This window comes from Lycorma delicatula, chromosome 5 (assembly GCF_047948215.1).
Source record: "Lycorma delicatula isolate Av1 chromosome 5, ASM4794821v1, whole genome shotgun sequence".
NCBI classification, from domain to species: Eukaryota; Metazoa; Arthropoda; class Insecta; order Hemiptera; family Fulgoridae; genus Lycorma; species Lycorma delicatula.
Window position 1 is genome coordinate 8,188,480 of NC_134459.1, and position 72,089 is coordinate 8,260,568.

At 31.2% G+C, this 72,089-nt stretch overlaps 2 protein-coding genes across 2 annotated transcripts; one reads left to right on the forward strand and one right to left on the reverse strand.

The window, feature by feature from the left end:
- Positions 1-5,256: 5,256 nt before the first annotated feature.
- On the reverse strand, positions 5,257-16,421 carry LOC142325819 (armadillo repeat-containing protein 7-like). Its single transcript, XM_075367843.1, has 4 exons — positions 16,045-16,421; positions 14,448-14,615; positions 9,084-9,221; positions 5,257-5,436 (listed from the first exon to the last, which is right to left on the reverse strand). The coding sequence occupies exons 1-4, from the start codon at positions 16,154-16,156 to the stop codon at positions 5,279-5,281; spliced, it is 576 nt and encodes a 191-aa protein (XP_075223958.1). The 5' UTR covers positions 16,157-16,421; the 3' UTR covers positions 5,257-5,278.
- A 5,688-nt stretch (positions 16,422-22,109) lies between these two features.
- Positions 22,110-50,191, forward strand: LOC142324700 (nitric oxide-associated protein 1-like). Its single transcript, XM_075365608.1, is given in 10 exon segments — positions 22,110-22,148; positions 26,490-26,668; positions 30,539-30,788; positions 32,299-32,418; positions 32,421-32,504; positions 37,872-38,023; positions 41,051-41,195; positions 44,429-44,604; positions 47,074-47,243; positions 49,719-50,191. Coding segments are annotated over 10 exon segments (1,539 nt in total). The 5' UTR covers positions 22,110-22,144; the 3' UTR covers positions 49,978-50,191.
- The last annotated feature ends 21,898 nt before the right edge of the window (positions 50,192-72,089 follow it).

The window sequence follows — 72,089 nt, forward strand, 5'->3', positions numbered from 1 at the left end:
TTTTTGTAAAAAAACAGCAGACTATGACAACTGTAACCAAACTGATGGCTGTCATTTAATGTTTTTTTTGAAGCTACAGTATCATTCAAATGTTACGTAAACAAGCATTATTTTTACAATAATTTAATTTCCTTCAGTTGGTAGCCATTGTAATCATCTGATATTTCTCCACTAATATTTTCAGCTTTAAAGTGTTACTATAACTGTTTAGATAGAGATTATAGTAATGTATTATCAGTCTGTCACCTTTATTAATCATTAATTACATATTTGAAATCAGCTGCAGCAACTAGTTTAGGTGTTTTATAAATTTTTTTTTTTAATTGTTAAGGAAAAGACAAAATATAAATTTTTTCTGAACAGAAAACAATATCACCAAAATAAATAATTAGTTTAGACGCATTGTTTAAAAAATATTAAGCGTTTTAAAGAAACTGGTAACTTTTCTCATCAACTGAGGAGGAATTGTGGAAGAAAAAGATAAACCGCTGCCAGAGCGATTCAATTTAATAAAAAAAAAAAATTAAAGAAAGTTCTAGGTTCAGATGTTTTTATCTGGAAAATGAATTGGACCGAGCTATATACAATGGTTCAGTATTTATCGTTCAACTGTTTGGTGAATACTGTTGGAGGCCAGCCATAAAGCAACACCTCATCAAAAGATGCAGTTACAAACAGAAATCATGAAAAAAAAGTCCCAATCAGACTAAAAATATATAAAAACTGGACTGATGATGATTGAATAAAAATGTTTTTTTATAAGCTTTTATTTAACTTGCTTTAGTTATAATCAAATCTTGCAACTGCGATATCTTTTGATCTATCGTATGAAAATCAATGAAATTTGGTACACGTATCTAACTTTGATGACAATACAATACTACAATGTTAGAATTTGGATTTGACCCTCCCATGCACTACCCCTACGCTAAACTCATGCATGTTGCTGAAAATGTTTATTTCTCATGAACTATCGTGTGAAAATCAATGAAATTTGGTACACGTATGTAACTTCGATGTGTAAAAATAAATATTTTTACTTTTTAGTCTTAATAAACAAACAGACTTGAACAAAATATTATTAAGATATATTTTTTTTGGATGTAAAAAGTTTATAGTTCAATAAGAATAAAAAGTAAAAATTACAAAAATATATTTGATTACATATAATAAAAAAAAAGAAAACAAATTAGAAAAATCCTCTAAAAAGTAAAAAATAAGGACTAAATCAAATTGAGAATTTTAAACAAAAAATATAATATATTAACAAATATAAAAATGCACTGAAAAGTAAAAAATAAATTATATAAATAACTAATAAATAAATCTAATAATTATTAAATTTTAAAATTAAAAGTAATGAAAATATTTAGTTAAATAAAAGCGTGGCGCAGTTTTTATAACAATCTTCTCAAATAAGAATTTATAGACATTTGCTGTATTTTAAAATATATATTTTGTTTAATGAGGTTGTGTAGTATATGTATTTACTTTATTTATCTGTAATAAAATAACTCAAGTTTTAATTCTTTGACGGTTCAAATTTGCACCGAGATGACCTTTAAGGGTTAAATAAAAATTAAATTTAGAAATCTTGCACAAAGTTATTACATTTTGACGGTAATCAGAAAAATGATTAATTATTATCGTTATTGTAATTGTAATCATAATTATGAATTTGTTAAATAAAAATTCATACTTAATTAAAATGAAACTCTTCGCGGAAAGAGTGCGTTCAATTTGGCTTAGATTAGAAGCAGAATTCGAAGATGAATTTCAACTGTGTGAGAACACGTACAAAGAAAGCAAGTAGGTGCATTTTCCCAGATTGTTACTCATAGCTAGTCGGTCTCAACTGGAGAGGTTCTCCAGCAGACCTTTCCACCTCCTCACATCGTTATTGAAAATTAAGATTAATTGTAAAAATAAATGTTGTGTTTTAAATAAATTATAAAATAAATATTATTTTATTTAACTAAATATTTTCGTTACTTTTAATTTTAAAATTTAATAATTATTACATTTATTTATTGGTTATTTATATAATTTATTTTTTACTTTTAAGTGCATTTTTATATTTGTTAATATATTATATTTTTTTGTTTAAAATTCTCAATTTGATTTAATTCTTATTTTTTACTTTTTAGAGTATTTTTCTAATTTGTTTCCTTTTTTTATTAATGTTAATATTAGTTAAATAAAAACTTTTTTAAAAAATAATTTTTTATATGCAATCAAATATATTGTAATTTTTTGTATTTTTTTTTCAGTTAAAACATTTTATTTTTCTTCAAAGAAATAATCTGGTTATGAGAGAAATCCTTTTACCGAAACTATTTAGATCAGTGCATAATTCATCACATAAAGAAAATATGTGACTGCTTTTTGATACAGGGGTAGGATGAATAATGTCAATTAATTGTTATGTGAATTCTGATAATATACAAATATGGTAGAATAAGTTTGTCTGACTTCGTAAAAATCTGATAAAACTAGCTGACCGGATGCAGTGCTTATTAACAGGATCTTGCACCCTGCCATAAATAAAAATTAATTATCGAATTTATAAAAAGTAATGATTTAACTTCTCTAATGGCCAAGATCTTAACCCAATTGTGTGAACAATCTTCAAAGAAAGCTAGACTATGCAAAAGAACAAATGATAGTAATCTAATCAACATTTGGTTTAAAGGTGAAGAAATGATGTCAGCATGTGAAAAACTGATTAAATCCATCCTAAAGCATGTGAATGAACTTATTAATGCCAAAGGCAGATGACACATTGTGTCAGAAGAAGATTTTTTAAGTTTTAATAAATATTTGTTATTAAAAATTGTGTTTAAATTATTTTCATTCTATTGTGGTCTGCAATAACTCTTAAATAACTGTTGAACACTAAAAAAAAGTGAAATTTAGCAAGTACTTCTACATAAACATTATCTGTTTTTCTGTATGAACACTACTTGCGGTGGATTGTAGATCAATTTGAAAAATATTAAATGTCATCATTTTCGGTATTATTATTATCAAACTATTCAAGTTGTTTTTTAATAACCTTTAAAATTATATCAACCCTACCATTTAATTTTTGAGTTGTTTCCAATGGAAGGATTGGGGAAATTGTAGGTTCAAAATGAAAAATATTTGAAGTAGGAGAGAATTTGTTACTTTTTTTGATTTCATGGATAAAATGATAAAAAAAGCAGAAGTAGGTGCTCAGTTGCCCTGAGTTTTTTTTTTATTAAAGTTTAATAATTTGTTTTTATTCATAGGATTTCTTATATTTTTGTTTTTTTCAAGGATTTTTTATTGTTTTTCTGAAGGTCCTGTAAACTTTTTTCGTTAAAATTTAAGTGGAAAATTTTTTCTATGAATGATTTAATTATAAATATAATTTGAAGATATCTTAAGACCCAATTTTATAACAACCATTCTTTAGAATTGGATTGTTAGAGATCCTTTTATATACAATATATATTTTTTAATACATATATATATATTTATTTTTTTCTAAATTCAATCCTTTCAAGACCTATAATATAAATTTAAATATATAAATAACTCAACTTAATCCACCAAGTACAGATATAAGACAACTCTTACCTTATTTGTATTGTATAATTTTTCACAAAAGTACTTTCTCGGAATCCCACATCATCAGTCATGTATAGTATTTATAAAATGACATATTAAACATAAAATTAAAGGATTAAAATTGCAGTTACATATAAAGAGTATATTGAAGTCATTAAATAGAATAAAATAAAAACATTTAATAACATGTTTTTTTGTCTTCAGTCATTTGACTGGTTTGATGCAGCTCTCCAAGATTCCCTTTCTAGTGCTAGTCGTTTCATTTCGGTATACCCCCTACATCCTACATCCCTAACAATTTGTTTTACATATTCCAAACCTTGCCTGCCTTTTTTTTTCCTTCCAACTGTCCCTCCAATATTAAAGCGACTATTCCAGGATGCCTTAATATGTGGCCTATATAAGTCTGTCTGTCACTTCTTTTAGCTATATTTTTCCAAATGCTTCTTTCTTCATCTATTTTCCGCAACACCTCTTCATTTGTCGCTTTATCCACCCATCTGATTTTTAACATTCTCCTATAGCACCGCATTTCAAAAGCTTCTAATCTTTTCTTTTCAGGTACTCCGATCGTCCAAGTTTCACTTCCATATAAAGCGACGCTCCAAACATATACTTTCAAAAATCTTTTCCTGACATTTAAATTAACTTTTGATGTAAACAAATTATATTTCTGACTGAAGGCTCATTTCGCCTTTGCTATTCGGCATTTTATATCGCTCCTGCTTCGTCCATCTTTAGTAATTCTACTTACCAAATAACAAAATTCTTCTTCATCCGTAATCTTTTCTCCTCCTATTCTCACATTCAGTAGTCCATCTTTGTTATTTCTACTACATTTCATTACTTTTGTTTTGTTCTTGTTTATTTTCATGCGGTAGTTCTTGCGTAGGACTTCATCCATGCTGTTCGTTGTTTCTTCTAAATCCTTTTTACTCTCGGCTAGAATTACTACATCATCAGCAAATCGTAGCATCTTTATCTTTTCACCTTGTACTGTTACTCCGAATCTAAATTGTTCTTTAACATCATTAACTGCTAGTTCCATGTAAAGATTAAAAAGTAACAGAGATAGGGAACATCCTTGTCGGACTCCCTTTCTTATTACGGCTTCTTTCTTATGTTCTTCAATTATTACTGTTGCTGTTTGGTTCCTGTAATTGTTAGCAGTCATTCTTCTATCTCTGAATTTGAACCCTAATTTTTTAAAAATGCTGAACGTTATATTCCAGTCTGTTATCGAATACCTTTTCTAGGTCTATAAATGCCAAGTATGTCGGTTTGTTTTTCTTTAATCTTCCTTCTACTATTAATCTGAGGCCTAAAATTGCTTCCCTTGTCCCTATACTTTTCCTGAAACCAAATCGGTCTTCTCCTAACACTTCTTCCACTCTCCTCTCAATCCTTCTGTATAGAATTCTAGTTAAGATTTTTGATGCATGACTAGTTAAACTAATTGTTCTGTATTCTTCTAATAACACGTATATAAATATTATAAATATGTGTATAAATATTATACACAAGTGATGATGCTTTTACAAAACCCTGACACCCAAACACTTTCCTTTTTGAACTGTCATTTTTTATTCTTTTAGCCTAATTTATTAATTAATATATGTCTGATTAAAAACAACACATATACAAAAGTAAAAACACAAATAATTGCACATATTATATTTTTTTATTAAGTATTTGGTAATGGAATATAATTAACAGAATTTTTAACATCTTCAGTCTGATTACAATAATCTTCAAGAAATAATTTTGCTAAATTAACTAATCTTTGATTCTGGCTCAATGAAAATGTAAGCATACACTGAACTATTTCTGAACTGGTTATTTCTGAAAAAAAATTATATAAATTAATTATAAAATTATATTAATTAATTATATATATATAAAATCATGTACTGTATTATATATATATATATATATATATATACGTTTTTGCAATACAACATTATTTTCATAATTTTTCAAAATAATTTCCACCACACATACACTTTTCTATAATCTTCAAAACCAGTTTTCAAAGAAATCCCCTGCCATGTTTCGTTAGAGATCTGGGGATACTCATCGTCCCAAATCGGCAGTTAGGCAGTTCATCACTGCCTGAAAAATGCCTCCTTTCAGTTTGTTTTTTACCTTAGGAAACGGTGTGAAGTGAGATGGAGTGAGATTAGGAATGTAGAGAGGATACTCTAACAATTTGTTCCGGTGCTGGCCAAATACTCAACAAACTTTGCAGCATTATCATACTGAAGAGACCAAGTATCCATCCTTGATTTTAGGCGCAGCTTCTTGAGAGTTCAGACAACACTGGGCAGGTGTTCCTCAGTATACAATTTACTGGTAACTGTCTTCTGATTTTCCAACACGACTCCCTCTAAAAATATGACCACCACCATTCTCTTCTTCACTGATCTGGATTTTAAAATAGCATGAGGTTTCCTCATCTTTGTATACCCACACTTTGTTCTAAGCCTTGGTCAGGTCATCAACATAGTACAGGGATCAATCCATTTGAAGTGACCCAAGGAGTGGTTTGCTTGACCAATTCAAAAAAAATTGAACCTTACCCACTTATTTAAGCAGTTTACCTGTGGCGGCCATTTTTTTTACGCTGCAGACACCTATTTTTGTGATTTTAAGGGTTTGCTGAAAAAATTATTGGTCCTGGAAGGATGACACAAAAAGCAATTTAATTATATTTTCTCAAGGTAAAGATAGGTCCAGTGGTTTATTTACCTATCTCTCTTCTTTCTATGAGAAAATTACCAATAAAATTGAACAAGAAAAACGGTGAAATTTCACTTTGGTAATTTTTTTCAAAAAGTAGGGATGACATACACAGTTTGGATTATTTTTTTAAATGTAGGTATATGTTAGCAGTTTACCGTATATAATATTAACGGGTATACTTACCCAAACATCTTTACAACTAATTACTTTTGAAAACTAATTTTTTTTAAAAATACAAATTTTGGTTTCAAATAACTGACGGGGCTGGTAATAAAAATCTCAAATTTGCAAACCTTGCAGTGTTTTTGTAGATTTAATGGCAAATAAAAACGTTTCTTGTGTATTTTACTAATAAAAAAGTTATAATCTCTCGAAAATCATGAAAAACCTGTTAAAAGTGATACCATTTTGACTCTAATAAGTTTTTTCAAAAGTTCATCCAAGTAATATTTCTTTACTTTATGTAACTTTATTAATTCATGTAACTCTGGTTTCAGCATTTTTGAACTATATGGAATATGAATTTTCTCCAGCCAATTATCATATGGTTTCTTCTGGAGTTAGAATTTGGAGTTACAATACCTGTAATTACTTAAGGGGTGTTAACAACAACTACTACTAACATTGGTGGAAGATTTGGAATTAATTTTTCCCACGCCCAATTCATGAAATTGCCTATATTCATGTCATGGTAGTCGCCACTTTTTGAACTGGCTTTCCAATTAACGCATTTGGAATAAAACTGATTTTTCCTTCAGAATGAATTACTATTAAACGGTCACTTTATTAATCGGCACATGAAGACCCTCAACAATACCATCTGACCACAACGTTGTTGAATAATGTGAAATTAAAATGTACGTTTTTTATTAAAATAAACAATTGTAGCGTTTTGTCTGTACATAGCCATTGCCTGCAAATATTCAATTCTCTTCCACCTGATATCGGATTTCTCAATTAAAAGTTTTCTTTTATTTTCAGTTTTACACCATTTGAAACCTAATGCTTTCAGAATAACAACTAAAGTTGATTCACTGCCTTCAAAATCAATAGATGACTGAAGTTCTTAACTTATTTTTTTTAAAGTAGGTAATTTGGTCTTCTTTGAAAGAAATTCATTGAACACCTAAATTAAAACTTTCAAGTCCATTGACAGGTTTCGAATGTAGTTTATACTTTCTCAGCATGCTGAAAGAACACATGTTAATTGAAAAATCATTTCTTTTTCTCTTCTGAGTTTTTGAATCTGTGTTCTTGATATCTGAAAAGCAGTAGCACTTCTTTCTTCGCATTTTTGAATGTCACTTATATGTTTGTCGTCAGATAATTTACCTACATTTAGAGCTTTTTTTTCTCATAAAATCAAACATTATTGATAATTTCACGTGCTTAACTACTAACTTTTTTTCCTTAAATACAGATTTAAATTCTGCCACAGCAAACCACACTAACACATGAACAAAAATAAAATAATATATTACAAAAAATTTGCGAAAAACAATGAGTAATTATAAAATATTATGACTGCACAAAAATGCTATTCAAATACCTTCACTGAACATGACAAACTGGACTAAAGTCTATTTCTTTATACACACATTGTGTACTATGAGTGATGGATCCAAATATAATCGTGATGAAAGACATTATTTCTAACTGCAAGTATAAATTTTTACGGGCCTATACATAATACCAATCAGAGCAATAGTAATTGGTTAAGAAATTGTTATTGTTTACAAGATTGAGTCATTACGCATTTTTATACATGTAATCAACTCAAGCAGAAAGAATTGAACACACAACAACATAAATGTATTGTTTGGGTGCCCATATTGTTTGTAAGTTAAAAAATGAAATAAAAATAATAATTATGTGCAAAAATAATGCTTTGGAAAATAATATAATGAGATGTCAGCACGTAACATCACAAGCTCATAGATTTGCTGGGGCAACTATAATGTAACTTATTAGATGAATAATTGTTTATTTCTATAACAGTTTTCTTACACATTTTTAATTTCTCACCGATGGGTTGGTAATCTGCGAAGGGCAAATATTTTGGTAAATTGAGTTACAAAGCTTTCTTTCTACTTTTTGTAACTCATTGTACAATGGATACTTAGGTTAATTAGTTAATTTAGTCTGGAGATATCAAGTAAAACACAATAACTGATGAAAAAAGCCAATAAAATTAGGCTTATCTCCCAACACCCATGAAAGAAATAACATAAATAAACAACTGAATGATATATTAATGTAAGGGATCCCTAAAACAATTTAACTAAATGTAAATCCAAGATAAAGTATGTGACATAAGACATTAAAAGAAATAAAATGTTTTTTACCACACTTGTTAACAGGAGTTTGAATTAGGCAAAACCTCGTCAATAGCTATCTTCAACTACCTAAACTAAATTTTGTGTGAAAAAACTTAAAAGACCCTTTGATTAAAATTTTGAGATATGGGACCAATAAGGTCTGTATCTCCCTTTTCCCCCTTGACTGATTTTATTCAAAATTAGAAGACATCAAAGCCCCATATACAGAAATCATCATACCAAATTTCATCCAGGGTCATGAGATATCAAGATCTGTGAAAACCCGAACATATAAAATTTGACCTAAGTGATATACTTTTCCTTATAATATTATACTGCACGGCTATATGATATAACACAATATAGCCAAGAAAATAAATATAATGGATTGCATTTAAAAAGATAATATAAAATGAAGAATTTTCATACCGGTTTTTGACTGTGGTGTAATAAGAAACATTAGTGTTGTAATGGCTGATAAAACTGTTTCTTCATCATTTGAACTAAGAAATGTAGACACAGCAGCAACTCCACCGCTCAATAAAATATATTCTTTGTTTTCTGGATCTAAAAAAAAAGTAATTATATTAATTGGAAGAATTTAATTAAAGTAACTGCTCAAATATAATTAATTCAGGAATTATATTTATTACTGTTCAAAAATAAATCTTTTATTCTGATTGCTACATAATATTATATAATATAGAACATACAAGGAATGAGTAGGTAGGCTACTTCATGGATAAAAAAAGGAACTACTGAAGAATTTACTTGGATGGATCAAGGGAAACCATGGTAAAACCTTCATAAGAGTAGCAAACACAAAAAATTAAACAATTTATTTCTTAAAATATAAACTCTATGTGAAAGTATTAAATAATTAACCGCAAAATAATTTAAAATTCAGAAGACATTAATTTAAATTATTTATGTACAGTGGAGCTGTTCTAGAAAGGTGCTTTCCTCTGTACTTACAGCCATACATCTGCCCCCCTCCGCAAACGCCTTGTATATGTTGGAGATTCAGAAAGTTTAGGAATTTTATTTAATATTATTTAAAAATTCATCAACCAAGTATTAATCTTTCTTAAAAGAAAATTTTTATTATTTTTAAAAAAAATAACAGTATTCCCCTCAGTCAAACCAGACAACAGAAGTGTTTTCATGTAACTAACCAACATAATACTCTGGCTTACAGGAAAAGGACTTAATAAATTATCAAACCACTTAGAATACAATTAAAAATTTTTCTTTTAAAAAACGATAATACTTTGTCAATAAATTAAAAAAAAAAAAATTATTCAAAGTTTCCTGACAAAAGTTTTTATTAACATTTCATAACAATGTAGGAAATACTGGTCTACATCAATCCTCTTTTTAAGACTTGAAGGATCAGGGTTTATACATGAGGAATTTCCTTACTGTAATAAAAAATCTCCATTTTTTGAGATTGCAGTGATTTGCCTTTCTATCTTCTTCTATCCAGTTACATAATGACAAGTCATTTGTAGCTTTTAACCCAAGATTTGAGTCACAAATGAGAAATGAATTATTAATGGTAGTCTATTAGTTATGCTGGAGAGTATAGTTAGAATAATAAAAACATATGAAGTTATAAATGGCAGATATTGTAAAGTTACACAAAAAAAAAGAATCTTCAAAATATCTATTTAAATTGTATACATGTACAAATAGTTTTCATTAACCTCTTCTGAATTATTTATTTTTACTTTCTCAATTATATTGTATAGGTATACATTATACCATATAATACAATCCTAATTGGATAAAATTTTGTAAATCTTAACGTTTCACAAACTCTTCTAACAAAAAAATACAATTTTGGCGTTGAAAAATTCCAGAAGATGTAAACATATTGCCCTTTTATTTTTTATTGATATTTCTGGATAGGTGGACCAATTCAAATGAAGTTTGGTACAATGTTTTTAGTATATGCAGGGCACTGATAACATTGAACTTTGATCACAATTCATGAAGGGGAGGGGGGAAAAAGATCTTATGGGGTACCATATCTTAAAATTTTATTCAAAGGGTATGTATGTAAATATAATGTGTTCAAAAAGTGAAACAATCTGATGGAAGAATATTTCCTTCTTTTGCTGGAGGTTTAATTGAGAGAAAATGGATTATTATACAATTCAGCAGAAAATATTCATTGTCTCCCAGTATATTAGATGTTCCAGTTATTCCTGGACCTAGAATTTCTTTACAGAAAAATATGGTGTGGATGCACCAAACAAATCCTCCATCAAGCAGCTGTACAATAAGTTCCAAGAGACAGTGAGTGTGGCTGATGCAGCCAAAAATGGTTGACTGAAAGTGCTAACAGCAGAAAAGTTGATCGATGTGAAAGCTGCATATTGTTAGTCCCAAGAAGTCTGTGCGACTGCCGGTCACAGCCTCGCACAACGGTTTACAGACATATCTGTACAGAATTTGTGTTGTTAATTGCAGACACTGGAAAATGTGTAGCTTTTTCTGTCAAAGGTTCATATCATCTGTAACGCCAGACGGGGAAGAACTTGATAATCGGTTTTGGTCTGACGAGACATGGTTCCACCTTGATGAATACGTGAATGTACAGAATTCACGCATTTGATGTACAGGAAATCCACATCAGCTGCACGGACAAAAAGGGCGGGTGTTTGGTGTGTAATTTAACATGGGCGAATCTTCATGATATTCTTTAATGGCACAGTGAACAGTGAGTGCTACTTACAGATGGTGCAACAATTTGTAAACACCGTAGACCGACTAGAGTACACTGGTTTCAACAGGACAAAGCTACGGTTCATACAGCCAAAAACACCATGACTTTCTTGAATCGGTGTTTTCATGGACAAATGATTTTGAAGGGGTTGAGACTCCCTTGGTCTCCGGATTTATCCCCTCTTGACTGTTTCTTGTGGGATACCTTACATATGCTGTTTACAAAACTCATCCTCATGCCATTCCCGAATTGGAGAGCTAAACTGAACAATGTGTCACTGCAATTCCTCAACAAACATTACAACATGTGTTTAAGAGCATGAAACATCATATTCAATTATGTGAATCGAATAATGGAGGCCGTTTTCTACTACTATTGTAACTTACTCATTTTCCCGTAAGGTTGCATCGTCACTTTTTGCCGTCTGTAAATACGACTTTTTTTCTGATCATCCGATGCTTCTATCAGCACACAATCCATACGATGACGCCAAGTGTGGGACGATAGTGCATCGACAGGAAATACAATCGATTATTGTGATATTCCATGCTCTTTCAGCAATCTAAAAATTCTATTTTTATAGTAATATAAATTTAAAATTTAAAATTGTTTATTTTTAAATAATTTCTAATTAATGATAATTTTCTTAAGTGATTTCATCTCCAATGAAATCAAATTAAAAAGTCTGATTTATTCATACGACAAAAACCTATCTGTTAAAAAAAAAAAATTGCATATATTCATATAAAAAAAAATCGATTCTAATCAAAACAGACTTTTAACAGTATTTTACTGAGAAAAAGTGCATTTTTATGCTTGCATTGCCATTTTAATTAAACAGATTACTGATTGATTTAAAGCCTTTTCCGCCAATTTACTAAAAACCCACACACAACTACTAAAAAAGTTAAATTTCATTAGAAAAATGAATTTTTAAATTATCTGAAAATTAAACAGTTTTAACTTTTTCTAAATTTAAACTTTTTCAGTTTAATTTATAAAATTTAAAAGATAAATTTTATAATGAAACTATTAAAATTTATTGATTGGCTGCTTAATATTTTCATCTAAATTCTTAGCACATAAAAGAGCAATTTTTAATTTCCTGGCGAAGTGGTAAGTATGGTGATTTTGAGATCTTACATAAGAAGTCTATGCAACGCCCATCTATCCAGTCTGGTCTCTCCATCGGTAGTGCCCACATGGCACTGGGCAAATATTTAAAGATGCATCAATACAGAATTTATTTCATTCATGACTTGTTACCTGCAGACACTGGAAAACATGTAATTTTCTGTCAGCGGTTCATGTCATCTGTAACGATAGATGGGAAAGAACTCGATGAATATTTTCAATCTGATGAGGCACAGTTCCACCTCGATGGATACATGAATGCACGGAAATAACGCATTTGAAAACATACACATCAGCTGCACAAGTCTCCTGTGCACAGACAAAAAGTGGGTGTTTGGTGAGCAATGTCACATAAGTGAAAATTCATGACATTCATTCATTCATGGCACACTGAACAGTGTAGCGCTACATACAGATAGTGCAACAATTTGTAAACACCATACCTGCCGATCAGCTAGAGTACATGTGGTTTCAAATGGACAATGCTACGGCTCATACAGCCAACAACATTATGACTTTCTTGGATCTGTGTTTTCAGGGACAAGTGATTTCAAAGGGGTTGTGACCCCCTTGGTCTCCTGATTTATTCCCTCCTGACTTTTTCTTTTAGGGATGCCTTAAGGATGCTGCTTACACCATTCCCGAATTGCAGAGTGAAATCGAACGATATGTCGCTGCAATTCCTCAACAAATGTTGCAACATGTGTTTAAGAGCATGCAACTTCATGTTCAATTATGTGAATCGCTCAATGGAAGCCACGTCCAACAACTATTGTAACTTACTCATTTTCCAATAAGGTTGTGGCACTTTTTGGACACCTGTTTTTTCAAATAATTAAATGCTTCTCAGATAGCTAAGGAACTTTTTAATGGTGTTTCTTGTCTTATTCAAATCCCCATAAAGAGTGGGGGTAGAAAATTATTTTTTTATTTTTTGTCATTTCTGGATGGATGAAAAGCCACAATGTTATATTAATTAGAAAATTCCTTAAATAATTACTTTGGTTATATATTTGTACATTTTCATTTAGGTGCGGTGAAGAAAAATAAACCATTTTTTTCACTAATTATTCTACTTTATATCTTTAGATTAGATTAACTGATTTTTAATAAATTTTGTATGATGATTTCTGAATATGAGTCATTGATGCCATTTAGTTTTGATTTCAATTAGTCTAATGGTGTAGAGTAACATCCATCATAAGTCCCGTATCTCAAAATTTTATTCAAGGTGTAAACTATTTTTTTTAAATAATTCTTTATTTTTATATTTAAATATTTTAGTATTCCACTAAATTTTTCTTTAAAGGAGTATAGTCTGTTTAGGAAAATGACCTTTGTAGGCAGAAATAGAAAGTTCTGCAACTATTTGCCAGCTTTATTAATTATCTTATTTATTTGCATATCTTCACATATTTTGTTTATTATTGTTTCATATATCTAAATTTTTAATTTCTTTATATTAACATGTTCTATGTTTTTATTTTAGATAAATTAATCTTTTATTCTGATTGGTACATACTAATATGTTATTTAGGTCACATAATTAATGGTAATTGTGCTACTCCATGGTTAAAAAAATAGTATTTACTTGGATGGATCAAGGGAAACCATAATAAAACTTTGATCAGAGCAGTATCACAAAATTCACACATAATGAAATACATACATGATTAAAAGCCAGGTTAATTATTCAAATATAAACTCTACATGATGATATTAAATATGTAAAAAAATAATTATAACATAAATCACAATTCAGAAAGCATTTATGGAAATTATTTGAAGACATAATTATGTATATGTTTTACAACATATGTAGAAACTTCAACATTTTTTAGAAAATATTTTTATTTACTACTATTTAAAAATATTAGCATCCACTTACAACAAGATAAGCTTTCTATGAACATGTAATTTTTTCTTACCTAGAGCTAGATTACAAAGTCCTGATATAGCAAATCTGGTGAGTAAGTAATCATCATCAGCTAAAAGATCTAAAAATATATTTAGTACAGATAATTCTCTCAAGAATTCATAATTAATCGGATCATACGCAAAATTTGCTAAATTTGCAATTAACTGACATTTCATATCTGAAAAAAAAATTAAAAATTAAAATATGTAGTGGTGAATTGTGTCAACATTAGAGCACATAATTCATTGATTGTATCTGGTAAAGCCTAAATTCTAGAATATTACCTTAATCACATGTTGAATGTAATATATCTATAGAAGATTATTATGATTATGTAATAATTAATATTATATCTTATTTTAATAATAAATATTAATATTTTACTGCACTGTTTCCTGTGTTTGTGTTTTGTTTCAGATTTGAATAAATAAATTATGTTTATCATTTAGCCACTAGGAGTGTTCTACTGTTTATTTACTCAAAATCACTTTTGAAGAGAATTCCAATGTATTATGTCACTACTTGAAATGAAGTCTCCCTATTAATGTTCATAGCTGAATATGGTAAAAATTCTCCAGATATGAAACTTATTAAATAAATTATTAGAAAGATTTTTAGAGACTGGCTCAATACAAAAAGATAAAAAAAAGGCTGGAATACTGTCAGTTAGTGAAGAATCAGTAGATATAGTTCATAATATTTTTACTCATTCACCTAATAATTCAGGGAGAGCAACTTCATGGCAGTTACAAATCCTTAAGTTTATATTGCACAAGTGTAATAGAAAAGCTTAAAGCTTCATGCACATAAAATTCAAATTTTGAAGCATCAAACAGAAAACATAATGATCATAAACACGAGTGCTTTGCTAACCTCATTTTCTCATCCAAAAATATAATTCACTCGTGAAATGGAAATAAATTAACGTTCTTAATTTGACTGCAGTAAAACAAAAAAATAGTTTTTTTTACACACAAAATATGACGAAAATTGGCAACTGACATTATCATAAATGCCAATTTATATCATACAGATTCACAAAAGATGGGTGACAGGTGTTTGTAATTAATTTTATTACAAAAATGACTGTGATTACGTTATGATTAAAGTGAGGTTCATGACTGTAGACTGAAACGTAATACGAATTAAGACTGACAAAACTCAAAACTTCAGCAAGTCCAGCTTCTAAATAACAACATATTCTTTCAATGATATATTTAACATGAAGTAACTATAAGCAAACAAAATCAAAATGGAAGAAGACATGATAATAACCTAAATATTCAACCTTTTACACCAATAAAGAACATTATATTTATTTATTTTAAAATGTTATAATTTAATCAGATTATGAGATTATAGATTGAAGATAGTAGTTAAATAATCAATCTATAAATAAGGTAAATTTTGTTTTATTGTTAATATTCAAAACAATAGTTAAATTGGTGAATTTAAATACCTTTATTTAGTGAAGATACGAACCAACAAAAAAAAAACAAATACAAATAAAATCTGAAAATACACAAAATTAAACAAACTACGGTATATACAAAAAAAAAACTTATTAAAAAAAATCATCATTATTTATTATTATGAATAATAGTTACCCAAACTAGTGGTAATAGCTGAGTATTCTTCAACAAGTTTTTTTAAATATTCTAATCTTTCAGGTTTTTTGTGACCAGATCTTTCCTTCAATCTTTGAAATGTATTAAACATTTTAAAATAAGAAACTTTACAATAACGTTTCACCAACAAAACTTTAACCTAAAAACTGCCAAACGTATGTTATGAAAACAATGTTTATTTAATATAGATAGGTCAGTCAATACTGAAGTAGTTAAAGAACGTCTTCTTCAAATGTTTGGTCTAACCCACCCGGTTGGTTTAGTTGTTTTCCCAAATTAGTTGATTTGAAAGTCGACAGTTCCATCGTTCAAGTCCTAGTATAAAACCAGTTATTTTTACATGGATTTGAATACTAGATCGTGGATACACCGGTGTTCTTTGGTGGTTGGGTTTCAATTAACCACACATCTCAGGAACGGTCAACCTGAGACTACACTTCATTTACATTGATACACATCATCCTCTGAAGTAGTATCTTGCGATGGTTCCGGAGGCTAAACAGGAAAAGAGAGAGAGAAAGTGTTTGGTTCATGTTTGCCGCATCGTATTATTTCATTGCTCAAATAAAAGTCCATTTTATTTAACTGTAATTCACTTTCTATTTATTTATATTATTATGTTTAGAATTAAATTTCCTGCAAGTTTTATTAAAGAGTTTTATCTGTTTATTGGCAAATTAACAAAGATATTCCAACGTAAAAAAGCATGTTTTTTGACTCTCGCTATTTGCGTTTTTCTAGACTACAGAGGTTACAATTCTCAGACTCATTTTTCTCAATTTGTTAGATTGGATTTCATATGAAACCATCAAATTAGCATTAATTTTTGCATCCCAAGAATTTCTGTATGGATTCATTTCACTGGAGGAGATGAAATCTGGGCGAAATTTTTCGCCAGCCGTAACTTGTTAACGAAGCGTTTCCGAACCCATGTTTATATGTATACTCTTTTATTTACTTTTACAAGTGGAATAAACTGCCAAAGTATCTACTTAACGTGGTAAATCACTCTGCATATATACTGTACTCTGTATATATATATATATATATATAGTCAGCCCCACCTAGCCAGAACCTAGGTCGGCCTAGGCGAACCTCCGGAGCCCACTCAGGTCAACTCTGTGCCTCCCGGGATTACCCCAAGGCCACAGAGCTAGCTTCGCTCACCATTCACATGTTGAAGTGGGACGGCGCCTTGGACACCTGTAGAACTCGCTTCGGTCATCATTCCCGTCTACTCAGAGGACTCTGCCAATGGACCCTGCACTGTTCGTTATCCTCATGATTGTGAGAATACTGCTGATACATAACAATTAAAGTATTTAGGCTTTATAAAAACCTGAAAAAGAGACTAAATTACAAAAGACAGAATAAAAGTAGTTATTGTAATTAAAGTACACATAACTTTGACGACGAAAATTTCATAACTTATTTCTGTGCCATGGAGGCAGAAATATAGCAATGAAGTAAAAGGATTAATTTTTTTTTCTTAAATAATATCTTTAATTTACAACTTTACCCTCCTTGGTGGTGAAGAAATAATGTGTATTTTAATGACACTAGGCCCTCAGTCTTATTATACCATGTTTACTCATGGTACCATAGTACTTATTATATCATGAGTACAATGGTTATATCATGGTACTCAGTATTATACCATGGAAAGTTTAAAACCTTCCATGGTGTAATACCAGTGTATCCTAAAACTTTGAAAGCAGTCGATCGGTTGGTTCTTCGAGATGAAATGCATCCTAAAACCTTCTTAGTTATGCCAAGAAACATGGGTAAAAATTTGTTTGCGATTGAACGAGTAGTTTTTATTTCCTTGTTCGAAGTAACGGAAGTATTATGTGATTGCAAAAAATTTTTATGTGATTCCAAAATCATTTAGATTTTGGAATTTTTCTTAACTGCAGCAATAAGCCCATATCATTGAGAGATTCTCAGTGATATGTCATATGTGGTACTTATTTTCATTGGTTGCAGGGATATAGGAAAATGAAATTTTAATTAATGAAGTATTGGATCTTACAAGAGAAAGGCACATCGATTCAAATCAGACTTCATTTTCTTTTTGCAACCTTTTTTAAAAATTATATTGATTTATTAATAATTATTACCTCTGAATGTAAAAAAAGATTTGCAATAAATAATAATTCAATAATAATAATAATATATATATATATATATATTTTTTTTTTTTTTGTCTTCAGTCATTTGACTGGTTTGATGCAGCTCTCCAAGATTCCCTATCTAGTGCTAGTCGTTTCATTTCAGTATACCCTCTACATCCTACATCCCCAACAATTTGTTTTACATACTCCAAACGTGGCCTGCCTACACAATTTTTCCCTTCTACCTGTCCTTCCAATATTAAAGCGACTATTCCAGGATGCCTTAGTATGTGGCCTATAAGTCTGTCTCTTCTTTTAACTATATTCTTCCAAATGCTTCTTTCTTCATCTATTTGCCGCAATACCTCTTCATTTGTCACTTTATCCACCCATCTGATTTTTAACATTCTCCTATAGCACCACATTTCAAAAGCTTCTAATCTTTTCTTCTCAGATACTCCGATTGTCCAAGTTTCACTTCCATATAAAGCGACACTCCAAACATACACTTTCAAAAATCTTTTCCTGACATTTAAATTAATTTTTGATGTAAACAAATTATATTTCTTACTGAAGGCTCGTTTAGCTTGTGCTATTCGGCATTTTATATCGCTCCTGCTTCGTCCATCTTTAGTAATTTTACTTCCCAAATAACAAAATTCTTCTACCTCCATAATCTTTTCTCCTCCTATTTTCACATTCAGTGGTCCATCTTTGTTATTTCTACTACATTTCATTACTTTTGTTTTGTTCTTGTTTATTTTCATGCGATAGTTCTTGCGTAGGACTTCATCTATGCCGTTCATTGTTTCTTCTAAATCCTTTTTACTCTCGGCTAGAATTACTATATCATCAGCAAATCGTAGCATCTTTATCTTTTCACCTTGTACTGTTACTCCGAATCTAAATTGTTCTTTAACATCATTAACTGCTAGTTCCATGTAAAGATTAAAAAGTAACGGAGATAGGGAACATCCTTGTCGGACTCCCTTTCTTATTAGGGCTTCTTTCTTATGTTCTTCAATTGTTATTGTTGCTGTTTGGTTCCTGTACATGTTAGCAATTGTTCTTCTATCTCTGTATTTGAACCCTAATTTTTTTAAAATGCTGAACATTTTATTCCAATCTACGTTATCGAAAGCCTTTTCTAGGTCTATAAACGCCAAGTATGTTGGTTTGTTTTTCTTTAATCTTCCTTCTACTATTAATCTGAGGCCTAAAATTGCTTCCCTTGTCCCTATACTTTTCCTGAAACCAAATTGGTCTTCTCCTAACACTTCTTCCACTCTCCTCTCAATTCTTCTGTATAAAATTCTAGTTAAGATTTTTGATGCATGACTAGTTAAACTAATTGTTCTGTATTCTTCACATTTATCTGCCCCTGCTTTCTTTGGTATCATTACTATAACACTTTTTTTGAAGTCTGACGGAAATTGCCCTTTTTCATAAATATTACACACCAGTTTGTATAATCTATCAATCGCTTCCTCACCTGCACTGCGCAGTAATTCTACAGGTATTCCGTCTATTCCAGGAGCCTTTCTGCCATTTAAATCTTTTAATGCTCTCTTAAATTCAGATCTCAGTATTGTTTCTCCCATTTCATCCTCCTCAACTTCCTCTTCTTCCTCTATAACACCATTTTCTAATTCATTTCCTCCGTATAACTCTTCAATATATTCCACCCATCTATCGACTTTACCTTTCGTATTATATATTGGTGTACCATCTTTGTTTAACACATTATTAGATTTTAATTTATGTACCCCAAAATTTTCCTTAACTTTCCTGTATGCTCCGTCAATTTTACCAATGTTCATTTCTCTTTCCACTTCTGAACACTTTTCTTTAATCCACTCTTCTTTCGCCAGTTTGCATTTCCTATTTATAGCATTTCTTAATTGCCGATAGTTCCTTTTACTTTCTTCATCATTAGCATTCTTATATTTTCTACGTTCATCCATCAGCTGCAATATATCGTCTGAAACCCAAGGTTTTCTACCAGTTCTCTTTATTCCGCCTAAGTTTGCTTCAGCTGATTTAAGAATTTCCTTTTTAACATTCTCCCATTCTTCTTCTACATTTTCTACCATATCTTTTTTACTCAGACCTCTTGCGATGTCCTCCTCAAAAATCTTCTTTACCTCCTCTTCCTCAAGCTTCTCTAAATTCCACCGATTCATCTGACAACTTTTCTTCAGGTTTTTAAACCCCAATCTACATTTCATTATCACCAAATTATGGTCGCTATCAATGTCTGCTCCAGGGTAAGTTTTGCAGTCAACGAGTTGATTTCTAAATCTTTGCTTAACCATGATATAATCTATCTGATACCTTCCAGTATCGCCTGGCTTTTTCCAAGTGTATATTCTTCTATTATGATTTTTAAATTGGGTGTTGGCAATTACTAAATTATACTTCGTGCAAAACTCTATAAGTCGGTCCCCTCTTTCATTCCTTTTGCCCAGCCCGTATTCACCCACTATATTTCCTTCCTTGCCTTTTCCAATGCTTGCATTCCAATCTCCAACTATTATTAAATTTTCATCTCCCTTTACGTGTTTAATTGCTTCATCAATCTCTTCGTATACACACTCTACCTCATCATCATCATGGGCGCTTGTAGGCATATAAACGTTAACAATCGTTGTCGGTTTAGGTTTTAATTTTATCCTTATTACAATGATTCTATCGCTATGCGTTTTGAAATACTCCACTCTCCTCCCTATCTTCTTGTTCATCACGAAACCTACTCCTGCCTGCCCATTATTTGACGCTGAGTTAATTACTCTAAAATCACCTGACCAAAAGTCGCCTTCCTCTTCCCACCGAACCTCACTAATTCCTACTATATCCACATTCACCCTATCCATTTCCCTTTTTAAATTTTCTAGCCTACCAACCTTTTTTAAGCTTCTAACATTCCACGCTCCGACTCGTAGAATGTTATTTTTTAATTTTCTGGTGACCCCTTCCTTAGTAGTCCCCACCCGGAGATCCGAACGGGGGACTATTTTACCTCCGGAATATTTTACCAAGGAAGGCGCCTCCATTGTTGCTATGTGAAAATGCAGAGAGCCACATTTTCTTGGAAAAAAAGCAGCTGTAGTTTTCCATTGCTTTCAGCTGCGCAGTACTCAGAGGACTGAGTGATGTTGATACGGCCGTTTAAGTCATTGTGACTCACGCCCCTAACAACTACTGAAAGAGCTGCTGCCCTCTTTCAGGAATCATTCCTTAGTCTGGCTCTCAACAGATACCTCTCCGATATGGTTGCACCTTCGGTTCAGCTACTCTGTATCCCTGAGCACTCAAGCCCCCTCACCAACGGCAAGGTCTCATGATTCATAGAGGAGGGTATATATATATATATATATATATATGAAAAAATATCAGAAGTTATTAATGAAATAAAATTTTATGTACTTTTCATTTAAAAAAATATGTGTATGTGTAATTTATCAGGCGTACAAGGAAGTTATGTAGTGTCCACATCAAATTTTTTTGTTTATTCTGAACCAGTAAATATCCTTTTCTTCTTTATATAATAGTATAGATTGTATTCTCCTATTACATATATTTTAGTAACATATATATTAATGAGTTTAGAGTTACAGCGAGCTTCAGCTGCTCGGCAATATTGAGTATACTATCTCGACAATGAATAGCTGTTGAGAGATCAATTAACTTTATTTTCTGAAACGAGCAATGGGCAATGCAAAAAATACTTAAGGCTTAAAAAAGCTAATCAACATACTTTTTTTATATAATTATGTAATAAAAATGTAAGTAGTGTAAAAAAGGAGCTATCTGACCGTTATAATTACTTAACTGAAATCTGAAAATTACTTGTTAAGACTACTAGTTTACAAAACTGATTCTAGTGAACGATAATAATGATCGATATTCAATTAATCAGCGCAGTATAGAAGATGGGCTACTAAAACGTGAGGTTGTGTTTGAACATGTGTAAGTTTGTATAAGTACGAAACCAAAACTTATGCATATTATGTGAACGATATTTAGTTTAGAATGTAAACTAAGCTAAACGATAATTACGGGAGATATATTTGATCCTATTTGGACATAAAACCCGTATTTGATGGTTTGTCAAAAGTAAAATTATTGTGAACATAACCATACTTTTATGATGTTTTGATTATCGTATTTTATTTAAGTTTTGTGTAAACATGAGCGGTATATTATTTTTTCGTCGCGAATTTTTGAGTGATTCAATATTTTTGAAAGTTTTAAATAAATCTTTGTATCGCAATTCATGTTTCGTTAAAGTAATTATTCTTTTAAAAGTGCATCAGAATTGAAAACAGATTATGAAAACTATGTAGCTTTTAAGGAATCGAGGAATAATTTTGGAGAAAAAGTGATATATCATTCGTTTTATAAATATGAAGATTTTTTGCTTCAAAAAAATAAAGAGATTGGAAGAAGTAAATCTGAAGAGAAAAATAAGGTAGGATTTCTTTAGCTCCAGCCTCATTGAAATATATTTTAGAGGATGACAATAGATCTTGTTTAATTATTAATGAGCAAAAGGATGAATTAACAAAAAGTGAAGAAACCAATTCCGTTGTGTTACCGTATAATGTATCTAAAGTAAAAGTGTCAGGTACCGATGATGTGAATTTTAATAATGCTGATGAATGCAACTTTCCAGAGAATGAGAAAGAATCAGTGAACTGTTTGTATAAGGAAAGTGATGTTCATAACTTAATAAAAGACAGTAAGATGTTTATTTATAATTTACACACACATGTTTATATTTTTTCTTAAAATTTATTTATTATTTTCTATTTTTCAGATTTCATTATGTTTGGTTACTTAAGTGCTGATTGCTTTTAACAAAGTAGTATTGTCTTTCAAATAATTTTTAAAAAATTAGTTTAAGTCAGTTTATGTAGCTTTAGTTAGGTATGGTAGCTGGGGAATGCTTTGTAGCCTCAAGACTTAGGAGAGTTTCCATTGTTATCATGAATATGAATTTAATTGTGTTTAATCCAAAATTATTTAACATATTAGTCTGTTTGAGGTGCCATTCTGACATTGTCAAATATTTTATTTAGTTTTTCTGAATTTTATTTATATTTAATGTGTATTCTTTATTGTATTAATAAGGAAATATTTTATATTTGTTTTCTCTCAAGATTTAGTTGAAGCTGTGCTGCTATTTTTTTAATTTTCTAATCAAAAGACAACTTTATTTCATTTTTTCTAGTTGCATCAATAATAACAGTCATTAGCAACTTAAATAAAGGTAAATGATCATAATTAGACAATATACACCAAACATTGAATAAAAAACTGGAACATGAATAAAAATGAGTAATAAATAATAGAACATCACCATTTGACTATTTTCACTGCTCACACAGTATTTCATAACTAACCTCATGTAAGAAAAATCGCTATATTGTGTTCTCCATCTCACTATCACATAGAGATTGCAACAGTCTTTTGGTGTATTTCTTTCGGTTGAGTAAAATACTGTAAAATACCAGATTTGGCACCTTGCGATTTTTACTTCTTTCCACAATTAAAGAGGAATGTTTCATTTCACCACAGATGATGAATTGAATGATGCAGTGTGATTGTGGATCAAGGAAATACTGCAGTATTCTTTAGTGATGGAATGAGAAAATTTGTTTACCGTTGGGAGAAATGTGTAGCTTTTAATGATTATAAGTGGAAAAATAAATAAGTTTTTTGTAGCAAATAAAATGTACTTTTACAATATTTGTTTGATTTGACTATCTTTTTTCATTTGTCGGTTTTGAAGGACTGTATGTTACATTTCAGCTACCCCTTGCATTACTTATATTTAGCATAATTTACATTTACTTTAACATTATTTCACGTGTTTGCATCTTAAGTATAATTATTTTGGCCTTTTTAATCTTGCATATTAACTACTTATAATTAATTGTATATCTTGTGATGCTTCTTTGTTCAAAGTTTTACTGTGGTTTCCCTTGATTCATCCAGGCAAATATTGATCAGTTCCTTTTTTTTCTGTGGAATAACATACCACAAAATTTAATATTTATTTATATATAACTATGTCAAAATTTATACTTTTATAGAGATCTCTGCTTGATCAAAGCCTTTTTTTATATAATTTAATGAAAAATATAATTTAAAGTTATAGAGCGATATGTTTGTCCTCTCAGTTACACATATAAAAATTAAGGGATTGATGCAAAACCCACCAGGTTGGTCTAGTGGTTAACGCGTATTCCCAAATCAGCTGATTTGGAAGTCGAGAGTTACAGCGTTCAAGTCCTAGTAAAGCCAGAGTTACTTTTACATGGATTTGAATACTAGATCGTGGATACTGGTGTTCTTTGGTGGTTGGGTTTCAATTAACCACACATCTCAGGAATGGTCGAACTGAGAATGTACAAGACTAGACTTCATTTACACTTATACATATCATCCTCATTCATCCTCTGAAGAATTATCTAAATGGTAGTTACCGGAGGCTAAACGGGAAAAAGAAAGTAAAAAGAGATTGATGCAAATTTGTGCATCCTTCTGAATTTTCATCAAAAAAATTGCTCACCGGGTTTTTAATATTTAAATAATAATATTATTTCTCTAAAATCAATCAGATAATTTATCGATCTTAACCATAGTGGTATTTACCATGTGTAATGTTGTTCCGTCATATTACCACAGAAATTTTATTCTGATTCTCAAGAATGAAAACCAACCTTACTACAGGAATGAGAAGTGAAGTGGTTTCCTTTTTGCCGTCTCCAAATCAAATATATGGTTACATATCTGCATAAGAACGTTAAAATGTAGGTGGTATTCATCTTAACAAGCGATACCTATCAGTTTTACCTCGAAATGCTCCTGCAATTGCCTGGTTGGATTAAGGGAAACTGTGGTAAAACCTTGATCAGAATATCATAGAATACATGATTAAGAAACAATACAGAATATATTTTATTTAAAAGAAAATTTTCTAATTCTATTTTAAATGGTTTGGTAATTTATTTAAGAATAATAAAGCAACCACTTTATTGTAAGCTGAATTATTGTTCTTTAATTATATGAAAACATTGCTTGGTTGTCTGGTTATGTGTAGATAAGGTTTTTTTTTTTTAATGAGCGACTACAGTTTTTAACAAAGCTTGCATTTTATAAACACATTGTTAATTAGGTTTATTTGAGGTACCAAACAATGATCTGAGACTCCGCATTTTTTTATCTTGAAAATGTATGTATTCTGATTTTTTTTTTGGAAATCCCAAGAGCTGATATTTTACTTCAGAAGGGAAGATATAAATAAGTAAATATAAAGGGGAAATATAAGCTTAATAAATATTTTTAATAATCACTGTGGCTTAATGTTTTACTGAAATGCTTCAGTGGAAAATAACTTGGTTAGGGATATACCATTAATTGAAATAATGTTTAGCATCTATCTGAGAAGCAGAATGAAATGTTATGTGTATTTAAATGGTTAAGATACATTCATTGAATAATTATTTGAACTAGTAGTGTAAAAATTAGAAATCCTTTTATATAATTATCATCAGGTATGGATTTAATTTTATAACCTGTGATGAGGGTAATAAATGGTTCTTGATTTTGAGGCATTAATTAACAATGAGAAAAGCGGAAGGGACTGAGGAGACTTCCCTGCAGCATTACATATTCTACATGTTGAAGTGAGGGTCTATGTTTTACATGTGAATTATCAAAAGATAAAATTTCAGCCGCCTGTTTATGGTCAGTTACTGTAACCAATGTAAGCAAATCTACTTATAACATTGCTACTAAGTTTTTCATAATAAAAAAATTTAAAAGTTATATATAATAACTTTTATCTGCGATATTAAAATTATTTTTGGTACTTACGTATTAACACCACCGCAGCTACAGCTTTATTTAAAAACAAAGTAGTCAATCGGATTTTGGTGGAAAATGAACAGTCTCTTTATTAATTTTAATAAATGGTTATTTATATTTATTTATTTTATAAATATAATTTAACCAAACTTAACCTACGCTTGCATCGCGTATAATAATAATTTGATTATTTAAATAATAAATAATTACTGAATTTATTAAATAAATATCAAAAAATTATGGTGTTAATTAGTCAAGGTCAGCGAGCGTAAGTTAAGTTTGGTTAAATTGTATTTATAAAATAAATATTTATTTATTTATGTTAAACTCTATATCGGCCCATTTTCCACCGAAATTCGATTGACTACTTTTAAATAAAGCTGTAGCTGCGGTGGCGTTAATACGTAAGTACCTTATTTTTGACTGACTTTTCAGATACTAAACATATATCTAATAAAAAATGGATGAAAGATTATGACATATTTGAGGAAGAACAAGATTCAGATGAGGAATTATTAGAATTTAATAAACGATCTGAATATGGTACACCAGACAGTACTATACCAATGAGCAATGTTCCTTGCGGCGGTTGTGGTGCCCTTTTACATTGCCAAGTAAGTTAATTCTCAGATGGGTTAAAAGAAAATATTTTTGTTATACTAAAATCAGATAAAACATATATGCCATTGAAAAATATAATAATTCAGTTGAAAAGTATATAACCGTTAATAATTTTAAGTAAATAAAAGACCCGGCTAATAAATTTTTAAAGATTACAAAAAGTTTAATAACAAATTGTAAGACAATTTTGGATTATGATTATAAATTGTAGTCTCGCACTAGATTATATCAATTTAAACCATTTGCCCTGAAACTTACTGGTCTTCCTAAAATACACAAGCAAGGTAACCCAATGCGTTCGTTAATTAAATATAAATCTGTACCTTGTTATTTTATTAAAAAAATAATCTATAAGATACTTAGATCTAAGATTGATTTACCATATAAATATATTATTATATAATATAATATTTTCTTAGCCAAAACTCTAAGTGGGAGTGTAGTGTGACAAGGTGAATCGTCATGATGCAGCATCCAGTTGTCTTTGATGGCTGGTCTCACACAAGCAACTCTTTTCCGCAGTCTCTCAAGAATTTTTCAGTAAACATATTGATTTACAGTCTGTCTTGTAGGCAAAAACTCATTATGGACAATACCATTACTAATCGAAAAAACAAATTAGTGTGGTTTTGATTTTTGATTTCCTCATTTTTGCATTTTTGGGATGTGGTTAATTTGAAGTGTGCCACTCCTTGCTTTGTCGTTTTGATTCTGGGTTGTACTCAAATAAACAAGTTTCATCACCAGTAATAACATTTTTTTAGAAAATCAGGTTCAGTATCAATTCACTCTAGAAGATCACGGCGCAATTCCACCCTGTTGTTTATCTGTTCAACGGTGACGCTTTTAGGAACCAATTTTGCATAAAATTTTTTCATGTCCAATTCGTTTGTCAAAATTTGACGGACTGTGGTATGGTTCAAATTCAATTGTTTTGCAATCATTCTGATAGTTAATCACCAGTTGTATCTTATCAAGTTTCTGGTTCGCTCAATATTGTCGTTACTTTTTGATGTTAACGGTCTTACCGTTTGCCCTGTTTGATTATGTTTGCGGTTGATCGTCCGCAACTGATTCCCAGCCCTCTGAAAATGCTAACGTGAGCACATGACAGAATGTCATCTCCATACACCTTTTCAATTTTTAAAAATTTTAGTATCATTTTCTCAGAGTTTAACACAAAACTTGATCGAACAACATTGCTCATAATTAGTATCACTCATTTTTGTAACACAACAAAAACTTGTTTCACGAAAAGTTTATTGACGTCTCATGTGGCAACAACAAACTAAAAATATTAATACGTAATATAAATCAGCTGTTCATGTAACCATATGTTTACTAGTAACTTTACAGTGTTGCCACTTTGGCTGCTAAAAAATATTAGTCTCATTACTTAACTTACAGATCTCGTATATTCCCTAATATTCCTGTAGATCATACAATTTATATAAAAAAGATAAACTAAAAAATAATAATGAAATCCAAAATCTATTGATAATTTTCTCACCTTTATTAGAACCATATGTCAACAAAACTACTTCTAATTTAATAATGCATATTATACACAAGAGAATACTTTACTGATGGAGATTTCCTTTATCGAACGTCATCTCTGAACTTTATTTGCAGAAATTCGAAAATAAGATAAAATAGTTTATGGTATTACTCATATACACAAAATTCTATTGTGGGTTCGATATGTTGATTACATTTTGGTTATCTTTGAACCTGTTATAAATGATGAACATCTTATAATATTGAAAAACTATCATGATAATTTAAAATTTACATTTGAAACAGATAAGCGCAGAAAAATAAGTTTTTTAGATGTTAATATTGAAATCAACAAAAAGTATCATATTATAACATCAATATACAGAAAATCTACAACATGTAAAATAACTATTAATAGAAAATCTAATTGCTCATGGTCACCCAAAATTGATTTATTTACAAAAGTGTTAAATAGAGCGATACATTTTACACAGAACAAGAAAAAAGTGGATGTAGAAATAAATATTATAAAGAGTATTGCAGTAAAAAATGGATGTAAAGCCTAAAAAACAAAATCTAAAAACGTAACAACGTTGTAACCTATAAATAATATATATAACACTGATAATATCTGTATAAAATACTCTTGTACTAATAATATTATTGAAAATTAATTAATCATTTATAATGATGAAAAATATAAACCAGCATATAAGTCCAACAATCATATAATAAAGCATTTAAAAAACCATGATAATAACGATTTTAATCGTTTATGTGGTATTTATAAAATAATATGTAATGATTGTGTTAAATTTGTATTGGAAAAACTAATAGATCATTTAAAGTAACATTTTTAGAATATTTTAGATATTATATAAACAATAAATTGGATTTTTCTAATGTTGCCGGCCATCTAATAGTGAATAAACACTTTATTACTGACACAGAATCTAATTTAAAAATAAGTCACAAAAGAAAATGATAATAAAAAATTGAACATTTTAGAAAAATATCATATATATAAATAGAGATAGAAATTTAGCTTAATCAGTCTGCTTAATTCAGACAGAATTTGATAATGATACTCTTATCAAAGCTGCTATAGATAGCAGCACTTTTGTCAATATTAGGTAAAGTGTACAGTGTTGTATTTAGTGACTGGCCACAAACATGTTTAAAAAAATACAAAACGTTTTAATGTTTTTCAATTTTTAATTATTTGACACGTATATCATGTCTTATTTGTAATTATATTAATGTTTAGCATTTTATTGTGTAATTAATTTTTAATTTTAATTAACTGATGATGAGGAATTTCCTCGAAAATGCTTTTGATATGTAGAAAAGAAAGAGAAAAATAATAAGATAAGGTAAGAGCTCTTATTGATTCTGTATTTTAGCAGGTTAAGCTGAATTTTGTTTATGCTTTTGGAAATATATTATATATAAAACATTTAATCATTTTGATCTTATTCTGAATGCCAGACGTTTCTGTGCCTAACTTTCGCTATTGTGTGGTGCTAATTAATACACTATTTTTAATTTAGCGTCTACTTTATGGAATAGGAAATGTAGTTGAGGTCATCGGTCAGTCTTACAAGTTGACAGTTTACATGACATTAATCAATTACTCTTAGATTCTCCTTTCCAGGAGAATGTTAGGAAACTGGACTTTCGGTTAGAGTTGCCCACTTCGTTTGGTGCTTTATTTTGCAACAAAGAATGATTTTTTGAAAAAAATATTAACTAAAGAACATTGTTCAGAAATTATTACATATTTTGTAGCTTAACCTCAAAATGAAGAGTGAAACTGCTGGTTACAAGAAAATGGTCCTACTTATAAATTAAGTACTACGATATTTAACTTTATGAACATTGTATTTCATGGCTTCCATAGGAAACCTTGCATATGGTATCCTTTCTACATGTTCTACTGAATCTTTATATTAGATTTCAATTGAAGTGGTGTATCCAGTCTGGAAATATCAAATAAAAAACAGGCTAACATTTAAACATTCATCCAGAATATTCCAATGTAAAAATTATGTTTCTTTTTGTGAGTGGAAGAGGTCATGAAACATCAAGACCTACAAAAACTCCATGATGCGAAATTATACCTTATTAAGGCATATTTCCTTATGTAGTAGAATTATGTATCTGAGAAAGTAAAAAAAAATCATTTTGTGACTCAACCAACATTTAATCATTGTTTTCATTTTTTTTTCTTAGATATTCATTTTTGTGGTTTAATACGCATTATTTTCATTTAAATTTAGTGTTTGCTTTATCCTAGAATTTTTTTTTATGAATTTTGTTATTAACTTTTATTATAATAGTATTATTAATTTTTTGATTTATTTTAGGATCCAGGTATACCCGGATATTTACCGAGTGAAATATTTTCATCATGTACTGTGCAAGATTTACGTAGTATAACTTGTCAAAGATGTCATTTTATGAAAAATTATAATACAGCTTTATCTGTTTCTGTCGATCCTGAATATTATCCACATTTATTATCAAAAATTAAAAATGAAGAAGCGTTAGTTATTTTAATGGTGAATATTACTGATTTTCCTTGCAGTATATGGCCTGGAATACTTAATATAATTGGTCAGTATATTTTATAAAGATTAAAAAAAAAATTATTTTACACGAGAACTATCTTGAAAGTAAGATTGTTCAGTATTTTTCTTTTGCAGATGCCGGTTGACCGGTTTTATTCAAACTCGATCTTCTATAAGTGGCCATAAAGTCCCCTTATATTTATAGGAATAAACATTTGTTTAATTTATTTACTGATAAAACTTAATTTAAATTAGATCTGTGTATGCTCTTCCATTGTCTGCCCACATTTTTTCAATCACCAACTGTGTTTAGACATTCTTTCCCATGTTGAAAAATAAAAATTATACAGTCTCTAACAGCAGTTTTCAATTCATCAATGCACCTTAGTTGAAAACGGGAAATGTTTTCTTGAATATGCTCCGATGGGAGTTGTCACCGGTTGTTAAATCTGGATTTGTGTCCAGCCACTGAATTCTGTGTCCCTACTGATCCACTGTTCTTCAAAATGTTCATTTAAAACGTTTTTTAGTGACTGAATATAATTAGTTGGAGCTACATGTTGCTGAAACCAATGGGTTGCTTTAGTGATGAACTTGTCATTACAGATCAGCTGATTTTGAAGTCGAGAGTTCTAAGGTTCAAATGGTAGTAAAGGCAGTTACTTTTATATGGATTTGAATACCGGTGTTCTTTGGTGGTTGGTTCCAATTAACCACACATCTCAGGAATAGTCAACCTGAGACTGTTCAAGACCATAGTTCATTTACATTCATACATGTCATTCTCTGAAGTAATACCTTGCTAAACAGAAAAAAAGAGCTACATCTTGCTGCAAAATTACAGTTAATTACATATCAATTAATCAAAGCCAAAGAATAAAATAATTTCAAACATGTTGAGTAATGAAATGCAGTTAAAACTACCTTTAAAAAAAAATATTGTCGTAATAGATGAATTTCAGTATCGTTGTCTACATCATTATCTGCCCAGTGTAATTGAATTGAGAGAAAAATCAAAATTCGTTTGATCCCCAGACAACTTCTTGACCAAGTGATGTTTCTGTAGTCAAAATTATACTGTATTTAGAGTATAGTTGCTAAAAAAAAATCAAAACTTTTGGAAAAAAAAATTTGGATTTGAATTCTAGATCGTGGATACCATTGTTTTTTGTTGGTTGGGTTTCAATTAACCACACGTGACAGAAATGGTCCACCTGAAACTGTTCAAGACTACAGCCCATTTACATTCATACATATCATCCTCTGAAGTAATACCTTACAGTGATTCCAGAGGCTAAACAGAAAAAGAAGTAGAAGTATTTGCTAAATTTCATGGTTTTAATGTTTTACTGTTAAGTAAAACTATATATTTAAGATATACTGGTTAATTATTGCATGGCAGTGTTTTTTGGTAATTTATAGTATCAAGAATTTGTCAGAGATTAGATTTAATAACATCATTTTGAAATTTAGATCGTACAACATATAACTGTGTGTTTATTAATTAGAAGTTGAAGGAGACTTTTCAGTAATTTAAAAAAAAAATATTTTTGTAGGTAGAAAGAGGCCATTATTTTTAATTGGCAATAAAGTTGATCTTTTAGTCGGCGATAGGAAAGGTTGGATTCATAGAGCTAAGCAGTCGCTTCAAGCAGCAGTTCCTAAAAATGCAAATTTATTTATACGTCTTTAATATCTGCTAAAAGTGGTTTCGGTGTTGAAGAATTAATTAATCAGTTGTATAATGTTTGGGAATATAGAGGTAAGTTTAATCAGTTTTTAATTGATTTACTCTTATTTTATAACAAACAGTTCGATAATTAAGTTGATATAACACTTTAAAAAATATCTATAGATCTAAACGTGTTCAGTCCTTAAGTCTGTCAACCACCAGTTTTCAGAAAATATTTTGGAATATTCAAATATGAGGTACTATCCAAAAGTTCATCAATCATTATATTTGGATCTTATTTATTGGTCCACCTTCAAAGTAGTTCAATTGGGAGCTCAGACACGCTAATTTCCAGTTCTTCTGTGTTGAATTAAATAATCTTGAAAGATTCTTTTGGTGAATGTGTTTAACACTGCCTGTGTGTGATTCTGCTTGAATCATGTCAAATTTTCCATTCTTCAACTTGGGAAAGAGAAAGGATTCAGATGAATACAGTGGATGAAGAATAACCATTGTGTTGGTTTGAATGTCTCTTTTTTAAATTCAGGGTTTTATAAAAAAAAAATATTAAAATTTTTTTTTGTTACTTTGACTGGTTAGATGCAGCTCTCTCTAAGCTTCGCTATGTAATGTTATTTTAATTAGTATTATTTAAAATTCATTGACAGAGAAAGGTTGTTTCCATGTAAGAAAGTTTTCTAATTTTATTTTGTTTTATTGATAAATTTATTAAAAAGGACCTTTCTTTTAAGCCAAAGTATTATGTTGTTGAGTTACTTGAAAATAGTTTTATTGACAGTGCTTTAATAGAGCTAGTGGATATTGTTATTGTATCAAAAAAAAAGCTAACAACAAAGTTGTTATTCTTTCCTGGCGTTGACTATATTTTCATATGTGGTGAAAATATAATGATACATGATACTTTGTTGAATGAAAGAAATGAAAAAAAATTCAACTGAAAATTGTACAACCAATAAAATATTACCTAAGAATTGTTTTTTGGGGTGGGGATGAATTATGATGAAACTTTATTGTAATATTGTATGTTTAATTAAATTAAAACAGTTTTAAAAAATTCAGAAAATTTATATTTTTAAACATTGATCTCCCTCTTTCTTTCAATATTGGCCCCAAAGTATTATTGTTTTTTGGCCTTGCAGTACTACTACGCTTAGGAAGACATAAAAAAGTTCTGTTAAAAGGTATGCAGTTGAGAAATTTAACCCTCAATCCCTCCCCCCGCATTGGAGATATTGATCCCAAAATTTTACTAACAAATTGCTTCATAAACACTTGTCTACAAAATTTCATCAAAATTATTTTATCCAGTCAAACGTTATTAAGCTTCCAACATACAACACCCTTATGTACATATGTACAAACCCTTCACTTTTTTTTTGTTTTTTGGGGTCCCTGGATCATGAAACATTCAGAAATGCAAAAAAATCCTGTACTCCATTTTTTTGAATGGTTACTATACTATCCTTTTTGCACCGTAGCTCTAGAGTTATGGTGCCAGGAAGGTAGCTCTTCTATTAACAAAGTAAGTACATTTATAAATATGAACACAGAGGTAAGTTAACTTTTTTAATTTTCCAAATATCAGTCTACAAGATTCATACTTAATAATCTGATGCTCCGTTTCTATATCTTTCTTTTCTTTTTCTATGAGAAGTCATATTTTTCATTCTGTTAACCCATTTGTGCTCACTGTCAAAATTGATCAACTTTGTACATTTTTTTTAATTTCAATTGAGTAAATGATACAATAATAATTGTAATATTTTCCTGTTGTGTGTTGGTCTACTGTACCGTGATACCATGCAAAATCTCTTTCCCATACTATACCATCAATAACTCAACATGACACACCATTCAAGGTATGTTTGTTTTTTATGTATATATTTGTTTCCTTACTGTCAGTTAGTTTGCTTACAGTTTCCTTATTATCAGAAATATGATTATTATCATATTTCTGATAATAAATTGTGACAATCGGTAGAAATTGGATGTCTACATCTGTTGACAGTGGGTTTCAATCACTAGAGGTCATAATCTAAAACGTTTTTGGTCATTTCCTGTGCAGATTCATGATAGAGGAAATTTTGAGCTTTATCTTTGTTAAGAGAACAGTCTCTTTATTAATTATAATAAAAAATAATATAATTAATAAATTAAGTTTGGTTAAATATAATTTAACCAAACTTAACCTACGCTCGCTTCGCGCTCGCTAACCTTGACTAATTAACACCGTAATTTTTTGAGTATTTATTAAATAAATTCAGTAATTATTGCAATTATTTATTATTTAAATAATCAAACACTCCTGTTAATTAGTTAGTCAAGGTTAGCGAGCGAAGCGAGCGTAGGTTAAGTTTGGTTAAATTATATTTATAAATATAAATAACCATTTATTAAAATTAATAAAGAGACTGTTTTGAAACTATTTTAAACTCTATATCGGCCCATTTTCCACCGAAATCCGATTTACTTTGTTTTTAAATAATGCTGTAGCTGCGGTGGTGTTAGTACATAAGTACCGAAAAACCAAACAAAAATAAATGCATTCACTGGACAGAAATGGGTAAAGATTTCTTAAATTAAAATTGTTCGCCACAGATTTTTTAATAAATTTTTTGATGATGTAATACTTGACTTTATCATTGAAAATTCAGTTTGTTATTATACTGAAAAAGGGAACAAATCATTTAAATTATCGAAAAATGATATTCACCTTTTTATAGCCATTTTGTTTATTTCTGGATATAATCCTTTACCGCCAAGATGAATGTATTGGGTGACCGTAGTTAATGTACAAAATGCCTCGGTGTGTAGAGCCATGTCCCAGAATCGATTTGATGAGATCATTAGGTATCTCATGATATACACAATCCGAGAGATCATATCAATCAGATAATTAACAAAGACAAACATATCAATCATATACATATTAGAGAGATCATGAAGTATTGTGAATACGGAATATTTTTGTTACAACTTGAAATTGAAAAATGATGATCGCTTTGGAAAAATTTTGGAATATGTTGAATGATTGATTGATGGTGTAAATTTTTTCCTGGTGATGTTAACAAATTCGTGATGCTTTATAGCAGATATGGTGCCAAACAACATTTGCATGGTAGGCCAATTTGTTTTGGATACAAAATGTGGGCTGTTTGTGTCAAACTCAGACGTATTGTTCATGCGGAACCGCTTCAAGGTGCCTGTATGGGTAATGTATACTGGGTGTTGGGGGTTCAGTGGTTGTTGACCTCATTTCTAGGATTGGTGGTAATGACTTATTTTTCAATAACTTTTACGTCATTTTGCTTTACAAATGCTTTTCAACAGTACGGGCATCATGTAACAGGAATGGTGAGTTCAGATTGTGTAGAAAAGACACCACTCCCAAAACCAGATTTGTACAATAAAGAAAATCGAGGCAGTTACCTCAGGTTACAGATGAAGTTACTAGAGTAACAATGGTAAGACACCATGACAATAACATAGTTACTGTTTTACCTATAATGAGAAATGTGTCACCAACTGGATTAACAATATGGAGCAATACCCTGAAAAAAAATTGATGTCACCCATCCAGCTTGTATACATCATTATAAAAATTTATGTCCGTAGTCGATCAAACAAATGAAAATATATCTAATTACTGAATCGATATAAGGAACAGAATTTGGTTCTAGCTGATGATAGGTTTTGGTTTTAATGTATATGAATAATTCACGGCAACTATTTCACATCACACCTAAAGATTGAGCGGGTAACTTAGATGTGCTAGCTTTTACTAGATATTTGGTCATATGTGGTCAATTTATACTTAGGTACATGTTCTGTAGTCCGAGCACTTACTGGGAGACCAAGTAAAAATATTTCTTCGTGCTAGAAGTAAGGTGTGATGAAAAATCCAATTTTTTTAGAAAATATCAAATCCTCATAAGGTGTACACAATGTGGGAAAGCAGCACAGAAAAAATGCAAAGTGGATCACCACATACACCGTGCAGAAGAATTTTGCTCTGAATGTTGAAAGCCTGTAAATTTTGTCTCCCTGAATTTGTCAGGAATATCCTAAAAATTAGTAACTAGAATTTATGTATATAGTATCAGTTAAATTTTGTTGTTTTACTAATGACTGGATGGCAAATTACTTAGAAAAGTTTATTTGTTAGTTTAGCATGTAGATTTTTGTTATCATCTTTCTATATTTTAAATTCAGCATTCATAGGATTTAGTCAAGTGAATGATTTATATAGTAGTAGCAGCAATTAAAATCATTAAAATTAAAAAATTTTTAATGATTATATGCGATATTTATGATTTAGACTGATTCTAAATTCAGTATTTCTGTTATGTTATATTTTATTTACATAGGTAGTCTGTTTTTCATCTTGTGTTTTGTCTAGTTTTTTACTAAATTACATTCTGTAATAATTGTAATACCAGAAAATTACACGAACAGGCAAATCTAATTTTAACATTATATTTTAACAACAGTTTAGGAAATTGGAAACAAAAAAGATTAGGGCACAAATGGGTTAAATATTTTATTACAATTTTTAAAATATTGCAAAAGGATTAACGCACATGAACATGTTGGTTTTGTAATGAGTAATTTAATATTTTATCTGGTTAAATATTTTATTACAATTTTTAAAATATTGCAAAAGGATTAACGCACATGAACATGTTGGTTTTGTAATGAGTAATTTAATATTTTATCTGGTTATTTATAAGCAAATATTCAGAATATTTTCCTTCTACTACTTGATACTATGTTGATCTATAATAAATTTTTTTTTCCATATTCTGCGATTACTCCTTTGTGAGTAATTATCTTTTCATTTATACGGTAGCGCTGTTCAGCTGCTTTTTAAAAACCCTAGTTTTATTATAACTCTCAAGAAAATATTTAAGTGTAGTCATTGGGCTTGGAGATCTACTCTGCAACTGTGACGCTCCTTTTCTGTTAATTTATCACTGTAGATATGATTCAGCCACATTTAAACCAAAGTGAGATAGTGATTGCAATCTTTTTTGTATCAAAATATATTTGTAATATTTTAACTAAATATTAAGTAAACAACTCTAACTAACCTTATTCATAAATGAAGTTGCAATCAATTTTCTATTTTTGTCAGTTTAAAAGTTATTTAATTTTTCAGGACTTTTCAAAAATACTGAGTGAAAATACTGAGTTTTGTTATAATTCTTAGGAATTGAAAATTATTGCTCTTTAAAACATTAAATGAATTAGTTTTACATTAAAAATCTAATTAAATATAACAGGATTTTTTTGTAATAATAAATATAAAAATATTTTCTGATTGTTAAAATCATTTTAGATGCATAGAATTTAAAATTTCATATTATTCGTAAAGTATATTCTCTCATGAGATTTCTGTTTATTTATATATTTATAAATTAATAATTTTTCTTGCAGGCGATGTTTATCTGGTGGGCTGTACTAATGTTGGGAAATCAACGTTGTTTAACGCTGTTCTTCAATCGGATTATTGTAAAGTGAAAGCTATTGACTTACTTCAACGTGCTACAACTGCCCCTTGGCCTGGAACTACATTGAATCTCCTTAAAGTACTGTATATATATATATATATATATATATATATATTTGAATTTATTTAGATTAAAATTTTTATAGTCCATTTTTTCCTCTATTATGTTAAATAACTATATATATAATATAATATTTTTTTAGCTTCCACAAAGTATAGAATTAGAGAACACTTTTAACTTTACTTTTTTATGTTCATCAAAACATTTTCAGGCCCATCTTCAGTGATATTTTTTATTTTAATTAATTTTTCTTTGTTTACATTTACATATTAATTTTAGCATTTTAAATTTTATTGTGTAAAAATTGTTAACAAAATTTAAAACATTTAAAAAATTTCAGAACAAATATTTTGGGTGCGGGACCCAACTTAACAATTTAAAAAAAAATTTTTAATTTTGTATAATTTCTGATAATTTTTTTGTTTTTCAAGACATATACGTTATTAAAAATGCTATATGTGTTAGTTATCTAGCAAGGAGGTCAAACAGGAAAATTAAAATTTGTTTCCAAAACTTTCCATTTTTTTTATCAGTTATACTCTACACTATAATTTTAATGAAATAAATGGGTCCTTTGGTCAAGGTTATCGATTGAGGATCAAAAGAATTTTGATTTTTTTTCTCAATTTCATTTTAATACTGCATAATTTTAAACGTAAAGTGTAGTTTTTTAAGGGCTCAAATTGATTGTATATCTTTTCTTCAATTATGCAAGTACTCTAAATATTGCATAATTAATAATCAAATTATTTACATTTAAAAACATTATGGCAAATCTGAAATAAAAATCTGTTAAGAATAAACCTATGAAAATTATATAATATATCATTTTTTTATATCGTAAAAAAAATGGTTATTATTTTATATTAAGATATAATATTATTTATCATGTTTGAATATTTAAAATTTTTGAGCACACATTTTGTTAATTTATTTATGAACTTCTTGTTTAGCCCTCTTGATATATATATATATATATATATATATATACTGGGTAATTATTAAAAAGTCTTTCCATTAAGGAAAAAATACGTCTTTAGTTGAGAAATAAGTCAAAGTTCGGTGGATTTGTGTGAATTATATAGAGCATGGGATAACGCTTTCCCTCATGACCTTCACTTAGTCCAAGCATTTACTTTTGTGTTGAAAAATTGGTTCATCTCTAAGCGATTCCAATTTTTGTATTCTGTATTTTATTTGCAATTTTTGCTTGGTGCTGGCATCTTGTTATACATTCAACTTTTTCTGTCGTACTGACTCTTCGATGATCATGCACAAATGTTGTGTAATCTGTATTCATACGATTTTTATAAAGTTGTATAGATTCATGTTATACATATAAAAATATAAGTGTGATGTTTGGTAAAAAAGAATTGTTACTTGTGCTTTAAAAATAACAATATCTTTTTCTGTCAATTCTTATAAAAATGTGTATGACTTTTCAAGCGATTAATACTTTGATTGCAAGAAAGGACCTTGTTATTCTCTCATTACTATTTTTAATAATTTACCAAACTATTTAAAAAATAATAATTTTCCCACTGTTTAAAATAGAATTAAAATATTTTATTTAACATACTACTGTTTCAATAAATTTTAAAATAATATTAATTTAAAAAAAATAAAAATAAAAATCCCATAGATTTCTCCATCTTGTTCAACGTGAACATAAAGATGTATTCAAGTAATTTTCATTAATATCTTCCGAACTATGAATTATTTTGTAATTTTTTATATTTAATATATTCATGTATTTACTCTTAAAATTATTTCATTTGTTATATTTCAAGTAATTTTTATGGCTTTAATCATATCTACTTTTTATTTAATAATTAATTATATATTTTGTGATGCTCCTTCAGTTTCTCTTGATCCACCCAGGCAAGTGATAGGGCAGTTTCTTTTTTTTTTTTAGTCAATGTAAAAGCATAACTACACCCATTTCTTATGTGATATATACAATGTACGAGGGATGTTCATATCAATTTGGGACTTTTGTTAGACTATAGTGTAAATGGAGATTTGTGCGCATTCTGTTGGTTGTACATATAAGGTAAAAGTGTCAGCTATCACTGCGTGGTGCACTGGTGTTAAGCAACATTAAACTACAACAGCACTCGGTCATAAAGAACATGAAATCCAATGTAGTGAATAGATACGTGGAACAGCTCATTTTAATGAATTTTCTCATGAATGAAGGCGTAAAACGCAGTGAAATTTATTCGCGACTCCTTGCACAGTATGGTGATGAGACTCTTATTCACAGTAAAACATTTGAATGGTTCAAACATTTTAAAGAAGTCCATACATCAGTGAGCGACTATCCTAGTCGAAGTGGTTCGGAGCCTATGAAGTCATTCCCGTGAACATTCAGCGAGTGGAAGAACTGATCCTTAATAATCGATAGATAACTTGTCAGTAAATTGAAGAAACAATAAATGCTTTTGCAGGAACTAAACAAAATCATTCATGAACATCTGAAGTTGCTTTCAAGAAAAAGGTGTTCTGTTTCTGCAGGACAATACTTGACCGCATGCAGCCCACTGCACGACATGTACACTACAAGATCTTGGCTGGGAGTTATTGCCCCCCCCCCCCGTTTACAGTTGGACCTCGCTTCCAGCAATATTCACCTGTTTAGGCCCTAGTAATTGTTCCTAGGAGGCTAGCATTTCAACAGGAATGATGAGGTAAAGCAGTCGGTCCTATCTTGGTTTCGACGTAACGACAAACGTTTCTACACTGCAGGTATCCAGTTACTAGTGAAACTGTGGGATAAATGTAATCCAGGATTACATGAAAAAATAAAAGGATTTCTTACTATCATAAGTGTGCTCTATATTCATTAAAAATTAATAGTTCTAGATTGACACCCCTTGTATTATTAGAAGACCTTTTTGCAAAAAATTAATTGTGTGTTGACCACATATCACTGATATGATTAAAATGTTTTGTCTAAACATGTTCTGGTTTTTTAAATTTATTTATTATTATTTTTTTTTTTTATTACATAATTTTGAATTTACTATTACAATTTATTTACAGTTCCCAATTTTACGTCCTAGTGGGGTAAGATTGTTTCTTAGAACACGTTGATTGCAAGAAGAAAAATCAATAAAAGCTGCTGAAAAACGATTATGGAAATTGCAGAATGCTCCAAAAAAACAAATTGAACCTGTCCAACTTATTGGTAAGTAATTGCTTATTTTTTCTTTCTTTTTTATTCATTCAGTTAAGAAACTCAGCTTTGGTTTAAATTTCTGGTAAAAAAATTGAACATTTTAATTTAATTTGCTTTTTCCCTGCTAGGTTTTGTTGATTATTGTCACTAAATATTTATACCTGTTTTTTACCAATTAAAAATAGTTTTTTTTAATGTACTTTTAAAACATTGTTCTCTTTAAAAAAAAAAAATGTTTTAAATATTAAATTAAATTTTGGAACATCCTCTATGTTTCAGTAAAAAAGATATAAATAAAAGAATTTAAAAAAATATATTATAAATTTAAAACTTAAAAAGTTGGCAAGGAATTGTATGACTTTCCCAGCTTCACTGAAAAAGTTATCCGACTCTGATTGTTAGGCCACTTCAAATACAAATTTAAGACTAATAAATTTTGGCTAATATAGTTTATTTTAAATTAGTTAAATTTTATTTTTATAAACAAACCTTACCAATACTTATCCATGAAACTGTGTGACTGTTTGACATTTGACATTCCATAACACTGGACCTCCAGTTTCAGCCAATATGCAAGGTGTTCTACACATGGGCTATTTATTCTACTTTGATTTCACGTTTTATTTTATTATTCGATTTAAATTTTGAGGTGCAGGATTCATGACAATTATATTTCTCTATTTCCTTGACTAATTGTAACCAAAATTAAATGGGCTCAATGAACCGTACTTAGATGCCAAAATTTAAAAAAATTGATTATTCCTATGTGAATGTATCAAACAAAACTGATGAAAAAACAAAAAGAGAAATTTAATGAGGTTTGTTATCCTTTATTCCGAAATGAGATTGCCTAAATATATAACCAAAGTGACATACTACTGTAATAAAATCGTCTAATCGGTACAAGAATGTGAGTTTTGAATAAAGAAATAACAAAAAATAAAATAGTGTTTTCTACTCCTTTTTTAAGGGGGTTTGAATAAGACCAAACACCATCAGAAAGAACCATAGATACCTAAGGGGCATTAAATTATATAAAAACGTTTATCTATTTTTTGATATTTGGATCTGATGAGGTCTGTATCTCCCTGCTCCCTTAAACAATAATGATCAAAATTACACCAATTCCTCTTATACAGAAATCATAGCCAAATTTAATCTGAAATAAGCCCATCCAGTATGGAGATATCAAGAAAAAAACAGGCGAAACATATATATATTAATTAATTTATATTTAATAGATCAACTGTAAGTACAGAACAATTGACATAGGATGACTTTGACTGAAAAGTTGAACATGCATAGAGTTGCAGCAAACTTTGTTTCTCATTTGATGTTTGTCAGCAACTTCTTAAACAAGCCGATGTTGATGAAACATTCATACAAAGGATCATAATGGGAGACAAAAGTCGGGTTTATGGTTACGACATTGAGACAAAAGTTCAATCATCACAATGGATTGACAAAGGATCTCCACACCCCAAGAAAGCACGTCAGTCTGAATCCGATGACAAAGTGATGCTTTTTGCTTTCTTTGATTTTAATGGAATTGTGCATTTTGAATTATTACCTCAAGGTGAATCGGTGAACTGTGCGTACTAGCAAGGTGTTTTACAATGGTTACTTGAAAAATTTTGCAAAAAGAGATCATAGTTGTGGTGAGACAACTCATGGTTTCTTCATTACAACAATGCACCTGCGTACTCAGACTTGTTGTCAATTGTCAGTTTTGTGCCAAAAATCAGATGACTCTCCTCCATCAGCCTACCTACTTGCCAGACCTGGCTCCTTGTGATTTCTTCTTATTTCTGAAATTAAAATAAATGATGAAAGGATACAATTTTGAGATTATTAATAACATTAAAGCAAATTCATCATGGATCTTAAAGTCCATTTCAAATGAAGCTATCCAGGATGCTTTGTGAAGTGGAAACATTGCTGGGAAAAGTGTTTGAATAGAGGAAGGTAGTATTTTGAAGGAAACAAGGACTATTTGTAAAATTAATAAAATAAATAAATTAATAAAAAAAATACAGTTCAATTATTTTTTTAACAGACCTCATATATCCTTCTGGGATTTTTTCAATGCTAGAATTATGTGTTTTGGTAGAACAAAGACATGTAAAATCTTACTTGATAAGCATACACATAAACTGTATATTTATATATATATATGTAGTAGATAGATCTGGAAAAGCCCTGTTGGGCTGATGTTTTACCAAGCTGTAGTTTGACTTGACTTTTGTACTTCCTTACACGACAGCAGGGCATTAATTTTTTTCTCTCGATGGAGGAGAAGAAATCTCTAACAGACATAACCTTACTGTACAAGTTGTAGCGCCAGGATTGCACCGGCTAAAATTCATCCTCCTCTTACAACATGATGTTAGACCTGCCAAAATTGTTGTAACTCGGTATCACGAGTGTATTTCAGGCTCTCCGACATATGTAATGTTTATTATACTTGCTTGGAATCCTACAGGCATCATTTACAGCAGCTACCTCTGCAAGCAGAGGCACCTACTGACTAGCCTTGCAAGCTGTCTTATCTCTGGGTACTTCGTTTACTGTCTTCTTTCTTAAGATTGTTGTCGTCATTTTCTTCAACACTGGATGATTCTACTTTCTTTTCAGCATTTTACAAACAATGTTATCAGCAGATATATTTATCCACAAAGGAAAAAGAGTTAGGGCTTCACTGTGATCTAAGTTACATGTTTGCTGAGGTCCAAGTAACTGGTCAAAGGCCAAAGAAACTAGAGAAAATATTAAACGTGTTGAAAATATTAAAAATGAAGCTGTCATATCTGGAATACAAATTATTGAACTATTGAAAAATTTTCTCACCAGTTTATCAAAAATAAATTTAAACGATTTTCTTTTTTAAAAATCAGTATTAATTGGTGGATGAATTTTTAAATAATACTCATTGAAAATTTTTTGTATAATCTTAACGTTTGGCATATTTGTTCATTGTACACATACATACGTGTGTCTGATAATTGTTCTCATCAATATTTGCTACAGTTTCCCTTGATCCATCCAAGCAAATTTTATTGTAACTTTTTATTCTTAGAGTAATATATATATTTATTTATTCTTGATGTGATATGTATAATATATTTTTATTAAATACTGTTTAGAACAAAAAAGTTTATTTATATAGCTTATATTAATTAATTATTAGAATCATTATTTTTTTATTACTAATTTATATTTACATGTTAATTTTTTTGTTAAAGGTCATATTGGACATTCTTTTAGTAAACGATTGGAGTCAGATGATACCCATGATCCATTTATGTATAATAAAGTTAGGGAAAATGAGTTACCAGAATCTGGTATAAATCCTAATGATAAAGATTTTAAAAAGAGCAAATGGTTTTATGATATGCCAGGTGTTGTACACTCAGCGCAGGTATTTATTTTTATTTTTGTATATTTTTAAATTTATTTTGTCATTTATTCAGCGATTCGAATTATAAACAAAGATTGTTATGACTGTAATATTTATGTCCAGCTTAATCAAAGTCTATTATCTAATTACAGTAGACCTTCATTTTAACAACTTAATTGGCTCCTAGATAGTTTTTGTTAATTAAATCATTATAATTGTCAGCCATATTATTGCAGATTCAACTGTAAGAAGATCCTATTTTACTGATTTTTGTTGTGTAGTTAGATTATTGTGGTTTTATTAATTAGATTCTATATTGTGAACTGTACAGGAACCAAACAGCAACAGTAACAATTGAAGAGCATAAGAAAGAAGCCGTAATAAGAAAGGGGGTCCGACAAGGATGTTCCCTGTCTCTGTTAATTTTTAATCTTTACATGGAACTAGCAGTTAATGATGTTAAAGAACAACTTAGATTCGGAGTAACAGTACAAGGTGAAAAGATAAAGATGCTACGATTTGCTGATGATATAGTAATTCTAGCCGAGAGTAAAAAGGATTTAGAAGAAACAATGAACGGCATAGATGAAGTCCTACGCAAGAACTATTGCATGAAAATTATTAAGAACAAAACAAAAGTAATGAAATGTAGTAGAAGTAACGAAGATGGACCACTGAATGTGAAAATAGGAGGAGAAAAGATTATGGAGGTAGAAGAATTTTGTTATTTAGGAAGTAGAATTACTAAAGATGGACGAAGCAGGAGCGATATAAAATGCCGAATAGCACAAGCTAAACGAGCCTTCAGTAAGAAATATAATTTGTTTACATCAAAAATTAATTTAAATGTCAGGAAAAGATTTTTGAGGTGTATGTTTGGAGTGTCGCTTTATATGGATATGAAACTTGGATGATCGGAGTATCTGAGAAGAAACGATTAGAAGCTTTTGAAATGCGGTGCTATAGGAGAATGTTAAAAATCAGATGGGTGGATAAAGTGACAAATGAAGAGGTATTGCGGCAAATAGATGAAGAAAGAAGCATTTGGAAAAATATAATTAAAAGAAGAGACAGACTTATAGGCCACATACTAAGGCATGCTGGAATAGTCGCTTTAATATTGGAAGGACAGGTAGAAGGGAAAAATTGTGTAGGCAGTCCACGTTTGGAATATGTAAAACAAATTGTTGGGGATGTAGGATGTAGAGGGTATACTGAAATGAAACGACTACCACTAGATAGGGAATCTTGGAGAGCTGCATCAAACCAGTCAAATGACTGAAGACAAAAAAAAAAAAAATATTGTGAACAAAACATAAAACACAGACAACAATAACAGTAAAATATTACTGTTATTGTTGTCTGAAGAATAATTAATCTTAAATCTGGATAATCTTTTATGTACTCCCCCTGCTTAACTAGTTATTTTCACTTGTTACTGTGGACACATTTGTAAAATAAATTGTCAAAGGTGACTTTTCAAAGAACAGTGTGACCGAGTTAAATAAAATTTCCTTTCTTAATTTGCATAACACTAACTATTTAAAAAACAATAGAAATAATTTAGTTAAGATAAATATAATTTTTTAACCTATATTGTGTCTGAGAAGTGCCTAAACCTCTAGACAGAAGTATGTTGTGAACTAAGTACATATTTTGATTGTTTATTTATATTTGTACTTACAAATTATTTATCAAGTGCGTCTGTGTGTGTTTCATTTTGTTAAATGCACAGGGCTATGCATCTTCAAAGTTACGGTTTGAAAGGCTTCTCCCGTACTGTTAAGCAGTTCTTCATTTGTTGCATATTAACATTAAGGTACATAAGTTTTGATTATTCCCCACAGTGAGTTGTCGGGTACGGTAAGGTCGGGGCATTGTGTTGGTTGTTGCTTGCAATGGGCTGGTCATGTTTGTGAACTGTGGCTGATTCAGCAATTGTTCATTAGGAAATCACATATTCAAAGAGCAAAATTAGCTGGAGTCCCGTACTGCTGTATCCAGACAACTTCCACAGTACTCTTTTCTTGAAATCGAATTATTGATCTTATCAACATTTCCAAATAAGAATTGTCAGTCGTGTACTCTTCTAAAAACATGGCCTGAATAAGTAACATGATATGCGATGGATTTCTTTCCGACTTGGTACAACATGGCTTGTGAACTGTGACTAATTGTATAGTTATCAGCAAACGACAGCATTTGCCGCACGTGTCGTTCATTCACCAAACATGTCACAAACTGTTCCAGTCGGTGACATTCTAACTGCTTCCGCTCATATCAGCCATGGCTTTGTAACAACCGCAACAGACAACGGGTAAATGAGTGGCCTGTGCGATATCAACTGTAGTAAAGGAAGTATTTCTTAGCAGCAGGACTTGTGACTTTCAAAAGAGTAAAAAAATTTAATTGCATGGAGTGGTGTGGAGACTTCTTGGATATATTGTATTTTTAATGTAATTTTGTTACTATGTTGTGTTTATTTCTCAGATTATAGATTTACTAACTACTGATGAATTAATGCAGACGTTACCGAAAACACCGATTGTACACAGAGTATTTATTTTTAGACAAAATTGGACAGTATTCATTGCTGGCCTTGGTCGTATGGATTTCATTAAATTAACTGATAATGGTGATGGACGTGATGATTTTATTAAGTAAGCTATTTTTGTTTTTGAATTGCTTTGTAGTATTGTGTGTGCATGGGTTTGTTTGGTTTTTGAAGTTATGCCCTTAATTTGCCCAATTAACTTAGTAGTATTTACATATATTGTAATTAACAGTTTAAACATTTATTATAGGTAACAGGAATCCTGAACTTGCCTTGTCAAGATCAGTTACATATATTGGAGATTTGATGAAAGTGTTAATAGTGCTTGTTAAAGTTAGGTTTGAATCAACTTTTTTAACTCAATTTTTTGGGTTTCATGTCTTATTATTACTCGGGTTTTATTACTGCGGCTGAAATTCATCGACTAATAAGTAATGTGTACGGTGAAACTTCACTGATTGACAGCAAAGTGCGACAGTGGTGCAGGAACTTTAAAGGAGGATGAACAGATGTTCATGATGCAGGCGGTCAGGGAAGGAAGCGAGAGTCAACCGATGATCTTGTTGAGCGAGTGGATGAGGCGATTTGAGAAAATCATCGGTTCACTATTTCTGTATCGAGCGATTTGTTTCCTGAAATTTCAAGGTCGGCTCTCTACACCATTGTGACCGAGAGTCTTCAGTACCACAAACTGTGTGCGAGGTGGGTTCCCAAGATGCTTGGTAACATAGGCGGCTCCGTTCTATGACGAGGGTATTGGAAAGTTAGTAGTACCACACTACGACAAATATCTAAATCGGAGTGGCGACTATGTAGAGAAATAGTGTAACTATGTAGTAAGTACTTGTTACAAATAAAAAAAATTTTATTTTCACTGTGGTTTTAATTTTGTGACCGATCGGACCTTGAAAAAACATAACCCTCATATAAGCATATATGTAACATTTTCATTGTTTTAAATGTCTTCTACTTTTTTCCGTGGTATAGTTTCTGAAATTACTGTCAGGCATTACTTCATAGGATGAATGAGGATGATATGTATGAGTGTAAATGAAATCTACTATTGTTCGGTCTCAGATGACCATTCCTGAGATGTGCGATTAATTGAAACCCTACAACCAAAAAACACAGTATCCATGATGTAATATTCAAGTAGATGAAGTAAGTATTCAAGATGATGTAGTCAAATGTGTATAAAACTAACTGCCTTTACTAGGATTTGAACCTTAGAACTCTCAACTTTGAAATCAGCTGATCTGTGAAGCTGTGTTCACCTCTAGACCAACCCAGTGGATTAAATGTCTTCTACCTGATTCACCAAACATGGTTCATGGTTCACCAAATATAATTCTACCTGGTCACCAAGCAGCTGATATTTTTGTAACCTTATAATTCATTTTGAATTTTGAAGAAGTACCAAGAGATGATTTACCGAAGATGTGAATATATATAAACATAAATATTTAATAATGATGCTTAGTGTTAAAGCTTATTACATCAGTTGATATTTATGTATGGAAACAGCTTTACTGCATCTGAGAGGTATTTGGAGGCAGAAACAGATTGAGTTCTACGTAATTAAAAAAAATCTGCATTATGATGGGTTTTAATTTTTATCTGCCTTATTGAATTAAACTTAATTTTTCTAAATAAAAAGATGGACATATGACAATGAATTTCGATTAAAAATTTTACTAGAAAAAGAATTGTGTAACCTGTTTTTCTGTTAATGCTTTTGTTACTGAGTTATAAGTATTCAAAATTCCAATGTTGGAAAAATCTGTTAACAATAAAACACGCTGCATGAACAATATGTCTATATGTGATCCTCATGTTTCATAAAAGAAAAAAAAAATTTTTCAATGAAAATTTCAAAATAGGCCTGTTTTGCTTAATATTGGATATTAAGAAATTTGGCATGATGATTTCTGTATATGAGACATGGCGGTACTAATTTTGTCACAGGAGCAAGGAGATATGACTTTATGGTTTCCATATTTAAAAATTTTACCCAAAGGGTAGATAAATGTTTTCACATTATTTAATGTTCCTCAGGTACATATTATATTTCTTATGATGGTCTTATTCAAATTTTGGTCTTATTCAAACCCCTTTTTTCTTTTTTATCATCTCGTATTTCAAAGTATTAAATGATTTAATTATGTCTGATAAGTGATACTTTCCTTAATGCAGTGTATACTTTATAAGTGTTGATTTTAATTATGCAGCTGGAAAACCAATTATTTTCTTTTTTTCTTCACAAAAAGTAATTGTAAAATCCTTTTGTAAGAATAAAAAATATAAAAACACTTATGCCCAATTTAATTGATAAATGTCAATTAATTTAGGTTTTTTTTTCACTTGCTCCCCAAGATTCATAGAAAATAACAAATATAGCGTTTTTATTACCTTTTGAAGTGTAATGATAAGTATTTTTTCATGAGTAGAGACTGATGATGGACATTTTAATAATCAAAATGGGTATGTACTCTTTAGATTATAAACAAAATTTGTGTAATCAGTTTTATTTGTATAATTGAAAATTTACATTATAATAATTATTTGTGAAATATTTTTTCAGAATTGTTATATTCTGTCCAGAAACGTTACCTGTGACGATATGTGAAACTGAAAAAGCAGATGCTCTATATGATGAATTTGTTGGTACGCCGATATTTGTCGTACCTTCCGGTGGGAAAAATAGATTAAAGGTTTGGCCTCCGATGAAATCCTCAGATGATGTTATTCTTCAAGGAATATCTTTTGATGAAAGTTGTGCAGATATTGTTTTATCAAATGCAGGTGTGTTTATATATAATTACAGTCAGAAAACACGATAATAAATATACCAAATTAATAGCAAACTCGATATTAATTTACCTATTTATATTCAAATCCACCTTGGTTATCACATACCTTTGTCATAAATCAAAACTCATTGTTATTGTGATTACAATTAAGCCAGCTATCAAGACAGGTGCGATAAATTAAACAGTTCATCATTTTTAAAATTTACCTGTTCATTTTTTTGTCAATATAATACTTTTCTAAATATTTCAGTCTTTTTATTATTTATTTCTTAATTTTTTTTTTTACAGGCACTCATTTTAAATGTGTCATTATTGTTTAACCTAATAAACTATAAAACCTACAAAGAATTTTAAGTGAGAAAGTTTTCCTTGATTTTTCTGTTCATTAATAAAAAATTAAATCAAAAAGATTTTCCAGGAATATTTATAATATTAAAAATTAAAAACAATGACTGCTGAAAAAAAAAACATTGCTCTTTTTGTTCTGGTTTGATTCCATCGTGATCTTGTATTAGATTAGAAAATACTCCATTTGAATTTTGAAAATCGAACAGTTGTTGCAGAGGTATTATATGGGGTGCTGTTATAGCACCCCATTGCACCTCCCAAAACAGTGCCCCAGGGGTATCCCATTTGTTACTAGTTGATGGTGATGATTGGTCCAGCGTCACACAACGTGCTCGCATTACTTTACCACTGTAGCCTCACAGATTTTAAATTAAAATTTTTAGTCTTGCTTGAGACGTGTTTTGTTATTTTTAGTAACAGTTACACTGATGAGAGTTGCTTGTGGCATTCGCATTGGTGGCATCCTGGACCAAGGCGATTTAGAGATGTCATATACCGTGGTTTATAAAAGATGACCTCTGGTAAAGCCCATCAGGGCTAGGTAGAGAGGTGGTAGTTGGCGGGTCTCTTCCCCTAGGAAATCAGGGTCGGGAATGAATGGTTACACTTGAATAGACATGTAACCTACTCTGATGGTACAGGAAGGTTAAATGCAATATAAGAGAGGAAGTAGGTTCCTCTATTCCACTCTGACGACTCATAATTCGTCTCACCTCAACAACACCTTGAGGACAAACTTCATCGGTAATCTCACTAATATCAAGTTCCAAAAGGTCCCGACAAAAGATTACTCCTCAGCTAGTATTCAAGTATTTCTGGCATACTGCTTTTATGTTAATACCACCCATATTAGTGAGACACAACAGGGATCAACTCTGTTCATCACTAATTACCCCAACAAGTATCGTGGTATCCCTGAATTTCCTGATGTTTTTAAGTGAACCACTGAGCTTTATTGATCAGGAAATGTGAGACCTTTTGAAGGGAGCCTCCTTCTTGAAAGTGTGTTTAAGATCAACAAATCATACTTTTACATGGACGGGATACGTCAATGGTTAGCCTGTTCTCATTAACAGCATTTTTATCCTCATCAGAGAACATGTTTAAAAAATGACATACTGAATAAGTAATTACAAAACTTCAAGAAAATGCATTTCACATAATTTCCACACATTTAATAGAATGCTATGTACAGAATTGTTACTATAAATCTAATCCTATTGTAAACTGTGTGTAAGATGGGTCCCGAAAATGTAGACTTGCATCCAGAAAAATCGGAGGATGGAATCTGGATCTCCATTGTTCGACTACTACAAAAGAAAGAGGGGAACGAATTCTTTCTCGTATCGTAACTGGTAATAAAACATGAATTTGATAAATCAATGTCAAGTCCAAAATAACTGTCCATTCGGTGATGTCATTCAAATTCATCAAAGCTAAACAAAATACAAGCAAATCAAGTCAGATCAGACAGTTTTCTGGCCCAAAAATAGTGTCCTACTGATAAATTTCACAGACTTGGGGAAACAATAATCAAAATGGAGATGTATTGTGAAATTCTTTTAAAATAAGGTAAATATTTAAAAATCAATCAGGGTGCTGTCACCAGGATTTGTTTTCTTTATGATAATGCATACCTGTGGTGATAAGAAGTTTCATTAATACATTTGGGAAGTTTTTGATTTGACCTTACAGCTCAATCCAGTGATTTAAAATCAGCAGCGTTGCGCTGAAATCTTGTGACAGATTTTTTTAACAGGGTGTTAAAATGCTTGTTTCTTCCTAAATATTAGAAACACATAAATATTAAGGTGACTTACTAAAAATAGATAGACGGGTAAACCTTTATTTATTTTTTTTTTACTATATTTTCCGTTTTTTTGGCTATATTTTTTTTTAATAAGTTATTGAAATGTGGCTCATATTAAATACAGGTATGAAAATGTAAATAATTTTTCATGTTCAAAGTTGTGTTGTAGAGTTTTACTCATCGATTTTGCCTTACCAACTTATATACCACCTATAAAAATTAACAACAGCTTTTGTTTTTTAATAGAATAATTAAGTTTCATTACTTGAAACTTTCGTAACATCACTGTTTTTTTCATATTCAAAGTTGTGTTGTTGAGTTTTACGAGTGTGTCATTTCAACTACAAAAATTATATTCAGGTGTGATTATGCAAGAGGTAAAAAAAATGGGAAAATTTAAAGGATAAAATGAAAAAACCTTTTTTAATTAATGTTATTTAAATCAGATTTAGGAACAAAGTCATCCATCCATTTGCATACTAGGTTATAACAATTATTACAACTTAAAGATTACGTATTCAGATGTCCATTTCTTATAAATATTGATTATTAAAACTTTTTGCTGAAGTTTCATTTAATTATCTGTGACATTTCAACAATAATGTTTGTGATCTAAAGAGATCACAAGTAACTTTAGTAAAGACTAAAGTTACTTTTAAGTCCATCAATACTTCAAGGTGTATATTGTAGACTTTAAAAACCTTACAAAAAGTAATCTCATGTATTTAAATCCACAAATCGTGTTGGCTATCTATAGCCAACAAAGAACTTTTGTACTGTCTTGTTGAAATCAAGGTGAAACAACAATTTGTTATAACGGATTAATTATAACTGTTTTGATTATATTGTACAATCAAACTGCATTAGTAGTATTTTATACGATCATTCTTGTTATGGTCCAATTTTTACTTCGTTGTATGAAGTAAAGAAAATATTGGGATTGCAGAAAATTTTGGTTTTCAGATTTCAACGTAGATATGCATTTTGACCATCCCTGAATCCATTTTGACTAGTTTTGGTGTAACCCCTGTATCTCGCATTACTCAAAAATGATTAGTCGTAGGATGTTGAAATTTTGAATTTGGACTGCTGTAACATCTAGTTGTGCACCTCCCCTTTTGATTGTAATTGATTAACCAAATGTTTCCAAAAAACAAAAAAATATTTGGATTTTGGACTTTTTATTAACTACAGTAATAAGCCCTCATGGAGAGCTTTTCAATGATATATCATAAGTAGTCTTTATTTTCATCGGTTCCAGAGTTATAGCCAAATGTAATTTTAATTAATGAAATATTTTGATCTTTCAACAGGAAAGCACATCAGTTCTAATCAGACTTCATCTCCATTTTTTTGTATAACTTTTTTTTTTTTAATTTAAATATATTAATTTATTAATAATTATTAACCTTTGATTGTAAAAAAAATTACAGTAAATAATTATTCAATAACAATAAAAAAGAAATGAAAAAATTGAGGTTATTTATTAATAAAATAAAATTTTATGTACTTCTAATTTAAACAAATGAATATATGTAATTTAATAGATGTACGTACAAGGAAGTCATGTAGTGTCCACATCAAAGTTTTTCAATTATGATGAGGTAAAACTTATGAAATGATGAATACATTTTTTGTGTAAAAAAGCTGCTCGTGAAGCTGTTCTAGATTTTCTAATGTACAGTATTGGAAAATTTAATTTACTTACAAACCATTTAAGCCAAAATTTGCTTCATATGACATAGATATAAATTGAAAAGAAGAGTTAGCTCATTTTGCAAAAAACTTAACACAAAAATTTTTAATGATTTTTAATTATTAAGTAATTTTTAAATAAAGTAAAATTGATCAGCTAAAAATGCAAACCTTTTGATAATATTTTTCGTAAACTTTATATAAAGATTTGTTAACTAATCTCGAATGACTTTGGTCATCAGGTTGGATTTAACAAAACAGGTGTGTAATCTGTTTTTGCCTTACTGGTAGGAATTTTTATGCTGAGGATGTTCTTTCAGTCCTAATACAGGTGTTTGTTACATGACCGGTAAGTTTATGATTATGAAGATATGTGTCTGTGAAAACTTCCCATCAATGGCTTAAGAACAGTTAGCTTTTAATATGATTTGCTATAAATCATACTTAAAAAAATGGCAAGTTGTACATCACTCTTCACGTCAAATAATATCAGCAATATGGCTGTGCAGTGGTACATATATAGACATACCTCCATAATCCTCAATCAGCTCTTGAGATATTTTTCTTTTAAAAAATACAAAATTTAAAAAGGAAAGAATTTTTTATTAACATTTTTTGTTCTTTTGATGTGATGTAGAATACAAAATTGAATCAGCCAGGAATATTATTATTTCAATATGTATGTATGAAAGCCTTGGGGAAAACAATTTTGACTTAACACTAATATTATGTTTTACATGCATCATGACCACAAGAAATACTGTGACAGATACTGTAAAGAACAAAGTAACGTACATTCTAACTTAATCTTGTAAATGAAAACCCCGCAGTTTTTATAACATTTTTGAATACACAATTCTTAAATATGCTTCCCAAAATCCAACAGTTAAAGAGCTATACCTCATTTCAAGATGTACCTATCAACAATAAATACGATGTAAGTAGAACTTAAGTCCAGTGTTGTAATTTTACAAAGGAAAGTCAATTATTATCCACAATGTAGTTATAAATTTTATTGCAATAAAAATAAGAAACTTACATGTACATCATTTTTCAACGTATGATGATTCTGTCTAAGATGTCCCATTCATTACTGTAGTGATCCAATGATTTTGGTAGATGTCCAAGTGTGTTTGTTTATACGACTGTGTGAGTTGTTTTGGGACCTGTCTTACACAGGCTTTATAAAATCCAAGTCTATTGTGGATGATTTCGTAGGCAGAACCGTGACTAATTTGCAGACGATGTGCCTCTTCATCGCTAGTTACTCGTCTGACTAAGAAAACCATGTCACGTGCACCTTCAATGTTTTTCTCATTTGTGGCGGTAAATGGTCGTTCGGCTCCTTCATCACTTAATGACCATTTTTGAATTTTTCAATACGTTCGTAGACACTCCGTTGCGGCAACACACTGTTCCTGTACTGTACCAAAAGTACAAAGACAGATTATTTATATTAGTACAAGACTAATGAACGTTGCATCAAATATTTTTTTTGAAGATGAAGTTATCAAATAAACAACTAATAAAGAACGAACAAAATTAATTTAAAATATCTTTTATTTAATATAGGTAGTTTATTATTTATTATTAAATATATTTTACCAGTTTACCTCTTGGTTGTTTTTTGTCAAAACATTTAATCTTTAATTATTTCAATTACTAGTTATAATTTTGTTTTGCTCATGAACTAAGAATAGTATTTTCAATATTTCTCCTTTTATTGTATCAACTTATATGTCTGATCTATTACTTGTTGCTGGGTTACTACGATAGCATGTGGCACCTTATAAATTATCTGGTAGCCCTAGGAAGGGTCATTGTGGATTTGATGAGGTAGCTCTGAAAAGGGCTGTTGAGTCTGGTCGCTGGTGATATTGGCTTCAGCTGGATGGGGAGTTGCCGCTCATCCCCATTCCCATTGGAATTGGACTGAGCATCCCCTCAGCGGCTGTTGGGTTATCGTCAGTTGTCTTGCGCTGGCATGGCTGAGGTGGTTCTCTTCCGGCTCCGACTTCATCACTAAGCCTCATGGCATTAGCAATCTTAATCTTGCCAGGCTTGCTGTTCCTGCAGGAATGTGGCCCTTCACCGGGAAACCCCATGTTGGGCTGCCGGCCAGGGCAGTTGAAGGCAGACAGGTTGGGCTGTAGATTTGGTGTCCAGTGGCTTCCTCAGCAGGCCTGCTTTTCTTAAGGGAAAGTTTGCATTCACCAGGAGATCCCATGTTGAGCTGGACATGGGACTTTGTTGCCACTTCTATAGCCACCAATGTGTGGTGGGGTGCAGTGTGCTCAGCAGCGGAGGACTGATTGGTAGGGGAAGTGCATGATAATCAATTATTTTTAAGTAAAATATATTAATATTTTAATCCAAGTGGATTCAACAAAAATACATTTCTTTTAAAACTGTATAATATTTTAATTGTACTGAATTTTGATGTTGGCAAGCAATAAATATAATGAAACCGACAAATTATTTTTCTTTACAATTTAAAAAACAAATATTATTACTTCAGACAATACAAAAAAACTGTAAAAATATAATTTATTAATTTAAGAAATTACTGACAAATAATTTAGTACAGAAATAAAATTTATGAAAATAAGCTCACAACCATCTGTGAAGATAGATTAGTCTAATTTGTTTCAGAAAAAAAAAGTTATACAATGTTGTCAACAGAGAAAACTAGAGATGTGGCATATCTCGTAAACAGATTCAGAGGAAAATGTCTTATTAGATGTTGTATCATATATAAATGTTATAAAAATTGGGTATTTCCATTTAAAAACCATGGAAAAATGTCAGATTTAAAAATAGGAAACATGACAAAAGGATACTGTTTAATAATGCACTCAATAATCGAGAAAAAGTTCCTCCTTTTAAAGTTTTCTGTAGTTTTTTCTTGTTCTCAAAGTCTTAATGATTGTACAATTTAAAAATAAATTACAGTGTAGTGAAATAAAATTATATGTTACATACACCCTGTTTCAACTTAGCAATGAATTATACAACCAAATGTATAATGAATGGTAATAAAAAAAACATCATATTATTTTTAAATAAAAGTTATTTTAATAACATAATTAAATTAAAATACATATACCAAAACATATTTAAAATAAAAGATTACATTAACAAAAATTAAAAAAAAAATAAATAAACGACTAGTACACAATTACCCTGTAATCCCTGCAAATAAAAAAAAAACTGTTCTTAGCTTTTAATGAAGATAAACATTTATCTTTACCTAATTCAGAATATACAAAATTACTTAATGGAATGAATAAATAAATACCAAAAACCTTTGTAATAAAAATTAAAAGATTAAACAAAATTGACTCTTTTTTTTTTTTTTTTTTTTGTCTTCAGTCGTTTGACTGGTTTGATGCAGCTCTCCAAGATTCCCTATCTAGTGCTAGTCGTTTCATTTCAGTATACCCTCTACATCCTACATCCCCAACAATTTGTTTTACATACTCCAAACGTGGCCTGCCTACACAATTTTTCCCTTCTACCTGTCCTTCCAATATTAAAGCGACTATTCCAGGATGCCTTAGTATGTGGCCTATAAGTCTGTTTCTTCTTTTAACTATATTTTTCCAAATGCTACTTTCTTCATCTATTTGCCGCAATACCTCTTCATTTGTCACTTTATCCACCCATCTGATTTTTAACATTCTCCTATAGCACCACATTTCAAAAGCTTCTAATCTTTTCTTCTCAGATACTCCGATTGTCCAAGTTTCACTTCCATATAAAGCGACACTCCAAACATACACTTTCAAAAATCTTTTCCTGACATTTAAATTCATTTTTGATGTAAACAAACTATATTTCTTATTGAAGGCTCGTTTAGCTTGTGCTATTCGGGATTTTATATCGCTCCTGCTTCGTCCATCTTTAGTAATTTTACTTCCCAAATAACAAAATTCTTCTACCTCCATAATATTTTCTCCTCCTATTTTCACATTCAGTGGTCCATCTTTGTTATTTCTACTACATTTCATTACTTTTGTTTTGTTCTTGTTTATTTTCATGCGATAGTTTTTGCGTAGGACTTCATCTATGCCGTTCATTGTTTCTTCTAAATCCTTTTTACTCTCGGCTAGAATTACTATATCATCAGCAAATCGTAGCATCTTTATCTTTTCACCTTGTACTGTTACTCCGAATCTAAATTGTTCTTTAACATCATTAACTGCTAGTTCCATGTAAAGATTAAAAAGTAACGGCGATAGGGAACATCCTTGGCGGACTCCCTTTCTTATTAGGGCTTCTTTCTTATGTTCTTCAATTGTTATTGTTGCTGTTTGGTTCCTGTACATGTTAGCAATTGTTCTTCTATCTCTGTATTTGAACCCTAATTTTTTTAAAATGCTGAACATTTTATTCCAGTCTACGTTATCGAAAGCCTTTTCTAGGTCTATAAACGCCAAGTATGTTGGTTTGTTTTTCTTTAATCTTCCTTCTACTATTAAGCTGAGGCCTAAAATTGCTTCCCTTGTCCCTATACTTTTCCTGAAACCAAATTGGTCTTCTCCTAACACTTCTTCCACTCTCCTCTCAATTCTTCTGTATAAAATTCTAGTTAAGATTTTTGATGCATGACTAGTTAAACTAATTGTTCTGTATTCTTCACATTTATCTGCCCCTGCTTTCTTTGGTATCATAACTATAACACTTTTTTTGAAGTCTGATGGGAATTCCCCATTTTCATAAATATTACACACCAGTTTGTATAATCTATCAATCGCTTCCTCACCTGCACTGCGCAGTAATTCTACAGGTATTCCGTCTATTCCAGGAGCCTTTCTGCCATTTAAATCTTTTAATGCTCTCTTAAATTCAGATCTCAGTATTGTTTCTCCCATTTCATCCTCCCCAACTTCCTCTTCTTCCTCTATAACACCATTTTCTAATTCATTTCCTCCGTATAACTCTTCAATATATTCCACCCATCTATCGACTTTACCTTTCGTATTATATATTGGTGTACCATCTTTGTTTAACACATTATTAGATTTTAATTTATGTACCCCAAAATTTTCCTTAACTTTCCTGTATGCTCTGTCTATTTTACCAATGTTCATTTCTCTTTCCACTTTCTGAACACTTTTCTTTAATCCACTCTTCTTTCACCAGTTTGCACTTCCTGTTTATAGCATTTCTTAATTTCCGATAGTTCCTTTTACTTTCTTCATTACTAGCATTCTTATATTTTCTACGTTCATCCATCAGCTGCAATATATCGTCTGAAACCCATGGTTTTCTACCGGTTCTCTTTATTCCGCCTAAGTTTGCTTCTGCTGATTTAAGAATTTCCTTTTTAACATTCTCCCATTCTTCTTCTACATTTTCTACCTTATCTTTTTTATTCAGACCTCTTGCGATGTCCTCCTCAAAAATCTTCTTTACCTCCTCTTCCTCAAGCTTCTCTAAATTCCACCGATTCATCTGACACCTTTTCTTCAGGTTTTTAAACCCCAATCTACATTTCATTATCACCAAATTATGGTCGCTATCAATGTCTGCTCCAGGGTAAGTTTTGCAGTCAACGAGTTGATTACTAAATCTTTGCTTAACCATGATATAATCTATCTGATACCTTCCAGTATCGCCTGGCTTTTTCCAAGTGTATATTCTTCTATTATGATTTTTAAATTGGGTGTTGGCAATTACTAAATTATACTTCGTGCAAAATTCTATAAGTCGGTCCCCTCTTTCATTCCTTTTGCCCAGCCCGTATTCACCCACTATATTTCCTTCCTTGCCTTTTCCAATGCTTGCATTCCAATCTCCAACTATTATTAAATTTTCATCTCCTTTTACGTGTTTAATTGCTTCATCAATCTCTTCGTATACACACTCTACCTCATCATCATCATGGGCGCTTGTAGGCATATAGACGTTAACAATCGTTGTCGGTTTAGGTTTTGATTTTATCCTTATTACAATGATTCTATCGCTATGCGTTTTGAAATACTCCACTCTCCTCCCTATCTTCTTGTTCATCACGAAACCTACTCCTGCCTGCCCATTATTTGACGCTGAGTTAATTACTCTAAAATCACCTGACCAAAAGTCGCCTTCCTCTTCCCACCGAACCTCACTAATTCCTACTATATCCACATTTGTCCTACCCATTTCCCTTTTTAAATTTTCTAGCCTACCAACCTTTTTCAAGCTTCTAACATTCCACGCTCCGACTCGTAGAATGTTATTTTTTAATTTTCTGGTGACCCCTTCCTTAGTAGTCCCCACCCGGAGATCCGAACGGGGGACTATTTTACCTCCGGAATATTTTACCAAGGAAGGCGCCTCCATTATTGCTATGTGAAAATGCAGAGCCACATTTTCTTGGAAAAAAAGCAGCTGTAGTTTTCCATTGCTTTCAGCTGCGCAGTACTCAGAGGTCTGAGTGATGTTGATACGGCCGTTTAAGTCGTCCTGACTCACGCCCCTAACAACTACTGAAAGAGCTGCTGCCCTCTTTCAGGAATCATTCCTTAGTCTGGCTCTCAACAGATACCTCTCCGATATGGTTGCACCTTCGGTCCAGCTACTCTGTATCCCTGAGCACTCAAGCCCCCTCACCAACGGCAAGGTCTCATGATTCATAGAGGAGGAAAATTGACTCATATAATTTTAATTATCTAATAATAATAAAGTATGATGGATAGGAACAGGTGATTTTGAATCGTTCATTACCAAACTGTAATTTGAGCTGGCAACACTGTTATAATGCTACTTTATACCCCAGGCAGTGCTAATTGTTTAGTTTCAATGTAATAAATAACATTCAAAAATGTTAAATAAATGAAAAAATAAGACACTACACAGTTATAAAACCAAAGGTTTATAAGGCAGCATCTTCCACCTGAATGAACAATCAAAGACATCAGAAATCAAAAGAAGAAATGTAAAAACCTGCATCAATAAAAAGTAACAGGAAGAACGACAGTGATGGATTGTGCCCAACAAAGTCATGTACAAATTGTTAGAACAAGTCACTGATACCATGCGTAAGAGGAGACTAGGATTCTTTGTTCACATCATGAGGATGCTAGATTCAAAACTTCTGAAACAGTACAGTACAATCTCCACTCGAAAAACAGAGACTGGATGCAGAGAAATAAGAGAGCTGAAGCAAATTGGACTTACATCACAGATAAAATAAAATTAAACAAGAAAATCAATAAAACTTGTTTTACACTCACAGGAAAAACTCACAACACGAATATTTTCAACACTAGAAAGGACACAAAAACTGGAATGTATGAAAAATTACTGGGAGAGCTGTAAAGTCCAAACAGTTCCATCGAAGAAACTTGGATAATCGACAGACTAATGTGATCCTATGCGGTCATAAAAGATAATAATAACATTAATGAGAAATGAATTGGGCTTTTGTCGTGAAAACATTTTGTAAGTCTGGTTTTATTAGTTCATACTTTATGGGAATGAATTGATCATTTTGAAATAATCGGTTCAGTATCGACAGAGTAAAAACATCCAAGCCCAATAATATAACCTGGGTTAATCAACTTGTTGTATTAATGTTTTGGGCAGAAGTTGTACTAAGATCTTATTTTAAATGATTCAGGAATTAAACATGCAGTTTTTAAAGGAGAGGAGAAAAATTCCTTAAAAGTCTTAATGGGTTCAGAAGAAACCTGACTTTTAATAAATTAATTATTATGTAAAGAAAAAGGTTACAATGTGGTGGCAGAATCATCAAAACAATTTATAGTACTATTTTTTTTTTTTTAAATTAACAACAGTGACACGTTTGGTACTTCATATGGTTGATAACTTTACAGTGGTAAAGAGCAACAGAACTGAAATATATTTCAAAGATGGAACAAGATAACTAATAAGAAAACAAAACCTTAAAGTTTCTCATTATAATGATGAAAAATATAAATTATCATTTAACAAGTTTTTTTTTAAAAATGGGTATTATGTTCTAGCAGTTAATGGAACAGCTGCAATATGATTTCACATGAAGAATTTAAAAAGAGTTACTCAATATTTTTTAACACAACTTACAACTAAATTTGCTTTGTAATATATAGTACCCTTAATACTTATTTTTATATAAAATTGCTAAAATAAATGACATAGCTTTTGGCCTTTAACAACAACCGTCAATATAAAAATAGCAATTTTCTGAAAAATCTGTTCCTTTTACATCACTCCAAATTAACACTAAGAAAAAAAACCAGTATATATTAACAATTCTTAATTAATAATAAATATAATATAATAAAAATAGGTTTAAGATTTTTTCTTGTCGGTTGGTTTTGTACTACCTCCCCCGATGATCTTCTTTCTTTGACTAACCATGTGAAGATATAACATTGGTAAAACTGTAAATATAAAAAAAATTGATATAACAATATGTGAAAAATGTACATATATATTCAATAGTTAACTTATATGTTACACTTGATGAAAAAACTTTACTTTAACATTTACCGTAGTTGTAAGAAAGAATCGTTATAGTGAACATGAATAAACTAACGTAATTCTATAAGAAACAAAGCATAATCCAAAACAACCCAAAATTTTAAAAATATACCTCTTAGCAGTATAGATCCTGACCACCACCACTAGCGATAAGTCCCCGACGGGGAGACTTATTCTTTAAGACTTTGGGGGTTGGTGTCCCCACGGGCCTAGCCTCTGCAGCTATTCTTCCCACTATACAGTAAGCAGCAGAACACTTTTCATCATACACATATACTACACCAAGAACACTACATAAATTACAACTTACACAACAATATCCTACACTGATATTTCTTACATTAGCACTCGGTGGTGTTGCGACATCTTACGAAACGCAACCGTAACCCAAGGTGGGAACAAATCGTGTCGATGGGTGAATGGCTCTACGTAGTGAGTCTCGAACGATGTCCTCTGGGCACCAGGGCGAACCCAGTTGTACTTAGCTCTAGCTCCAGTACGCGTGCGCTCTGCTGGAGTGGTCCATTTTTCGCCGGTACTCGTGGGACAAAAATTTCTGTTCCTATATTAAATTCCAAGATGGTTGGTGGTCCATCTAAAATAACCACCAAATTAAGTCTTGTGAAGAGACCTCGATCAGCTTTGTCTGACGAGGATAAAAGTCCTACCGAAGAGAACTGCAAATCTTTAGACTTGAACTCTAAAAATATTAGATTTGTTGTTCTCCGAAATAGTCAGGAAGGTGGCTCCCTCCAAAAGGTTTCACCTTTCTTAATAAACAAAACTGTAACAGATGCAAGTGGCTCCCCGAAGAACATCAGGAAATTATGTGACGGATCGATTCTGATCGAAACATTCAACGACGAACAGAGTCGGTCTATCTTACGTCTCCGTAATATGGTTGGTATCAATATAAGTGCAGAAAGCCACAAAACTTTAAATACGAGCCGGGGTGTAATTTTTTGTCGAGACCTTTTAGATATAGATATCACTAAAATAGTTGACGAGCTTTGCCACCAAGATGTTGTTGAAGTGGAACGTATTATGAAACGACAGAACAGAAGAACCGACACCGTCTCTTATACTAACATTCAATCTCCCTGTTCTTCCAGAGAAGATTAAAGTGAGTTTCCTCTCGGTTCGGGTATGACCATTCATACCCAACCCACGGCGATGTTTCAAATGCCAAGGTTTTGGTCACACTACAACATCTTGCACGAAAACTGAGATCTGTGCTCGATGTGCTAAAGAAGGTCACAATGACACTAACTGCGAAGAAAGTGAAAAATGTGCAAACTGCAGTGGTCCACATACAGCCCGCTCCCGAGATTGCCCAATCTTTAAAGAAGAAAAGGCAATTCTCAAAATCTGTACGGAGCAAAAGCTATCTTTCCCGGCCGCACGAAGAGAATACAAAAAGTTAAATAATTCACGGAACCTGGTTAAACCAGATGTATCTTTTGCCAGTGCTACATCGAAACAAACTCTTACAAACGTTAATAATCAGCAGTGCGGATCCTGCAATGAACTTAAAAAACTTGTTCAGATGCTTTCTGATCAAGTAGCTTCACTTACAGCCACTATCTCAGAGCTGACAAAAATGAATTAAAAGTCTTTTGTCGCAGTTAGTGAATCCAACAGTGTGATACATACGAAAGTTCCTGTTCCCAAAGTCTTACCGGCACGAGTAGCGACTATCACAGCTGGCAGTAAGCCACCTAATAAGCTCTCCGTAAAGGGAACCCACATAACCATCCCCTCTGGGATGTTAACTGCAGCATCCCATTCAAATAAATCTCCTTCACCATCACCTCATATACTGGAGGATATGGTTGAAGAACCACCCGACCCTACGGCATCGGAGTTCTTTAAAATAAAAACCGAATCACGTACAGCTAATTTTTATATAATTTCCGAAATTTTATTATTTATTTTTTCTACACTTATGAACATTATTCAGTGGAATGTTAGAGGTATTCGGTCCCGCATTGAAGATATTAGAATACTAGCGCTCGCACATGATCCACTAATCATGTGTTTCCAAGAAACTCACCTTCTACAACATGACCCAATTACACTCAGAGGATACTTTTGTGAGAGATACGACTGCCTAGTAGACAGTAGGGAGAGTGGTGGAGTAGCGATTTTCATGAAGAATGGGGTGTTAGCTAGAAGAATTCAACTAACCACTGTCATTCCTGCTATCGCAGTAAAGGTCTCTATTCCCTTCAAATTGCATATCTGCAATCTGTATCTCTCACCGAACACTGAGTTCAGTGCTTTAGATGTCTCAAATCTCCTCACGCAAATACCATCTCCATCGTTAATAGTAGGAGACTTCAATGCCCATCATATTTCCTGGGGCTCAACCTTCTGCTCCACTCGAGGAAATATGATAAACAGATTGAGACAAGACTTTGACCTTTGCCTACTGAATAATGGATCACACACATTCATGTCCTTATCATCTGGTACTGTATCTAACGTTGATCTCTCCATATGCTCACCGAATGTGCTCCCTCATTTTAATTGGTCTGTTTTTGTGATGACTTTCACGGCAGTGATCATAGACCAATTATTATTGGTTTCGCTGTAGATTAAAAGAAGGCCACGGAGATGGATTGTTGAAAAGGCAGATTGGAACGGATACCATAAAGCATTCCAATCGCAGTATGACGATGGAGCGAACATCCTCGACCAATATTCTTCTTTTACGTCCATGATACTTGAGAATGCCAACAGATATATCCCACAAACATCGGGTAATCCGAGACGTCCTTTCGTTCCATGGTGGAACGATGATTGCAAATATGCTATTAGGAATCGACGGCAGGCACTATGCAAATTTAATCGTAGGCCTACAACAGAACATCTAAATTTATTCCGCAGGGCTAGAGCGGTGTGCCGTCGGGTATTCTTGGACGCTAAGAAGAATTCATGGACGAAATACGTGAGCACTATCTCACACACTATTCCCACGTCTACTGTATGGAAGAAAATTCGTGCAATTTTCGGATCACCGAAACAATCTATTCTCGGTCTTATTGATGAAGGAGAACTCCTTTCATCACCCTCGGAAGTGGAAAATAGTCTAGCAAAATCTTTTCGCTCGGTGTCTCTCACCTCATCATATAATAACGATTTTCAAAGGTACAAGATACAAATAGAAGTATTATCGTTAAACATTGGTGATTCGGTTGGTGAATTAAACACTGCATTCGTATTTAAGGAATTGTTACATGCACTTAAAAACTCACGGGACACTTCCCCTGGACCGGACAACATTCGCCTTTCCATGCTTTCACACCTTCCTAATTCGGCACTACAACAACTTTTGAATATTTTCAACAGTTTATTCTCCGAACAAGTCTTCCCACCCGGCTGGTCAGAAGCATTTATTATACCAGTACTAAAACTTGGTAAAGACCAAACCAACCCCTCAAGCTACCGTCCTATTTCATTAACAAGCATTTTGATTAAAATAATGGAGAGAATGGTAAACCGCAGGCTTACAGGGTACTTGGAGAAACATGGCTTTCTATCGCTAGAACAGTGTGGTTTCCGACAAGGACGATCTTCCATTGATCATTTAGTGTCAATAGAAACAGCCATACAAAGCGCTTTCCTAAATCGCCAGCACCTCGTCGCTATCTTCTTTGATATAAAAAAGGCGTATGACACACCCTGGCGATGTGATATTCTTAACACTCTCAAAGAATGGGGAATCAAGGGCAATATGCTTGCTTTTACCCAGGGATTCTTAAATCACCGAACGGCTCGTGTTCGTGTGGATGATTCGCTCTCAGATAGTGTCATCTTGGAGAATGGAGTGCCCCAAGGTAGTGTATTAAGTGCCACCTTATTTTCTGCAGCTTTAAATGGTATTACCAAATGTGTGCAGGCTCCTGTCTCATGTTTTCTATTTGCTGACGATTTTGCTATTTACATTGCAAGCCGTTCAACACCTACAGCAGAGAGACTACTGCAGAACACTATATCTCACCTTGAAGCTTGGTCCAGGATTACTGGTTTCACATTTTCATCCGAAAAAACAAAATGTGTAGTTTTTTCTCGGCTATGAAACCCTTCTATTCCGTAAGTTTTTCTGAACGGAGAGACTATTACTATTTCTACCTACGTCAAGTTTTTAGGTTTATTATTTGATAGCCGACTTACTTGGGTCAAACATAAAAAAGAATTAAAAACAAAATGTTCCAAACTTCTAGATATGATGCGAGTCCTTACTAACACCAACTGGGGAGCCGATAGATCATGTATGATACGTTTTTACTATTCCTTTGTTCGCTCCCGTTTAGATTATGGTTGTGTCGCCTACTCTTCAGCTCGTCAAACCGTACTTAAAATGCTGGATAGTTTACATCATGCTTTCCTTCGGCTTGCCACAGGCGCGTTTAGATCAAGTCCTGTCGCAAGCTTACTTGTAGACTGTGGTGAACCATCACTTTGGGATAGACGAGACCAGCTTTTATTATCTTATTTTGCTCGTCTCAGAGGACAGCTAAATCACCCGGTTCTTGAGTCAGTCTTTAGAAATCCTAATCTAGGAAAGTATGAGGACCATCCACGTCGTACTGCACCTGTAGGTGTCCGTACCCAGCGTCTGCTGCAGCATATAAACGTTGACACACCGTCATTCTTTCCTACCTATCCTTGCTCATATCCTCCATGGAGAATAAACCTTATAAATTTTACTTTTGACCTTACGACATACACTAAACAATTAACACTACCTATTGTCTTCCAGCAAATGTTTCTGTGTGTTCTCTCCAAGATGAAACCAGACGCGGTTGTATACACTGATGGATCGAAACAAAACGATACCGTTGGCTGTGCATTTGTTGTCAATGAAAGAACTTATATGTTTGGTCTACCCGGTAGTTTTTTGTATTAATTATTTTAGCTTTTATGTTTTAATGACTCGGTCTGTGATATTAGTTTTAAGTTTTATTTAATTACTTTATTTTAGTTTTAACCTAGTTCTATGTTTTATGTTTGTTGCTTATTTTTTTAAAACTTTTTTGTATCATTTTTGTGCTCTTGTTATCCGAGAATGGGCCTTTTACACCCATCTAGGACTTTGTTTAATTGTTTTGCTTTTATTATTTATTTTTATTTTAAGTTTTAGTTTTATGTACTAGTTTTAATTACTTTTTTTTTCTTAAAAAAAAATACCCGGGCGTAAAGATGTTTTTCGCCCTCCACAAAAAAAAAAAAAAAACTAGCGATAAGACATCCACCTTATGGTGATTTCAGTCATCACATCATCGCCTTAGTTTCTAGCCCTGACGATTTTTACTGGAGGTTGTCTTACTGAGCCTCAGACACTAATCACCGGTCTCAGTGGCACGAGTGGTAGCGTCTTGGCCTTTCATCCGGAGGTGCCGGGTTTGAATCCTGGCATTTTCACACGCTACAAATCATCCATCTCATCCTCTGAAGCAACATCTAATGGTGGTTCCAGAGGTTTAAAACAAAACGCTAATTAAATACACAAATACACAGACATCAGCTAGGCCTCTGTCAGGATGTCGCTGATGGAAATGTCTTGATAAACGTTTCATCAGTGATTTTAGCTAGCTATTGCCTTTGTTGTAAGCTTTTTTGGACATCTTTACTCTTCTATCCTACTTAGTAGCCCTCACAATTGTTTAACCAAATCTGGTGAAGTGTGATCCACATGTCACCCTGACATCAAATAAGACTATTATTTATTAAACAAAAACAAACAATCTAGACTGCAATATCAAATTTTACAACTGAGTCTAAGTACCAAAACCTTAGCCTCACACCTAACGAAACTAGGTGAATGCAACAGTGGCAATGTTGATCTGTAATTGTCGCCCCAAGATCTACCGATTGTATTATAATTATAATTAATAAATAGATGGAAACAAGTTGGGAACTCTTTTCTAGAAATGTATCTCCATTCCAAGGTAATTCTTCGCAAACTTTAACTAACTGAACCTCCAATCTGATCCGCTTTTGAAAGCGAAGTCAGTGCCTTCACCCTCGCACATCGCATCTCCATCAGAGTTCCCAATATTGATTATAAAACAGATTTATCTCTGGTCGGTCTGCTCTTGTAACGTCAGTGCCTTTACCTTTCTACACATACCTCCACTGCAGGAAAGAATAATTGTTATCTGATCTTATCGGGGCTAGAATGCTAATTCACCTTCGGCAAATAAATGCCAAAACGGATCTCTAGTTACTCGACCGACTACTCTAAATTGAACATCATACTCTTTCAGCAATTCTCTGCAGTGCCAGAAGCCTGAGGAAGCCACCAGCCATTCTCTGCGAGTCTTCTAACTGACCTGCAGATCTAGAATTAACTCTCTTGAACTCCCTAACAATTCTGGTACGTCTTATACTTTGGACAAGCATACAGGAGGTGGTCTACAGTATCATTGGCCCTACAATCCGGGCAAATGCCCTGCATCAACCAAATCAAATCTAGCTAATTTGATAATAAATGCATCATATACAGACGGGAACTGAGTACTGTAACGATTGGAAGAAACCCATCTAACAGCTTGCAGACAAGTAACATCCTGCAAAATACCACGTATGCAATGATCACTAGACGATTCATTTTACCTGCTGCCAAGATTAAAAAACTCAACCGCATTAGAAAGTCAAATACCACAAAGAGGAAATTCCCCCTTCTTAGCAAGTGCAAGTACTACGGTCAGGCTTTGTTTGTTAAAGGATGGTATTTCATTGTAGTTACAAAAAATCAAGCAATTTCAACAGGTATTATTTGAAAATATAAATGCAGTGGGAAGCCGATTTTCTTACGTCCAATAATCTGAAATGTTTACGTCCACACTAGGCAATTTAGAAAAAATTAATGTGCTATTTAAAAAAATGTAAAATTCTGTTAAAATAAGGCTTTGCTTCAACAGGAAATTTTATCAATTTGTTTTTAATGAGATTTTAACTGACTTTTAACAATTTGTATAGCATACAACATCAATAAATTTAGGCTGTATTAAACTGATTATAAAATTAGCGTTTGAATAGATTGATGGAAACACACTAATTTATCAAGCATGAACTACGATATGACTTGCATCCAATCCAAGGTTGTCATAAAAAACCTCATGAATATTTGTCTATTACTACGGACTAGTTGAAGAGACAAATAGAATGTGATTCTACACAAATTCTTTGTTTAAAATGATTACATCATCTTGCAGCTCATAAAAGAAGAACATTAAAACAAGTAAATATTGCAGAATATTTTAAGAAGAAATTGTGTTCACAAGGTATATTTTGATTATTGGCTGTAAAAAAAGTTTTATTCTATTACACAAGCTATTATTTTTTTTTAATTTTTGTAATATTTTAGAAATTATAGTTTTTATAATACAAGTAAAATAACCCAATTTTTCTTCAGAGAACATTTTTGTAAAACAGTAAGGTAGTAGATCTAAATTTCTTTTGGACAATTTTTGTAAATTCTAATTCTTTTATTAGGAAATTTCCACTCTTAAAGATTTTTTGTAACTTATTATTGGATCTGTTTTTTTTTTTTACATTGTACGAATGTTCTTAGTAGCTTTTTAATTTTACTACATCACTTTTTTCATATACATACATTTGTTTATTAAATTGATACTTATGAAACATTAGAATTATAGTTCCAGTACAAATGATAAATAAAACTTCTGATTTTCTAATTATCAGGATTCGGCCATGCAAACGTCAAACTAAGTAAGTAACATTTCACAACAGAAAAGGATGTGTATATTATGTTGTTCCACAACATCTTATGAAAAAAGAAAAAAATACGATCCTCTACAGGAGTAAAGTGAAAGAAGCGACCTTAAAATAATCTACGTTCTTATAGATAAGTATGGTAAATAGGGGAATTAAAGAATTTTGTAATCTGAAAAATTTTATTTGCATTCACAATTGCTGGTACAGTCTCGTAGAAAAAAAAATTATTTTTCATCAAATATTGAAATCATTTTCTTTATTTCCTGATTTAGACAATCCAGGTAAAATACGCAATATTGCCTACTTATTATTTTACCTTTCTTCAGAAAATTTGAACAAGCTTATACTAGAAGTATAATTTCCTGCTGATGGAACAGTTTTTGCCTATTTTGAAGCAAGTTCCCCGACTGCAAACCACTGTTGTGACTGCTGTCGATTATATTGAAACAGCTTCAAACCATATTCATTTTGCAGACACGTTTCGCATATGTAAAATATTCTTGGATAAAGCATGTTAATCCCATCTGTTTGAGATGTTTATAATTTTAATTATCTGGTATGCTTTCAATTTTCTATCTTCATTACCACATCATGGATTCTCAGCAACTTTTGTGCTCATATGACTGTTCTGAAAATAATCAATTACTTGTAAATTGTTCTAAATCGGCTTGTAAATCAACGTAATATTTATCCGGCTTGGCTTTAGTTTTGCCTTTTAGAATGTAATGTTTGATCACCACATAAAATTCTGTTCAGTCCAATATTCAGAAATCACAATGTATAATCGACTCAAACAATTGTAAAAACAGAATTATGAATGTATACGCATAGTGGAGATGCGGAAACAAAGAACGACCTCAACAACTGATACTCAAGTCATCTGTTGACCTCGTTCAACCTTATCAGATAAATACTCCTTGTAAAAGTACAATATATTTAAAATTTTATTATTATAATAAATGATTACTTACGTGGTATATATGATGACATGATATATATAAGTAAATATCGGTAGTTAAAGGTAAAATTTAATGAGTTGGGAAGTTCATAACTCCATAGTTTTGTGTCTTCAACTAACTGTTGAGCGGCATAAAAGCGTAACAATTCACCACTAACTCCGATTGGATATAAGGCAAAGAAAAATGTGTACCTAAAATAACAGAAAAAGTTTTTTTTTAATTAATAAATCTTTAGATGATGTTTCTTCATTAAAATACAAAGAATATTAAATTAAAAAAAGTTTTTTATTTTTATTTTAACAAATTTGAAATGACATTAATTATAATTTATTAGCAATTAATAAATCCCAATAATGAGAGTGCACCAGTTAACAGGAATATGGCTTAGATCATTGGCATTTTATCATTCACTGTTCAATCCCCAGGATGTTACTTTTTGAAGTATTCCTGGTGCAGCGGAAACTTCTGGTTGTAAACATATGGGCTTGACATACAACCATATATTTAGCTGTTCAGTTGAATGCTAGTAGTCATTGTTTACTACAACAGTTCACCTGAATTATAAGATTAGTTAGCCAGAATAAAACTAAGTTTAAAAATTGGGCAACATTCAATTTGAGATTTTAGTAAAACTGAACAAAATATCGAGTGAATGTCTTCAAATGCTTACTGAGGCTTATAACAAACGTTGCATATCTTGTGCAGGTGTGTTTGAATGATAATAATTGTAAAAGTCTAATTTTATACAGACATTGTCGGTTGTTTGTGGTTCAATCAGAATACTGAGAGACTGACAATTGAAAATGTTTATTTTATATGTTTAAAGAACATAAGTAAAACAAGACAAATCAATAATAATAATAAGCAACAATAATAAATAACTCACAATAATAATGTCAATAATAAACAAATAATAATCGTAGTACCCACAACTACAAAAATAATCAGAACAATAATAACAGTAATAATAATAAGTATTTATACTCCTATCCTCTTTATCTGCAGGACCAAACCTCAGTTGAGTGTGAGAATGATCAACCGCCCTCATATACACCCATGAAATTTCTAACCTTGGTCCAGTAACTCTTCTCACGGAACAACATTTGTTTAGG

Excerpts from the sequence above, each read along its gene's own strand:
- LOC142325819 (XM_075367843.1), bottom strand. The coding sequence starts at position 16,156 with ATGTTTAATACATTTCAAAGATTGAAGGAAAGATCTGGTCACAAAAAA. Across the intron at positions 9,222-14,447 it reads ACTTTGTAATCTAGCTCTAG|ATCCAGAAAACAAAGAATAT; the intron begins GTAAGAAAAAAT and ends CTTTTTTTTTAG. Across the intron at positions 5,437-9,083 it reads TACACCACAGTCAAAAACCG|AAATAACCAGTTCAGAAATA; the intron begins GTATGAAAATTC and ends ATTTTTTTTCAG.